The 69,413-nt window shown below is 41.7% G+C and overlaps 11 protein-coding genes and 1 non-coding gene across 12 annotated transcripts; 6 read left to right on the plus strand and 6 right to left on the minus strand.

Moving 5' to 3' along the window:
- Positions 1-32,984: 32,984 nt before the first annotated feature.
- Positions 32,985-35,125, minus strand: K441DRAFT_632784 (prim-pol domain-containing protein). Its single transcript, XM_067646356.1, has 3 exons — positions 34,710-35,125; positions 34,462-34,659; positions 32,985-34,413 (listed from the first exon to the last, which is right to left on the minus strand). Exons 1-3 carry the CDS (start codon positions 34,973-34,975, stop codon positions 33,309-33,311), a joined length of 1,569 nt encoding a protein of 522 aa, XP_067505951.1. The 5' UTR covers positions 34,976-35,125; the 3' UTR covers positions 32,985-33,308.
- Positions 35,126-35,168: 43 nt separating this feature from the next.
- Positions 35,169-36,518, plus strand: K441DRAFT_632787 (DUF1917-domain-containing protein). The gene is made up of 3 exons (XM_067646357.1): positions 35,169-35,336; positions 35,393-35,880; positions 35,933-36,518. The coding sequence occupies exons 1-3, from the start codon at positions 35,273-35,275 to the stop codon at positions 36,338-36,340; spliced, it is 960 nt and encodes a 319-aa protein (XP_067505952.1). The 5' UTR covers positions 35,169-35,272; the 3' UTR covers positions 36,341-36,518.
- A 1,263-nt stretch (positions 36,519-37,781) lies between these two features.
- On the plus strand, positions 37,782-40,111 carry K441DRAFT_47325 (allantoinase). Its single transcript, XM_067641868.1, has 3 exons — positions 37,782-38,571; positions 38,695-39,534; positions 39,634-40,111. The coding sequence occupies exons 1-3, from the start codon at positions 38,032-38,034 to the stop codon at positions 39,814-39,816; spliced, it is 1,563 nt and encodes a 520-aa protein (XP_067505953.1). The 5' UTR covers positions 37,782-38,031; the 3' UTR covers positions 39,817-40,111.
- A 102-nt stretch (positions 40,112-40,213) lies between these two features.
- Positions 40,214-41,046, minus strand: K441DRAFT_657112 (ubiquitin-domain-containing protein). Its single transcript, XM_067648122.1, has 3 exons — positions 40,745-41,046; positions 40,398-40,678; positions 40,214-40,335 (listed from the first exon to the last, which is right to left on the minus strand). Exons 1-3 carry the CDS (start codon positions 40,836-40,838, stop codon positions 40,246-40,248), a joined length of 465 nt encoding a protein of 154 aa, XP_067505954.1. The 5' UTR covers positions 40,839-41,046; the 3' UTR covers positions 40,214-40,245.
- A 167-nt stretch (positions 41,047-41,213) lies between these two features.
- Positions 41,214-44,118, plus strand: K441DRAFT_607552 (uncharacterized protein). The gene is made up of 3 exons (XM_067645444.1): positions 41,214-41,466; positions 41,519-43,142; positions 43,206-44,118. Exons 2-3 carry the CDS (start codon positions 41,587-41,589, stop codon positions 43,636-43,638), a joined length of 1,989 nt encoding a protein of 662 aa, XP_067505955.1. The 5' UTR covers positions 41,214-41,466; positions 41,519-41,586; the 3' UTR covers positions 43,639-44,118.
- Positions 44,119-44,145: 27 nt separating this feature from the next.
- Positions 44,146-44,699, minus strand: K441DRAFT_47354 (uncharacterized protein). The gene has a single exon (XM_067641870.1). The coding sequence runs from the start codon at positions 44,569-44,571 to the stop codon at positions 44,293-44,295; it is 279 nt and encodes a 92-aa protein (XP_067505956.1). The 5' UTR covers positions 44,572-44,699; the 3' UTR covers positions 44,146-44,292.
- Positions 44,700-46,712: 2,013 nt separating this feature from the next.
- K441DRAFT_551565 (glycoside hydrolase family 81 protein) lies at positions 46,713-49,380 on the plus strand (the record flags this gene model as incomplete). Its single annotated transcript, XM_067643107.1, has 5 exons — positions 46,713-46,850; positions 46,937-48,241; positions 48,292-48,942; positions 48,999-49,060; positions 49,113-49,380. 5 exons carry the CDS (start codon positions 46,713-46,715, stop codon positions 49,378-49,380), a joined length of 2,424 nt encoding a protein of 807 aa, XP_067505957.1.
- Positions 49,381-49,590: 210 nt separating this feature from the next.
- K441DRAFT_552545 (diphthine synthase-like protein) lies at positions 49,591-50,601 on the minus strand (the record flags this gene model as incomplete). Its single annotated transcript, XM_067643154.1, has 3 exons — positions 49,591-50,188; positions 50,263-50,387; positions 50,467-50,601. The coding sequence occupies 3 exons, from the start codon at positions 50,599-50,601 to the stop codon at positions 49,591-49,593; spliced, it is 858 nt and encodes a 285-aa protein (XP_067505958.1).
- Positions 50,602-51,201: 600 nt separating this feature from the next.
- On the plus strand, positions 51,202-52,359 carry K441DRAFT_657118 (TFIID-18kDa-domain-containing protein). Its single transcript, XM_067648123.1, has one exon. It carries the CDS (start codon positions 51,237-51,239, stop codon positions 52,251-52,253), a length of 1,017 nt encoding a protein of 338 aa, XP_067505959.1. The 5' UTR covers positions 51,202-51,236; the 3' UTR covers positions 52,254-52,359.
- Positions 52,360-52,769: 410 nt separating this feature from the next.
- On the minus strand, positions 52,770-53,853 carry K441DRAFT_657121 (60S ribosomal protein eL19). Its single transcript, XM_067648124.1, has 4 exons — positions 53,836-53,853; positions 53,390-53,659; positions 53,115-53,265; positions 52,770-53,050 (listed from the first exon to the last, which is right to left on the minus strand). Coding segments are annotated over exons 1-4 (582 nt in total). The 5' UTR covers positions 53,838-53,853; the 3' UTR covers positions 52,770-52,891.
- Positions 53,854-54,739: 886 nt separating this feature from the next.
- K441DRAFT_657123 (uncharacterized protein) lies at positions 54,740-58,228 on the minus strand. Its single transcript, XM_067648125.1, has 6 exons — positions 58,147-58,228; positions 56,768-58,096; positions 56,323-56,719; positions 55,208-56,272; positions 54,979-55,140; positions 54,740-54,922 (listed from the first exon to the last, which is right to left on the minus strand). Exons 1-6 carry the CDS (start codon positions 58,195-58,197, stop codon positions 54,822-54,824), a joined length of 3,105 nt encoding a protein of 1,034 aa, XP_067505961.1. The 5' UTR covers positions 58,198-58,228; the 3' UTR covers positions 54,740-54,821.
- Positions 58,229-59,620: 1,392 nt separating this feature from the next.
- K441DRAFT_t14 lies at positions 59,621-59,767 on the plus strand. Its single transcript has one exon. It is a non-coding gene; the product is annotated as a tRNA-OTHER (tRNA).
- The last annotated feature ends 9,646 nt before the right edge of the window (positions 59,768-69,413 follow it).

Below are 69,413 nucleotides of genomic sequence, written 5' to 3' on the forward strand. Positions count from 1 at the left end.
CTGCGTAGTAGTAGATTAAATATAAAACCTTAAAACAAATTAATTAGGGAACTAGACGACTATTAAGGGTAATAGGTTACATATATTTAGTATTAGAAACGGAGTAAACGTTATAGGACGAATAAATATTTACTTTAGTATACTTTAAGTAAAAGAACGGTTGCTATAAAGATAGGTTTACTAACGTAATATAAACTAACCCCTTTTTTAAATAACGAGAATATAGAGATAGTATAATCTTACTAAGAGATAGTATTATAGTAATAGTGCGAATACAACAAGCAGTTAAGGAAGAAGAAATTACTTTAGGTATAATAAGTAATAATATTAACTAAATTAATTAGATAGATATTACACCTCTAGTAAATAACTTAGAGATATTTTAAATCTTTAAGGACAAAGATAAAGAGAAGGGAGATAGTGTTATAGACGCTTTAAGTATAATATTATAACTACTTAGAGAAGAGTTAGAAGAAGCTAGTTAGTTAATATAAGTATAGTCCAGAATAGAGCCGGTAGAACTATATAACGAGGAATAGTAACTAAGGTTACGTAATGTAATTTATATAATTTATAGGATCTGCGTAATCTATAATAGAGTAAATAAAGTACACGTATATTACGTATAAGAAGGATCTTATAGGAGTATAGTTATGTATTTAAGGACCCTTAGTTCCTACCTAGATAGTTCCTTCCTTATAGTAATTCTCAGAATATAATTAGAGTTAATTTATTAGGCAACCACTCTACTAGTTATTATTACGTTATTAACTTTAACTTATATTACCTATATACCTAGCCTATTAATAAGCTTACCGTAGTACCTGCTATAAGGTTCCGTTACAATAGCGTCTAACTATTTAGGTTTAATAGTATACCTAATAATTACTAGCTAAGGCCGTATAATTAGTTATAGGATCCTANNNGNNANTNTAAGNANATNTACTANAGAGTATAAGGATACCTTTAGGAATGGGAGGAGTAATAAAAGTATATAAAGCAGAGCCTATAAGATACCTAAGAGTAGTAGAGACTTTAGTATAACCGTAAGTACTAAGACAAGCATTCTAGAGTAGGCGATAAGGTTCTATTACGTTTAATAAATATTAAGACTTATTAACTATTAAAGAAGCTTAATATAAGATACCTAGGTCCCTTCTAAATTAAGAAATAAATTAGTAAGCTAGCCTACCGTCTCTAGCTACCCCTATCTATAGCCTATATATATCTAGTGTTTTATATAAACCTACTAGAGCTATAGCATAAACTACTACTAGAAAAAAACTTCCGTCTAGGCCTAATTAAACACCTTAAGGTAGTAGGCGAGCGGTACGAGGTTAAAGCTATACTATACTATAAATCTATTAAGAACAAGCTTTAATTTAAAGTTAAATAGCTAGGCTAGCCCACTAAGGACTCTATATAGGAACCAGAGGATTACCTTAATGTCAGAACATTAATCACGTGACGTAGTCATGGGACTACGAAGCGAGACTAACTGTCTGACCTTGGAGCAACCCCTTTCTTCTAGACAACAATTAACTACCAACTTCAACACTGCATACGTACCACTACAAGTAATATTCGTGCACGTTAATAAAGAGAGTTATACCAATACTAATCAGTAGACGTACAGATTAGGAAATACGCAATAGCTAGCGCTTAAGAAGTAGTACTGGAAACAGTTTATAATCGCCTAGTTCTTGTCTATTTTATTAAAGGAGAAAGCTATATTACCCTTAAAGCTTAAGACCACGTATTAACTTAACTGCTAACGCGTTAGATTGCCTAGAGAATTATATCTTTACTCGGAGAAGATTACAACCTCCCTTAAGCTTAAGAGAATTTATACTAGCTTTACAGCTAATACAATAGATTACTAAGAGAATAGTAATCTTGCTAAGAACACTTTACAGGCCTAACGGCTGTAGAGAATATATACACTACCCTCGACCTTAACCTTAACCTTAACCTTAACCTTAACCCTTAACCTTAACCTTAACCTTAAACCTTAAATCTCGAACCTTAAACCTTTATAACCTCTACCTAAACGTATACTACTTTACACTATAATAGAGTGGCAAGAAAAGATATCGAAGCATAGTGATAGAATTACTGCTACTATAGCTTCTAAAGATAAGCTAGGAGACTATATAGTAATAAAGGTCTATATATATATATAGGAGAACTTCATAGACTACACACTATAGATAGTATTTAAGGAGAAATTTAAAGGCTTTACTATTAAGGATTTTAAACGCATGCGAACTAATATAAGAGCAAAGTTACGCATCTATCTACTTAAGAGAGGAGTGTATGTCGGAAAGCATAATAACAGATATTTAATCTTAGAAGTACTATTTAACCTCCTCTAAAAAGAAGAGTTTCACAAATGGACGGACAAAGAGATTGGTCTAGCACTTAATAATATTAAGCTAATAATTACTATAGCTCTACAAGACTAACTTAATTTAACCTTAGATAAGCTTACTATAGCTCTACCGGCGTTAATACCTTTTTATAGTCCCTTACTAGCTATATAAGCATTACCAGCTCTTCCACCAGCTATTCCAACTACTATACCGCTAACTACTCTAATTGCTGTACCACTAGCTACTCCGATTGCTATACCGCCAGCTACTCTAATTACTACCCCTACTACCCCTACTACCCCTCCCGGTCCTTAATCCTCCAATTATAACTAAATCCACACTCTTATTAACTAATTGCTATAGTCGCAGCAACTACAGCAGCCGTAATAGCTACCCATATATACACCACCTAAACTAGTTGTGCCTAGTGTGGAGTAAGGACCTAGGCAAGGGCCTAGATATAGTAAGAGGGTGGCTATAATTATAAAGATCTACACAGACGACCAAAAGTACGATGGAGTTAGTGACAGCTTTGACTTTAAGTTAACCATCTTCTACAACATCTACAAGAGATCTGGCTTGCCACTAGAAGGCTATACAGTAGCATTCCCTAGCATGCTAAAAGGGCTTGCTTAGGACCACTACTATAACAGTAACCTTAAGTCGAGACCTTTTACGGAAGCCTATAACTACATATAACAGTTTTTTAAAGGGCCAGAATACTACTGCAAGAACCTTACGGAGTGGAACAGCATAACCCTTTAAGGAGTTATGGACGAGAACCCTAATAAGTTAATCTATTAGAACTTCTAACTGCTTATAAATAAGCTACTAAAACAACGTTATAGACTATACCTAGACTTTTATATAAACCGCATTCTTATAAATAAGCTGGTTACTACTTACTAGGGAGTACCAGCATGCCGTATTACTGTCTCTAACCCTTTAGAAGACCTCTCTTAGTTAATTAGTAAACTATAATCCTCTATTATTACGTAGGAAAAAGAACACCCCCCATAGGCCTTAATAAGATCGTCTTACTAAGCTTTTTTTATAGATTAACGCTACTACCGAAATGACCAGAATTAAGACCGAAACACTAACCGCTACGGCAGCAATCGCCCCTATAGAATTAACGGCAGACTAAAGGCCAAGTGCTACGTCTGTAAGAAGGAGGACTGCCATTCATGGAAATATATAGAGGAGGAGCGTAATCGGTCCAGAGACGATTATAAGAGACGCTTTACTAATATTAAGGGCCGTAATAAGGGTAACTTTAACAACTACTTTAAGCAATACGTTGCTGCTTACGAAAAAGATAAAGACAATAATTTAGACTTTAAAGCCTATATATAAGACGCTAAAGACGCTAATAACTCTAGGAACGATGCCGGAGAACCTAATAATAGTTCTGCCTATATTACCACCTTTAGAACACTTACTACAGAGGAAGTAACCTCTATAAGCGTAGAGCTAGCCAATAAGGCTTATATATACTTGCTTACGGCTTTAGAACTTACTACGGAGTCTACTACGGAACCTTACATAGAGACCGACCCATTTGCCTATAGTATGGCTACAACCACAGCGTCACGATACACCTTAATGGTCTTTATAGGAATCATAATTAATACAGGTGCTTCGCGTAAGTTTACGGCTGGCTACGGCCAATTCCAAGCTCTACAGGCCGTAGATAAGTCCGTAAGTCTTAATACGTTAACTAAGGGTTAAGTAACTATCTAATTTGGAATCGGAGCATCTACGTCTATCGGAACTATAGACGTTAACAGCCCTATAGGCAAGGTATAATTCCATATCGTTAAAGCAGATACCCCTTTTCTACTTTGCTTAGTAGATATAAATAGACTTTATATTAAATACGATAACCTAAAGGACGTTATTATTACTCGCACTAAAAGGGTGCCAGTAGTTAGACAATTTAGCCACCTATTTCTCTTATAGAGCTTCTCCTTATAGTCCTATTTAGTTAAATCTTTTAATATAAACTCTTACTACTTAACTAACGTAGAACTACAACGTCTATACCGTCGGTTTAGTTACCCGTTAGTTAATAGACTGCAAAAGCTTCTTAATAAGGCTGGCCACGGCTATAACACTAATAGATCTGCTATTAAAGAGCTAACTAGACTCTACCACTATTGCTAAAAGTATAGCAGATCTCTAGGTAGATTTCGCTTTACCCTATAAGATGACGTTAATTTCAATTACAATATCATCGTCGACATTATGTATATTAGCGGCTCCCCCCTACTACACGTAGTTGACGAAGTAACTCGATTTTAAGCTGGCAGATAGCTATGAGATATCAGCGCTAAGTATACTTAGGACATTCTACGGATGTGCTAGATTAATAGCTACTTAGGACTACTAGACCTAATCACTACAGACGCTAGGAAGAACTTTATTAGTAAGGAGTTTAAGCACTACGCTACCACTATAGGAGTAACTACAAAGTTAGTTCTAGTCGAATTACACAATTCCATTAGAATGGTAGAGCGCTATTATAGTCCGCTACAACGAGCCTACTAAATTATTACGACTAAAATCCCTAAAATTAGTAAGGAGATGGCCCTATAAATAGCCTTCAAAGCTATTAATAACACGGCTGGCCTAGAAGGCCTAATCCTTACACTCCTAGTCTTTAGAGCCTACCCCCAAATGGTTAAATCGGACGTGCCATTACCTTTAGTTATATAGCGAGCTGCGGCCATTAAGAAAGCAATGGTGGAAATCCAAAAGCTATAAGCTAAACGATAGATTGCTGACGCTCTTAATATGCGAAACGGACCATAAACTAACGCCATTTACGGCCTCCCACCTAGTTCGCCTGTTTTAGTTTAGAGAGAAGGTAATACTAGCTAGAGTGGTTATTGGGATAAGCCATATACGCTACTTGCCGTTAACGGTAAGACCTATACCGTAAAGCTACTAAATAGGCCTATAACCTTCCGCTTTATGGTCGTAAAACCTCACCTACTGGACCTATAAGACCCAGTTAAACCACGAGAGCCTGTTAAATTAGCTAAACTAGTACCTTTACTAGCTAAACCTTAATCGTTACCTAAAGCTAAACTACAGCTACCGCCAAAGTAAGGCAGAGGTCGCCCCCGTAAATACCTATTACTTACGGCTATTGTAGACACGGCTACTATAGACGCTATAATAGATACAGGTGCTTTTACGGGTAATATTATAGATATCGCTGATATCGCTATCTACTTATAGAACGATAATAATACCTAATTTAGCGCTTTACGATAAAAGGAGGTTATAGGCCTACTTAAGAAAGGTATCTTTAAGATTATTAAGCTACGCAATATGCCAAAGGGGGTTAGACTCTTTAACTTATAGTTTATTAACAAGATTAAAAATAAGGGAACCAATAGAGCCTTTAAGAAATCACGACTTATTATATAGGCCTATAATGATTTGGAGAAAGAGCTAGTTCTTACTTAGTTACTAATAATTTAACGGGTTAGCCAGCGGCTAATTCTCTATATCGCTGCTATGCTACCATAGATACAACTCTACCTCTAAGACATTTTATAAGCCTATATCCAGTCCACTACGAACCTAAACCGCGAGTTCTACGTACAACTACTATATAAGCTAAATAAACAATTAGGAATTAATATAGACTCCGTTCTAAAGGTTATAAAGCCACTTTATAGAGTACCTAAAGCTAGAAACCACTGGTTTAAGACTTACTATTTATACCACGTTAATTAGCTGCAAATGGACCAGTCCATATATAACCCTTGCTTGCTCTATAGCAATAAGCCTTTTAGAATCATCGGCCTATAGACTAACAATATACTGTTTTTTACAGATAATACCTTTATAAAGGCTGAATAAAGCGAACTATATAAGGCTAAATTTATGGCTAAGGAGCGAGAGTAATTAACCGCTAATATACTAATTAAGTTTAACGGAGGACTTATTTAATTAACATAAGACGGGAGTATTACGCTAACGCAAAAGCGCTAGTATAAGAACCTTAGTATAGTTAACACTACGCTAGTAGATAGCACTAGCTCCAGAGGAGTTACGCGTGGCCTACTTACGCCAAAGGACTAGTATATCGCTTAACGCGCCAGAGGAGCCTATATCGCCTTAGTCTGTCAGCCAGAGGCCTTATTTAACCTATCCTTTACTACCTAGGTAATTAACCCAGTTAAAGATAATACAAAGAGTCTTAATAAGTAATTAAGCTGGTAGATTAAGAACGCAAATAGAGGCCTAAAATTCATTAAGCTAGACGTTAACACCTTATAACTCCTGGTATTTACGGACGCTTCCTTTACCAATAATAAGGACTTATCTTTGCAAATTAGCTACGTACTTATACTAGCAGACGCCTTAAATAAGGCAAATATCGTCCACTAGTCCTTAATTAAGTGTAAAAGAGTTACTAGGAGTATATTAGCCTTAAAGTTATACGGCATAGCGCATGGTTTCGATATAGGCGCTATAATTAAATCTACGCTAGATAAGGTCTTACAGGTTAACTTGCCACTTATTCTTTATACTAATTTAAAGTCTTTATATAACTGTCTTATCCGACTAGAAACTACGTAAAAGAAACGCTTAATAATTAATGTAATATACCTTCGCTAAGCTTATAAACGAAGACAGATTACTAAAGTTAAGTAGATTAATAGAGATACTAACCCTGCGGACGCTATAACAAAGGGTAAGCCCTATACGGCACTATTACAGCTTATTAACACGAATTGAGTTAAATTACGGGCCGTAGGGTGGGTTAAGCGAATAGATTCAACTTTAGTTTAGCGTTAGCGCTAGTACTAAGCGAGCTAATAGCAATTTTCCATCCTAGGGATGAAGTTAGGTTCGGTAGAATTTAGTAGAATTTGGTAACATGGCAGAATTTGGTAGAATTTGGTAATATGGCAGAATTTGGCAGAATTTGGTAATATGGCAGAATTTAGCAGAAAGTCGCTATTGCGTATACGTTACGAGTAGTTTAGAAGACTTAACTTTGGAGTATAGATTAGCCTTCTTTTTAGAGTTGCTCCAGTGTCGGAACATTAATTACATAACGTAGTCACGGGACTATAAAGCGAGACTAACTGTCTGACCTTGGAGCAACCCCTTTCTTCTAGACAATAATTAACTACTAACTTCAACACCGCATACGTACTACTACAAGTGATATTCGTGCACGTTGATAAAGAGAGTTATACCGACACTTAATTATTATAAAGATATTCTAAAAGAATATTAGGACTAAGGTCTATAATCTACAAATCGCAGAAAGCGCTCTAATATTATAGTGTTATCGCAACCTATAAAGAAAGCTTATAGTAGACCGCAAAAGGCCCTAAAGAGTAAATAGGTTAAATTGGATATAGTATAGACAAGCTCTAAAAACTATAGGAATAGGGCTACGGCCTAAGGCAGAATAGGTCCTTAGCCTTTTTACGTATATAGCATAGAGTTAATAGGGCATTTTGCTAGAATTGCATCCCTATTTATTAATCTATATTAGGAATATAATTTCTAGGGCTTCTAAGCCCTTTCTAAAAGCCTTATAAGACCTTTCTAAGCACCTAATTAAGGTCCTTAATTGCTACTATATATAAGAACAAATCCTAAAAGTCTAAACCACAAATGCCTAATCTGAAAAGCCACTATGCCTTATTATTAGGAGTAGGATCAGTATCTATTAGGCTACTAAGTAATGGCTAATAAAAATAGGATCTAGATCCCTTAGTAAGCGTATAAGTAGGTATAAAAACAGGGGTAGGATAATAAGGTGTAGCTAAAGCAGAGACTCTTAAACGCTTAANACTAATATTANGTCNAAACCAATACTAANAAAGCTNTTANNGCGTAAGCTTATAGTTAATAAAGATACGCTTAAGCCTAGAATAAATAGAGATATTAGCTGGCTAGTATAGTCTAAAACCACTAAGACCTTACTATAGCAACTATTAGTTACCTATCCGCTAGGTACCTAAAGGGTAACCTACCTAATACCATATTATATTATACTCTTTTAAAACTTAACGCGTATGCGCGAACTCTTTCCTATAGTAGACAGCGACCTTCTTCTTATTACCCTTATCCCTTACCCTATCCTTAGTATACTAACCTTACTCTTATATTAGGCGTTACTAGCTAGCTTGCTAGGAATTATAGGCAGTATAGATAGCCGTAGCATAGTCTTAAATTTGGCTAAGTTGTTTAGCATTTATACTAGAATAAGAGAAAGCCCGGGCGATATAGTAGTTAAGGACATTAAAGGAACGTCGCTACTTAGGCCCAGGCTATTAAAGCTTAAAGTCAGCTATAGAAATCTATTAAGGATAGAAAAACTCACCTTAATATAACTGCCGCTCTTAGTACGTATGCATTAATTATAAGGACTAAAGGTATTAAATCTAATATAGTATATCTTATTATAAGCCTCCAGAATCCTATTATTAGATTTCTAGTCTTTTAAAGACGTATAGGTAAAATTATTTAGGTAGGACTAGCACTAGTTACGGGTTAGCGGGGGTTAGGGTTTTATATATAAAGGTAGGGCTAGGATATACTATAAAATGTACTTAAAAGAGTAATTAGTAGGAAAATAAAGAGGCATATTAAATTAATAATAAAAAAGAAGAAAATCTTAATAATATATTAAAGATACGTCTAAATTAAACGAAGGTTAATAATGGGAAGTAAGGTGTTAAGGAAAAGGATTAAGCTTAATAAGTAAAGTGTCTTATACTTTACCGTCCAATACCCTTCTAATAAATAGCCGCAACCTTGCCAATATAACTCCGTTATAATAGCGCTATTTAGAAGAAAGGAAACACGCGTATAAGTTATTTAACTATTACTTCCTTATAAAAACTGACTATACGGCCGGGGGAAGGCAATTAAGACNTTAAATTAAAGACGTATATAGGTTAAATTAGACCTAAAACAATACTATAGTATTAAAGAATAACGTTATAGACGTTCTTAATAATCGCATAATAGCTACAATTGCTATTACGAAATGTCCCTATTTACTAGGTAGTAGAGCTACACTAAATATACGGCACAGGACCACTAGATTTAAAACTATATATACCAAATCTTAGGAGATAAGTCTTTTTAACTAACTAATTAATACCCTAACCGCATCTAATAGCCTAAGGGCAAATATAGGAGTAATATATTAGTGACGTAGGGAATTATAAGAAAAGGATTATAAGAAAGTATTATAAACTATATCTTAGTAGTTAAAGATAACGGTAAGCCAAGGCTCTATATATTAAACCCTATACTAAAAGGTTTTATAGAACTATACTAGAATACTAAATTACCTATAATACTTATAATTAATTATAGACCGGCATAAAGGCTTAGAAGTAGAGTTATATAAAAATCCATATATTAGCCTAGGTAGTTACTAGTATACTTCTAGTAGGCTTCTAATAGGTCTCCTAATAATCCTCGCGTCTTTTCTCTAGTTATGTTTTTTCCTTATTAAGGTTTTTTAGGAGTTTAAAGCAGGGGTTAGATAGATAGATGATATACAGCGGCATACCAACACCTCTCCGATATCTCTCCGAACCTCTTCTAGGACGAGCCCTTATAATCTCCCTACTATAAGGTAATAGCGATCGGGGGCCGACTGCAAGAAGGGGGGGGGCAATGTAAGGGATATTATTGCGGACACCTTGGGTTGCCTTATCTTATAAATCAGACCCCCGGGAAGAAATTGCGCCACGGCGTGGCGCTAAGGGCTAGTGCTGCGCTTGTAGAGTCCTGCAAACTCCTAAGCTAATAAGATCACCTTACCCTAGTCCTATAAACTCCTGCGAACTCCTAAACTAATTAGATTACACTAAAAAGAATTTCTCCCTAAGGGTCTGAGAGCTTATGGGCGCCCTTTATATAAGAACTTAATGTTTCTTATTAGGCGATAACTCTTCTATTACAACGCTATATCTTATACCCTAAATTAACTCTAAAACATTTACAATCGGAATCAATTAAAAGCTATTTATTTACTCTATCCAATTAAGAAATAATGGACGTCGCCGGCCTAATACATGTGCCCCTATCTAATAATTCGCAAAGTCCTTTATCCAGCGCCCCTCTTAGCCCTCTTCTACCTCCTAACGGATACCCTAACGGACACCCAGATAAATATTCTAACAGTGATATAGACTACCTTAATAATGAGCTTAATAGCGACGCTATTAAGGCTCTTCAGCCTTCCTCTAACGAACCTTCTCCTATTTACGGTCGATATAATATAAGCTTTAAGAAACGGCAGTCTACGCAATTTAAGCTACAATAGGTAGCTAATACACTCCGCCGCGTTTAATGGAGTTTTTAAACCTTTATACTTACTTAGGCTAGGGCAGAAAAGGGTAAAGCGGTTATAATTTAGCACCTCTAATATGCCCAACCATAATAGCAACAGTGTATACTAATGCGTGCTATAGACAATCCACACATAAGGGTTATCTGCTAGCGTCCTTCTCTAGCAGATTCTTTTACTATAGAGCTTAATAATCTTATCCGTCAGCCCTACTTTAGTTAATTTAATTATACTACAGACCTAGAGACACTAGACTTTAAGCTAGCCTTCAGAATTATCTAAGAGGTTACTCTAATATAGTATACTATTCTTTTAAAACTTATAAGTAATTAGCGCGCCTACCAAGCTAGTTATAACGCTACATCTCAGTCTAATGCGTTATCTAGGCGATTATTTGCTATTACTAGTATAGTATATCATTCTCGGGCCAAAAAGCGATCTACCTTCCTCTCTTCAATACTAGATGTCTATTTAATAGGCTCTAGTATAAAGCGGCGAGTAATTAAGACTCTATCAGGGCTTGGAATATATTATGGTTATTATTAGGCTAATCAGTTAATAGTTAAAGTTACTAAGGAGGTAGAGGTACAGTACCTAACTCCTATAAACTCCTATAAACTCCTAGGCCAATTAGCTAACTTTCTTAAAGACAGCTCCAGCGTCAAGCGTTTAGTAAGCAGGTAGTAATTATCTACAATAACATTAATTTTAAGGACAAGAAACGTAATAAGGTTATAGGCCATACGGCTACAATGCGGGCAATAATAACAGCGGCTATTATTCTTTGCCCTAAGCTACTACCTTTAGGTTTACGTTAAGGCATACACAATCTAATAATACCACTTAGGCTTAAAGATATACTAAATACACCTGGTATATCTAGTAAAGACAACAGAATTGGGGTGAATATTATACGAAGCCTTATATTAGATGCACTTAAGAGAATTTATATAGATGGCGTTAATACTATATTTAGAGATAGTGATCGCTATCCTAAAATACCGAGTGTGCATTACCTTCCTATAAATAAGACTACGTTCTAGCAATTTGGCGCTATATTTAAGGACAAGGGTACTATTAAAGGTATATATAGCGTCTATAAAAGTATATTTCTAGACTAGCTTAGTCTATATACATCGGAAGATCCTACCAAAGCTAGAGCTGTCCGTAACGACTTCCGTAATTAACTCTAGCTTATCTATAGAGACTAACTTACGGCAATCCGTATTAGGGCTATTAAAAACGAGTAAACTTAGACTTACCAACCATATAACCGACGGGATTGGCTTCTTAGTATACCTACATAGTTCCATATCCAGATAAACTTACTAAATACTATTATCCGTATATATTAGGCACCTATTGTTTCTAAAGAGGAGGCTCATTATTACTTACGAGCTAATACTACTATATAGGGTCGCAGTTAGTGTAGTTAGGAGAACGCTAAATATTACCTAATGGAACCAATTATTGCGTAGGGCTTTACGGCACATATAGTTGCATTATTCTATATAGTAATACAACGTAAGGGCTACCTTATTGCCTCTAGTAGAGACTTCTTTAAGCAAATAAACCACGTTACCGACGCTATTAGTTCTCTTACACTAGATTAATTTTTGGAACTTATTAAAGACGTCTATCTAGCCGCCTTTATATTAGATGCGTGGAATAGCAATAGCTCTAATAAGCAACCGTATAACGATATTAAATTCCGGATAATATGTCGTATACTTTAGGAGGTTAAGCTATTTCTAACTATTCGGCATACTATTAAACATGCTAATATAGGCATACTAAGGCACTTTGTTAACCCTCTTATTGTCTACTTTTTTAGCGCGTCCCAGCTTAACTATAGCCGTAAGATGTTATTCTATTAATGGAATCTCTCCTTAGTAAACACTCCTAAATTATAGTATGCAATACTATCCTCTAGGCTTATTAACTGGCCTAGTAGGGTTACTATATATAAAGCAATTAACCTCGGGCTTAAATATCTTAACGGTAGCTATAAGATTAAGATGAAGTGTTATAAGAACTTAACCTATAATATAGATATTATATTTAACCGAGTATATCTATCTAATACTTAGGTTAGAGCGTTACGTAAAAGAGTAGAGGCTATATTTAGCGAGCACATGCCCAGGACTTATACTACTGCTACTGCACTACCGGATATGTTTTTACTCGCTTATACCCTCTTTACTTTAGATCTGGCTAAACCACAGAGTGCTAAATAATTGGCTAGTAGGAAGTTTTTTAATTCTTATAACATCTTATAAGAAGGCATTAAGGTGCTAGCGGATAAAGTTAATTAGTTTAACCAGCAGCACGTCCGATAATTAGGTATGCTTAGGGGGTTATACCCTTCTAATACCCCAGATAATCTTAATAGATTTGCTAATATAGAAGATTATACTAACCAGGTTAGGGAGGGGTTAGATAGGGTTATTAATCCAATAATTAACCTTATAATAATTAATATAATTAACCTTATAACAATTAACATAATCAATCTTATAGGAATTGGAGTAGCTAACTAATCCCTAGACTCCTATAAACTCCTACAAACTCCTACAAACTCCTAGACCAATTAAATGCCTATATTTGTTAATGCTCTAAACTAGCATACCTATAATAACTCCCTTAGGTTAAATTTACCTAGTTCTTAAACTTTTACGAACTCCTACAAACTCCTAGGCTAATTAGATGCCTATGTTTCTGTTTAACTAGGCTAACTAATCTATACGAACTTATGCACGAACCTATACACGACCTTTTACACAACCTTTTATATAACCTTTTATACAACCTTTTACATAAATTTTTATACAAACTTTTATATATAAGATAACGACAGAACCTGGTAACTATATTTAACCACTATCTACCTATACTACCCACTGGATAACTCTAGGGCTTCCATAACGCCTTATAGTTAGGCCTATACTAAACAGTACCATTATCTAGGATTACCCCTTAGATTAACATAGCTGGATTAAAGCTTGCCTGCGAAGGATGCCTTATAGTTCGGCCCGCACCGGACAGTATTATCGTCTAGGTTTTACCCCTTAGATTAACGCAGCTGGATTAAAGCTTACCTACAAAGAATATACTATAAAAGCCACTACTTTAGCTCACCGGAGTGCCAGAAAGCAATACTAACCCCCCCCTCCCCCTTATACCGCAATACCACTGCCGCTAGGACCTAGTAGTGGACTACTAAATGGCTTATACGCTGCCAAAGACCTTAGCCTAGGAGGTAGGGGTAAGGGATCCTTAGGGTCCTTACGCTTTCGCTTTAAAAGGCTATACCCGCCAAAACGGGCCGCCACTTAGCAGCGAGCGCAGGTGTTCCTAGGCCTGCTCACCTACTATACACCCTTTTTAGAGTATACCCAATACTCCTCACCTAAGGCTTAGTAGGTAGTGTATCGCTTACTACCCACTAACTCTACCCCTAACTCCGTCTCCATTATCCGGCCGATATAGCCCCAGTCTCTCCGCTTATTCAGCCCTATAGCTACCAACCCCGCCGCCAACTACAACTACTATTTACCTTAGGTGGTAGGGGCGTATATAGCAGTCGTCTTACCGTGGGGGGCCTAAGCCCATAGCAGGCGGACGGGGTTAGCGCGCTAGGCGAGGGCAAACCTAGTAGCAGTAAGGGCCGGCGGCGGGAGGGCTAGTAATAGGGGGAGGGCTGGGGCGGGAGTAAGGGCTAGGGTGGGAGTAAGGGCTAGGGCGGGAGTAGGAGTAGAAGCCGGAGCTAGGGCCGGTAATAGTAATAGTAGTGGTGGTCTATAAATATATTTAAGCTAAGTATATACTATACAGTTATTAATACTTACAGCTCCTCTCCTAACTCCCTACCGCTAAACTATTTATCCTTATCGTCATTATCATTATCGTTATTATTAGCGGCGGCGGCGGCAGACGGCGGCGGCGGTGCTGCTATTACTCTTGCTGTTACTACTGCTACTGCTATTGCTACTACTATTAGGAGGGGAGGGTAGCGGTAAGGGCAAGGGCGCCTATTAAAACCAGTTAGTTATATCTTGTAGTTAATAGTTAGAGTTCTAATACTAACTATATCTTAACCCGGATTCTACTAAACCAAAGCTAGCAATAATAAAGAAGGGCCGCAGCCTATAGTATTCTCTCCTTATTAAGGAGGACATTAGGGGGGTACGCACGCACCTAAAGAGCAGGAGGAGACATTTTAAAAGCTTTTTATTAAAAGCTTTAATAGGAGACGGTTAATAGGTGTAAGTACAAAGAACAATTTTAAAGTAGTTAAAAATATTATTAAACAAAATTAGAATTTATATTTATATTTACTTTAAACTACTATAAACTCCTAGGCTAATTAAATAACGTACTATCTCCTACAAACTCCTATAAACTCCTAGGCTAATTAAATAACGTACTATCTCCTATAAACTCCTATAAACTCCTAGGCTAATAAAAATAATATACTATCTCCTATAAACTCCTATAAACTCCTAGACCAATTAAATATATTTTATATATTAATATAAAAGTTCTCTAAACCCTTTAGAGTTGCTTATATTACAGACGCTTTAAGTACAATATTACGACTACTTAGAAAGGAGTCGGAAGAAGCTAGTTGGTTAATTTAGGCACGGTCTAGGATAGAGCCGGTAGAGCTATATAACGAGGAATAGTAACTAAGGTTACGTAGGGTAATCCGTATAATCTATAGGATCTATATAATCCGTAACAGAGCGTATAGAGCACATATATATTACGTATAAGAAGGATTTTATAGGAGTACGGTTGTGTATTTAAGGACCCTTAGTCTTTACTTAGATAGTTCCTTCCTTGTAGTAATTCTTAGAATATAATTAGAGTTAATCTGTTAGGCAACCACTCCACTAGTTGTTATTATCTTATTAACTTTTATACCTGTATTTCCTATATACCTAGCCTAATAACAAGCCCACCGTAGTTCTTATTATAAGGTTCCGTTATATAATCACTACCTAGTTACAGTATCAGTATAGAGAGTTAAATAAAATGCTACCAAAAGCAGCTACCACAACGCCATTAACGGCAGCAACTACTTCGAGATTAGGAAATGACACCAGTATAGCAAATACTAACTTACAGCAACCTATAACAGTTGGACAGTTATAAGAGATAGTTAACTAGTTAACAGAAAACTATATAACGTTAGAAAATAGGATTAACGGGATAGGCGCAGCAAAGGTTAAGTTACTATTGATTAAAAGATACTTAGGAGAGAAATCGAAGCTTAAAGGATTCCTTATATAAATGCACTTTAAGGTAGCATAGGAAGGAGCAAAGCTAGCAATATCTATAGATCAAATAGCGTATGCAGGACTGTTCTTAATAGGAAGAGCACTTAAATAGTTTAAGTCTTACCTTATAGAGATATAAGCGAATAGCATAACGACCACTAACTAAGAGGTACGGTTTATGTTCTTAAGCTAGAACGGATTTGTAGAGCGACTTATATAGATATTTGGAGACTTAGAGGCGACAACTATAGTAAAGAGAAAGCTCTAAAACCTGATGTAATGGACCTTAGCAATCGAGTATATAACGCAATTCTAGACGTTAGTAATATAAGTAAAGTGGAATAATAGGGCGCTTATAGCACAGTATAAATAGGGACTTAAGGCTAAAGTTTAGGACGTAATTATCCTAATAGAAGATACGGACACCCTAAGGGAACTAATAGATTAGGCAATTAAGATTAACAATTAGATCTACTAAAGGGAATAGGCTAAGAAAGGTTAGGATAGAGTTCTATAGTTATATAAGGCGTAGAGTACGCAACAACAAAAGCTAAATTAGAAACTATGGTATAGCGCAGAGCTAATAGACCTAAGTAGTACTAAAGAAGCCTATAAAAGACGGAGCAAGAAACTATAGAAACTTAGGGGATAAAAATTAAGTAATTAAGAGTCTAAGGAGCAGAGGCCGAATTAGGGATCTTAGTAGTAGAAGATATTTAGGCGGACTCTACAGCAAGAAAGATGGTTTAAAGAAGGAGCTTATATAAATTACGGAAAATAGGGTTATTACGTTAGAGACTGTAGAAGTAGGCAGAGTTACTATATAGTAAAAGTTATAAGATTAGTAGACGATATATACGTACAGAGGGACAATAATATACTACGAGGAATAAAAGAATATTTAATTAAAAGTTTTGCGTTCTATTATAACAACGCATACCAAATTTATAAGGACGCTAAGTATGGCGCAAGCTATTAGCTATAAGAGCTACAACCTATAGGATATAGAGGAACTAACGAACCAGTTCACAGATTGGATATTAATGTCACGGGACTCACACGCTCTCACGTCCCTGCGCGTTTTGACGTTCTTGACCCGTGCTCACGTTCGTCCCGAGACACCTACGCACGTTCCCCTACAACCCCTATTTATACCCGACCTGGCACACGAAGAATCTTCTTCTTTATCCAAATGTCTTTGTATCAACCACGCATAGTTACGCGTACGTAGCCTTCTTTAATTACTACCCTGTTTAGTACATTGTATTCCAGCTCATGCCCACTTCTATAACAATTAAGGACAATAAATTCAATATAGGCGAAACATTCCGTAACGATAAGGTAATAAGGGCGGCTTACTAGAAGCACGTAGCCATTAGAGATATTATACTAGAGGTAGAAGATAATTCCGCTATAAAATAAGGAATATTAGTAGGGATCAAGACCCCGCTAGATACGATGTCTATTACTTTATAAGACGCAAGAGAAATAGGATAGTAAACCACTTTGGCACTTAATAAAGGCAAAAGGCCAAAGGCTTAAGATTCTTAAGATAAGATGCAAGAAGACTAAGATTCTTAAGATAAGATAAGGCAAGCTTAAAGACCTATAACAGACGATAACCGATAGAGTAGAGCAGCGGCTTAGTTTAGTAATATATAAATAAGCTCAGGATGGAAGTTTCTATAGATATAAGATTCTTAAGACGAAATAAGTAAGATTTAAAACTCTTAAGACAAGATAAGAATACTAAGCAAGCCTAGTTAGACTAAGGCTAAAGCTAAGCTTAAGTTAGAAGCAAGCTCAGAATTAAAGAATCTAAAGGGTTAAGAATTCGGAGCATAAATTAGGACACTTATAGATACGTTAGGAAAACGGGAGAGTGGTAGGGGCTAGCTAGGGGCTAGCCCGGGGCTGGCCCGGGGGCATTTTAGCTGGATCCGCTGATCTGCTTATGTACACTTCTTTACGCTAGCCCCGGGCCCCATTAGCAACATTAGCAACATTAGCAACATTAGCAATATTAGCAATATTAGTAATATTAATAATATTAACCCCAAAAATTATAATATATCTTTTTACTATAATAGTTATAATATTTTCTATAACTGCAATATTTATATAAAAATAATAATAAANTTTAAANTTTAAAANTTGGGTATTAAGCAATTAATTAAAATAAGTGGGAAGCCTCTTGCAGAGGCTCTAAATCGTCAATTGGCGATATTCCTAACGATCTACCGGCCGTGTACTGATTTCCTAACTAGGCCTAGCACCCGCCTACCCGCCTGCCTGCCTACCTACCTACCTACCTACTTACTTACCTGCCTGCCTACCTACCTGCTTACTTACCTACCTGCCTATTTACCTACCTACCTGCCTACTTACCTGCCTGCCTACCTGCCTGCCTATACCTACCTATCTATACCTACCTATCTGTGCCTACCTGTGTATGCCTACCTGTCTATGCCTACCGTCTATATCTGTCTATAGTATCTAATTTAATTTAATTCGCTAGCGGGCTGATATCGAGGCTCTAGTTCGATTCGATCGATTAATTAAGTCATTTGTGGTGTTGCTGACTGGTTGTTCGAACGATCGTCGTCTAGTTCTGGCGACGGTCGTCTGGTCCTGATGACGGTTGTCCTGATAACAGTCGTCTAGTTCTGGCGACGGTCGTCTGGTCCTGATGATGGTCGTCCTAATAACAGTTGTCTGGTTCTAACGACGATCGTCTAGTTCTGGCGACGGTTGTCTGGTTCTGGCGACGGTCGTCTAGTTCTAGCGATAGTTGTCTAGTTCTGGCAATAGCCGTCTAGTTCTAGCGACGGTCATCTAGTTCTGGCGATGGCTGTCTAGTTCTAGCGACGGCCGTCTAGTTCTAGCAACGGTTGTTTAGTCCTAATAACAGTCGTCTAGTCCTAATAACGGTCGTCCTAATAACAGTTACCTAGTTCTGGCGACGGTTGTCTAGTTCTGGCGACGGTCGTCTAGTTCTAGCAATAATTATCTAGTTCTAGCAATGGTTGTCTAGTTCTGGCCACAGTCCTCTGCTAGCTACCGTTATAGTACCTCCCTAAGTAGAGAGGATAGAAGGAAGGGTGAAAAATAAGTGGTATTTAGGTGTATAAGGGGTATATAAAGACACAAAGAGGCTGCTAGGAATATAGTGGGGACCTAATAGTACTATGGGCCGCTGTTAGGACGATTAAAATAACTAAGAAAATTAAAGTCCTACTAGGAGCCTACTAGGAAGCCTACTAGGAGCCTACTAGGAAGCCTACTAGGAGCCTACTAGGAGGCCTTTAGGATTTTAATACCCTAATAGCAATAAACGCAATAATAGTAATAATATTTATTTTATAGCNATAAGCTAGCATAATGCTAGCGTACAGCTCTAGGGCCTAGCTAATATAGTAGAAAGCTGGCGTAGAGCTCTAGGGGGTTAGCTAATATAGCGGAAAGCTAGCGTAGAGCTCTAGGGGGTTAGCTAATATAGTGGAAAGCTAGCGTATAGCCCTAGGGGGTTAGCTAATATGGCGGAGAGCTAGCCCTAGGCCCTAAAAACACTTTTAGCGAAACTAAATTTCGTGCGCCACCCCCCGTTTTCCTGACGTAAAAGGTAAGAAGCTTCTTTATAGATTAGAGAATCTGCGGCATAAATAGTAACTAGACTAAGAGACAGATATATAAACCTAGAGGACTTACTAGTAGAATACAGTGTTCGGACTAAAGATTGAAAAGTTAATACTAAGATTAAGAAGTAAGACGACTTTAAGAATCTAAGCGTAAGGCGCAAACCAAAAGAAACCATAGAAGAATTTAGGTAAAGAATTATCGTATAGCAAGAATAGAAACTAGATAAGAGATCTAGTATATTAGGACGTATAAAGGACAAAGCGCTAGTATAAAAAATCACTAATAGGCCTAGGGCAGGCACACTAAGAGCTAAGTAGCTTACTAAACTGGAAGATAAAGAGGATCTAGGAATCTTAACTAGGTTTAAAGAACAATATATAAAGGGCTATTACAATATAGTAATAAAAAGATACTTCCTTACGGACAAGCCGTATACACTCCAGCAGCTATACTAAAAGTAGTATAGGCAAAGGCACAATAATAAGTGGGAAGATTTTTATATATAGCTAAATAAAAGAGTTATCTAAGACCACCTAATTACAGAAAAGGCTATAATGTATATTAAAGGAGCCTTAATTATAACGTTAAAGGATCTAAAGGAATAATTAGAGGACTAGAGAAGTAAGAGGCGCATCTTAGTACCTATAAACAAAGTTATAACGTTCAAATCAGCACAATAAAGGTTTAAACTTAAAGACAAAAACAAGTTAAGAGTTAACCTAAAGCACCTAGCACACTACATATTATTATAGATTGCGTATATAGATGATATATACAAGATATATAAGAATCCAAAAGAAAAGAATTGGAAATACCCTATAAGGATATACTAGATAATAGATAAATAATAGTATAGGAATGCCAAATATATATATAGATGGCATCTAGTAGAGGTTTAAGAGAAAGGGAGTTTAGTACTTTAACCAGGAAGGTTCCTTATAGAAAAATGCTTAGACGGATAACAGTGGTAAGAATGCCTAAAAAACACGTGTCTATAGTATATTAAAGATAAAAAACGAACTAGGTATTAGCTAAAGAGTAAGCTAAGTGCGTAAGGATTAAGTAGCTAATAGTTAGGAAAAGTAAAGGCCCACGGGACTAGAGGGAGCCAGTAGTAGACCCTTAGACCCTTAAAGGAATTCAAGAACAACACCTAAATTTACAAGTTAAATAGTAAGATTAATAGTTTAAAGCGCTAATAGATAGTGGAGCAACGCGGAACTATATCTTACTAGCAGTAGTTAAGAGAATGGGGCTACCTTACAGATAGAAGGAGTAACCTTACCTATTAGTTACAATTTTAGGAGATCCGATAGCCTATAGAGAAGGGATTATCAATCTTAAAACAGGACCTATTTAGATAACTATTAAAGGAAAACAAATTAAGATATCTTTTAATATCCTACTATTAGGACGGGACAAGGCAGTATTAGGCATGCCTTAGTTATAGGAATATAACCTAAGGATTAATTAGATCACAAGTTAAGTCGATATTAGGAATACTTAACGCTATAAGCAGTAATAACAAGCCAAGATAGTATAGTACTAAGTAGGAGCGACCTATAAAGAAACGGGAAAAGGGTTAAGTTATATACTAAAGAGATACTATAAGTATAGCAAGAAACTATAGTTACTAGAAAGTAAAAAGCTGTTAAAGTATATAGTATAGGACTATAAGATAGAGTTAGAACTAGGAACAAGTCTAAAGTTCTTTCCAATCTATAAGCTTACCGAAGAAGAAGGTAGAGTATTAAAAGAGTTTATTCAGGAAAACTTATAAAAGGGATATATTAGACCATTATAGTTATTAGCGGGTTATCTAGTACTATTCGTACTAAAGAAGAATGGTAAATTAAGGCTATATATCAACTATAAATAGTTAAATAGCATTACCAGGAAGGATAGGTATCCTTTACCCTTAATTAGCGAAATCTAAGATAGGATAGGCAACGCGCAAATCTTTACGAAGATAGATCTAAGATAGGCGTACTATTAAATTAGGATTAAGGAAGGCGATAAATAGAAGATAGCCTTTAGGATAAAGAAAGGACTATATAAACTATTAGTTATATAATTTAGGCTTATAAACGCACTAGTAACGTTCTAAAAGCGTATTAATAATATATTAGAAGAATACTTGGATAAATTCATTATGGTATATCTTAACGATATTATTATCTACTTAATAACTAAGGAAGAATACGGGGATTACGTTAAATAGGTCTTAAAGAGACTATAGGAAGAATAGATGCCAATAGCAATTAAGAAATGCGAGTTTTTTACTAGGAAAACCGATTTTATTAGATTTATTATTAAACTAGGCTAACTTAGTATAGATCTAAAGAAGATTAAGGCTATAGTAAATTGGTAAGAACTAGAGAATATTACGCAGTTAAGATTGTTTCTAGGATTTTGCAATTACTATAGAAGGTTTATAGCATAATAGTTAAAGGATATTAAGCCGTTTATATGGTTAATAAAGAAAGAAGAACTATAGGCATAGGAAGAAGAATAAAGAGAACTCTTTAAGAAAGTTAAAGAGTTATTTACCTAGGAGCTAGTTCTTAAAATCTATTAACTAGGACTAGAAATAGTTATAGAAACGGATGCATTAGACTATATACTAGGGGCGTGCTTTATATAAAGGTATTAAGATAGATGGCACCTAGTGGCATACTATAGTCGGAAGATAATACTACTAGAGTTAAACTATAACATTTATAATAAGGAGTTATTAGGTATAGTTATAGTATTAAAGGAATAAAGAGCATTTTTGCAAGGTATAGAGAAACTATTTATGGTTAAGACGGATTATAAGAACCTAATAGGATTCCTAATAACAAAGGAACTTAACTAAAGATAGGTTAGATGGGCAGAGATGCTTATAGAATACTATTTTAAGATTTAGTATACTAAGGGTACAGATAATATACGAGTAGATGCGTTAAGTTAAAAAGCTAAACTATAAAACGATGACAAGCTATTAGGGGCTTTACTGCGAAAAGATATAGATAGATTAATTAGGTACAATCATCTAAAGATTACAGCAACTTAAGAAAATGAGTTAGAAAAGGTCTATAAGATACTAGAAAGCTTTTAGGTATAAAGGATTCTAGAAGTACAGCTAGAAGATCTATAGATGGATATATACAAAAATTAAAAAGCAAAGTACATCCTAAGAAGCATAGTAGAGCAGTTCTAAAGGACTTCTATAAGGAACTAACTTAGGGATATAACGGAGCCATAAGCTTAGTATCGAGACTTTAGGAGGAGTACATTATTAATAGAATCTAGAGGATAGCTAGAAGGGTTACTAAAGAGTATCTAAATTACTAAAGGAATAAACTAATAAGCTATAAGCTATATAGAGGGCTATAACCTATTAAAATACTAGAAAGGCTATAGGAGGTCATATTATAGGACTTTATTATTAAGTTGCTAAAGTTAAAAGATCCTATTACCAGATAAGATTATAACGCGATTTTAGTAATAGTGGATAAGCTTATAAAGTAGGGATACTTTATAGCATATACAGAAGAAATCTCAGTAAAAGATGTCGCTAGAATCTATATTAAAGAAGTATTTATAAGATATAGAGCACTAAGTAAGATTATATTGGATAGGGATCTAAGATTTATAGTAGTATTCTAAGAAATATTCTTAGCGGAGTAAGGAGTTTAAGCAGTAACTTCCACCGTATATTATCTATAGACAGATAGTTAAACAGAGAGATTAAATTAGACGCTAGAGTAGTATCTAAGGCATTATATTAATTATATATAGAATAATTAGGCATCGCTATTACTAGTTATATAGTTTATATACAATGTAATACCTTAAAAAGGAATAGGCATATTATTATTTAAGGCGAATTATAGGTATAAGCTAAGAATATTATTGTTACTACGGCAAGTAAAGAAAATAAGTAGTATAGCTAAAGAAAGGATAAAGACGTTAATAAATCTTTATATAGACCTTATAAAATTAGTAAAGGAAGTATAAGAGAGAATAAAAAGGTACTATAATGCTAAGAGATCTAAGGGACCAGATCTTAAGGAGGGAGATAAAGTATAGCTACTATACAAAAATTTTAAGAGTCGATAACTAAGCAAGAAGTTAGACCATATTAGACTAGGACCTTTTAAAATTACGTAAAGGATTTTACCGGTTACGTTTAAGTTAAACCTACTAGCTAGAATAAAGATCTACCCTATATAGTATATTGTAATATTAGAGCTAGTATACGGGAATATTAAGCTACTAGTTTACCAAGTAGACATATATAAAGGACAGGAAGAAAACAAATAGCAAGTTTTAAAGATTATTAGTTATAAGGATATTAACAATAAAACATAGTATAAGGTTAAGTAGATAGGCTATACTAAGACTACCTAGAAGCTACTAGAGAATTTAAAAAACGCTATAGGAAAGGTATAGGAGTATTAAAAGAGATTAGGTTAGGCAGTATTAATAAAAAAGGATTACTAAAGAATAAGTCACCTAAGGGGGACCTAAGAAGAGCAGCTACTAAGGTATTTAAGTCTATTTCCTTCTCTATTAGAGAAGAATCCGTTCTTTTATCGCTAAGTTCCTATAAACCTTATTTTATAAGTTTCTACTCCTTAGAACAAACCTTCTTACGCACCTTCTTAAGACGGATTAGTTAAGCGGACGCCGCAAGACGAGATTTAAGAGCCCATTGTTAAGCATCAGTAGCTTCTTATTTAGTATTATAAAAACGGCGCAGTTCTATAAAAGTAATAGACAGTTTATTATCTAGCCGCGCAGCAGCAAATTAAATATAAAACCCTAAGACAAATTAATTAGAGAACTAGACAACTATTAAGAGTAATAAGTCGCGTATATTTAGTATTAGAGATAAAGCGAACATCACAGGATAAACAAATATTCGCTTTAGTGCACTTTAAGCAAGAGGACGGTTATTGCAAAGATAGGTTCGCCAACGCAATATAAACTAACCCCTCTTTTAAATAGCGAAAACATAGAGACGGTATAATCTTACTAAAAGATAATATTGTAGTAATAGTGCGAGCACAATAGACGGTCGAAGAAGAAGAAATTGCTTTAGGTATAATAAGTAATAATATTAACTAAATTAATTAGACGGATGTTACACCTCTAGTAAACGACTTAGAGATATTTTAAATCTTTAAGGACGAAGATAAAGAGAAGGGAGATAGTATTATGGACGCTTTAAGTATAATATTATAACTACTTAGAGAGGAGTTAAAAGAAGCTAGTTAGTTAATTTAGGCACAGTTTAGGATAGAGCCGGTAGAGCTATATAATAAGGAATAGTAACTAAGGTTATATAGGGTGATCTATATAATCTATATAATTTATATAATCCGTAATAGAGTATATAGAGCATACGTATATTATGTATAAGAAGGATTTTATAGGAGTATAGTTATATATTTAAGAACCCTTAGTCCCTACCTAGATAGTTCCTTCCTTATAGTAATTCTTAGAATACAATTAGAGTTAATCTATTAGGCAACCACTCCACTAATTGTTATTATCTTGTTGACTTCTATACCTGCATTTCCTACACACCTAGCCCAATAACGAGCCTACCGTAGTTCTTATTATAAGGTTCCGTTACAGCTTGCCTTATACGCCCTCTCTTTAAAATAGGTATAAAGGTTAATATTTTATTAGTATTTAAATCTCTCTCTACTAATAGCAACCAACGTATTAATAGGGTCGTTGGCTCTATATTTTTACGCCTTTACCTTTATCTTTTTTAACTAGGAGTAGCGCTTTTCTATATATCTAATACATTAATAACTGGCTACTAGATATTTAACTAGCTGCTATTAGGGCTATGCCTAGCAACGTTTACTTCTAAAGTATAAGCTTATTTAAGCTGTTTTATAGCACGCTAAATACTTTTTAGTACACCATTAGGTAGGACAAGTATAGTTAGTAATAGCAATACTAGCGTACTAATAACTCTATTAACCCATTCTTCTAGTTATAAAGTTAACGGCGATGTACTAACTCTCGCTATATCTAATAACGTACGCTTATTTACTCTAGCCGTCTTAATTATATGCAACTATGTAGCCCTTAATACCTCTCGTCTTGCAACCTATGTGGCAAGAGTGTCGTCCCTTTTACAAATAGTTATGGCGTAATTAGATGCACTAGTACAAGATTCCTAACTATACTGGCCCTATAGCTCCTATAGCTGCTATTATTACTTTCTTATATATCTTATATCCTTTATCTTAATATATAAATTATTAACCTCCCTAATAAAGTACTAAAGTTGCTCTACTAACAGTTGCCTAGATTCCTCTCTATAAGGCCATATCTAAAGTAGAGAAGCTTTAGCATAGAGATAATTAAAGGTTAGCGTGTCCTAAAAGTCTAGTCCTAGTTTATACATATACGCAAGCTGCTAGCGGCATATTATATCTATATACACAGATAGCAGTATAGGGATGCGCCTATATATACTGCTATATAATGCTTCTACCCGCGTAGTTACCTATTTATTAATAAGAGTTAGGGCAAAGTAAGCTCGCGTACTATTTTTTGGCTAAGTAATTAGTTATAGGATATCCGGAGCCTAAGTAAGAGTTAAAAGCAGTGCCGGATTATAACGACTGTAATATTAATCTAGTAGTATATAGGTAACCTAAACTTATAGTGGTAACTAATCCTCACTAAGGTAAGTTAGAAAGGCCTTTTAATAGCATATACCGTTAATTATTTCCATCTATATAGCTAATAGCCTAGCGCGATAAGATATCTCTGCCTTACTCTAAAATCTAGTTATTATAGCATTATTAACAGAAGCAGGAGCTTGGCTTAAAGCTAATATCTAAAAGGAAACACTTTCCGTGTTACTTGCGTCGCTAGGCATATAGCCGTTAGCTAGTTAACTATATGCTATTACTTAATTAGCTAGTAGTCAATTCCAATATAGCCTACAAGTGGTCTTCTAAGGTACGTCTAGTTATAACTATAGCTGTTCAATTTCTAGTCTATTAACACCTTCCGTGTTAAAGGCCTAATATAGTAAATATATATAACCTTTGCTAGTCCGACCGTAGCCCTATCTACTATAACTAAGACGCTACTAATAATTTATAAAACTCTTTATAATTAGAAACTTCTAAAGCGCTACCTATTTAATATCTAGGACATTAATACCCATGCTAAAAGAGGTTATTGCCACTATAATCCTTATAGACGATAAGGATTTCTTAAACTCTTTATATCGAGTAGTACAATCATACTCTTAAATATATATAGTATATACCTAGACCACATTAGTAACGCAATAAGCTTTACCATCGGCATTAGTATTATACTGTTTATTAAGTATAAAGGTTAAAGTCTTTACAAGGAGTGCTCTTTAGAAGTATGCCGCTGCTTCCTAGACGGACCAACGACCGTCTATAAAGACAATCGTCTTTAGTATTTACTCTAGGACTGCGGTATCTAAATCTATACACGCGTCTAATAGGAAGTATAGTGCGTCCTATAAATCCACCTTACCTTTACCAAGCGGCAGTACGTAGATTAAGATATTGGGGCGATCTACAGAAGTCCTAATAACCTTAGTTTGGTATATACGGTTACCTATAGAGCGAAAACCAGCGTTACTAAGAACTAGTTGTTCTGCCTCCTTATTAAATATAGTAAAATAACTAAACCAAACCATATCCTAACGAAGTATTATCCGTAGCTCGCCTAATATTATAAACGTCAGTTGGAACGATTCCTATTGCTTTACTAGATAACACTTATTAATTGCAATAAGTCTAATCCTAGCCTATAGTTCTAGGCTCTTTAACGCATCCCGGAAAGACTTTAATAAGGCCTACTTAGGACTAAGAAGTACGTATATATATACACCATCCTTTACTTTTCCAATTAGGGCCTTATCTAGGCTCCTACTCTTAGCAGTAATAAGACACGGATTAAAACCATTAAGCTTCCGGATATTATCCAACTATTTATTACTAAGCTTACTTAATAGGACTATCTAGATAGTAATTTTACCCATTAAAATTAAAAAAGTATAAAAAAATAAGACTCTTTTTAAAACCTATGCGTGTAATAAGAAGTGTATTGCTAAAACCAAATATTAGACGTCTTAAGGTGCGTATCTATTTAAAATAAGGGGTTTAAGGGCGGCCTCCTAGGTTTATATGCCGGAGTATTTACTTAAGATATACTTTTAGAACGGCTATTTATAATAGAACATTTTCCTTACGCCGAGCTTCCTTAATAATAGATAGCAATTCTTCTAGGTCTATTAAGCTAATTGCTGTAATACAACCTAGTTATAGTATTAGACGCAAACGAATCTCTACCCCGCCCGCCTTTATCTTCCGCTAACCCTTATACCATTTCTTCCTATAATCGCGATTTTATTTAGGCATCTAATTAGCCTAAAAGTTTATAGGAGTTCGCAAGAGTTCATAGAAGTTTATAGGAGTTAAAAAAAATATAAATTGGCTGTGCTCTAATTAGTAACAGGTGGTATATATAGAGGAGTAACGCCAGACACGCCCTAGGGTCCTATATACAAGCGATCTAATTGGCCTAAAAGTTCGCAGAAGTTCATAAGAGTTTAAAGGAGGTTATAGGACTTAGCTAATAATAAAAGTAGACGTAATATGGTTATAGTATAGATAGTAGTAGGAGGAACGGTTTATAAGTATTATAAATATTCAAATCCAAAATATAGTTAATGTTTTGCACGATATATCTCATACCTTTAACTGCATTATAATTAGCTTTTATATATATAGAATTAAAGACTATTACCTTAAGATTAAAATGCATCAAACAAAGCATTAATAACTATTAGTGGGGCCTTTTATAAAGCCAGTTAAAGTTAAAATACGCAATCCAAAACATTTAAATCTCACTAAAGCGACGCCTATAAGCTCTCAGACGCTCCGCAGAGGATTTTATTAGGTGACAGGGGTGCGCAGGGGGCTAAAATTAGTGCGCTGTTCTAATTGGTCCAGGAGTTAGCAGGAGTTGGCAGGAGTTAGGGCACTATTCTAATTGGCTCAGGAGTTTGCAGGCGTTTTAGAGGGTCTATGCGTTATCCCGTGTCACGGAACAAATCTTCTGCGGAGCGTCTGATTTATGAGATAAGGGTTGCCCTCAGGACAACCCCCGGACGCCCCTCGGATGGTCGCCGGTCACGTGCCGGAGGCACGTGCCCGTAGTATATAGTCTCCACGATCCCAGAGGCCTTACCTCCTCAAGGATTCGTCTCTCTCACCAATCTATCCTGTTCCAATCGTGTCCTTATAGTCCCCTGTCTACAAGATCCCCTCACAAATACTAACGCGTCTACCACCGATTACTCCTAATCGCGTACGACTACAATCTAATATAACTGGAGCTTTAATGGCGGTAGGATCGTGGGGCAAAGAAGGCGTAATTAAGATAGTAGATGGGCAGTTAAGGCGGCCGTGAAAGGAAAGAACAGAAAATACACAGCAGGATAGTAACTTAACGTCATGCCAAGACTCGCGATAGGCCTATATTAACGGCAGGAGCGACAGAAACGACGTTAAAAAGCGATCTAGGCGTCGCTAGGTAGGTCTTACATTAACATTATGCCAAGACTTATAATAATTACTGACTATATAGTTGCAATTAGTTGCAATTATTTCAATATTGAATTAATCAATTTAATTAACTAAGCCTTCTGCTTACAAAGCTTTCAACTCAATCAGCTCGAGGCCTTAATTGAATTGAATTGATTGATTAACAAGCCTGTCTGGAGGCTTGTACTCAGTTTGCGAGTTCTGGGCCGCGGTTACGCGATTTTGTCTTTTATATAGTATTATAATCCAACCTACCAGACCGGCAATAACGACAGCAGCAATGGGTCCAATGACTACACCTGCGATCCAGGCTTTGTCGGATTTTGGAGCTGGGGCCGGAGTTGGGGTTAGAGTGGAACTGCTGGATACTGTAGGTGAAGTTGCTATGGATTTGGTTAACGTACGCCGATGGCCTAATACATGTACAATATACTAACTCACATAAAGTGGATGAGCTGCTAGTTGTAAGGGAAGGATAACTTCGATATAGTGTAAATGCGCTAAAGGTGTTCTCTACGCAAATCGCCTTTGTAATACCGATATCCACTGGAAAGTTGCTAAATATGGTCTGTATATGGCATTGGCCATCTCCCGTACTATAGTACTATTAGCGATGGACAAATCCCCGTACACTTGTTTCCCGACAGAATTACCATGGTAGGACACTCGCAGGCGAAACAAGCACCCCCGTCGCGCCGGCACATCCTGTGGCGAAAGCACACCCACCGCCTCCAAACGATGCTGCTGTTATTGCACAACAGTCGCCATAGGTACCGGAGGTTGTAAAGAGAGAGTCGGAATTGCAGGAATGTGGGGATGCTAGTTCCACCGACAAAGGTCAGCAAGCCAGCCTAGTTGCAATACAATACAGCCAATGTGTCGACAGCCTGATCGTCTACACGCTTCCGCAATAGATAAACGAAAAGTTTAGACATACGAGAAGTCCCACCCGCGGGATAGTAACCGATAAACTGTTGATTTGGGGGTGTTAGTAAAGCCATAGTTGCAACGAAAGTAGGTACATGGAGGTTTTGTATCGGTTGTCGATGGGGATTAAATTATACGATCGGAGGGCCTTAACAGTACTCTAAATCTAGACTGCACTGCCTTCCTTCTGCTGGCTATTTGTTATTGGTAGTGGGTGGCAAGCTAACAACATCCTTCTGTGGATTCAAGCTAATTAAAAAGCCTAAAAAAAGCCTACCTGCAGCCCGGATCGCAGCCAGGTCCGCATTAGGAGAAAAAAGGCGACTCATTCAATTATATTCACGTACTAAGATTTCAATCAGGCCTTCTTAAGATCTTTAGGTTTAAGCTGCTCCTATTCCTCCTCTACGTACCTCCTAACTTCCTCTTTTATTATAGGAAACCTACGATATATTCTCCCCTTTAACAATCTCTAGACATTCTTAATTAGGTTTAAATGAGGAGAATTTACTAGCTATTTTATTACAACTATACCATTCTGCTCCTAGGCTAGGTGAGTTGCTTTTACTAAGTAAATTAAAGTATGATACTCTATAAGGATAGGCCGGTGTTGTAGTATTTACTATAATTCCTATGCAAAAGCCTTAATATTAGGGTATATATACGTACGATATACGTCCCTATTTATTATCTTCTTCTTATAACTAAGCTTAGTTAACTAGTCCTTCTTAAAAACCACTAAAGGGCCTTTATTCCTATGGGAGATACTACTATAAATTATCTAGCTTAAATACCCCCTAAATTTAGAGATATAGAAATTAATATTATATTTCTCCTTAGTATATCTAGTAATAAAGATCTAGCCTCTACCGGTTTAAATAGATGCCTTATTAGTCTAGATTACTACTACCTATATCTTAGGAGTCTATTCTAGGTAATAATAGGCCCATTTTAGCCTAGGTTCTTATAATAAGTAGCTTCTCTATAGCAATACGGCGAAAGGAGCCCTCCTTTTTAAATGCCCCATATAGGGATTGCTTATAGGTAGAGACGCCCTCTAGGAATACAATCTCTTTAAATAGCTTCTTTTGGTAGAAGTGATTAAACTTAGCCCAGGCAACAAGGCGCTATCGCGTTAGTGCATTAATATTCGGCCCCTCCCATCTCTGCTTGTAAGGGGTCTAGGTATTACTCCAAAGAGAGAAGGAGACTATATCGCGAGAAACACTAAGAGACCAGCTAATCCCCTTATAGGTCCAGCCAGCGTGGCGATTAAAAGAATATAAAATATCACGCTCACGGAAGGAGAGCCGGGTTCCTGGATCTCAAAGAACTAGATAGCGAAGAAGTAGAGGTGGATAGTAGCCACGATTCTAGCGTATAAGATTTAGCATTTTATTATAGGGTGTATACAAAGCTCTCTTCCCTCTCATTTTAATTAATATATATTGCCTACGTATTCTGGCAGCTTCTTTACCTTTGTAATTTAAGGGTTACTACTCATGAGCCATACGTGATATGGCTAAAACCACGTCAACGCTAGCAGGGAGCGCTGGTGGCCCACTCAGGTAGCCCCCTTGTAATGCGTTTGATTTACTCTTGTCCTTGATGTAAGACGGCTGTAACCGACTACCGACACTGTGTCGAGATCGTCACCTGGAGGGCTCCAAGACAGCCACCCTATATATTGACTTGCAGATCAATATTGCTTGCAGATCACCGTTCCCGTTTCAGCTATCTATTACCCCATCATTTCTACCCTCTTCGTGTATATATATAGAGCCTCTAGAGCTACATTTACAATCAAGTCGTTCATGCATTTCCACACTCTGCAAAGCTTACAACGGCGCTATGCTCCCTAGCAACTCAGGGTGCAAGCGGTCGACTAGCTTGACCCCATTAAGGTTTAAGTACCACATGGATTCGTGAGGGAGGAACTGAGTAGGCTAGGTTCGAGAATCGATAGCAACGCCTCCCATATTAAAATAGAATCCTTGGGCAGTAGACCACTAATCAACTGATGAGTAACGAGTTACACAAATGCATACTACGACTTTTACCTCGGGTTTTTTTCTAAACGCCCTAGCAGTGATGGACTAGATTAGCGTGGATTAGCAGCAGCCTTTAAATCCACGCCAGCTGATGTAACCCTTGGCGGCGCTCCAGGGGCTGCTGGATATCCAGCTGTTAGTATAGAGATCTTGGCACGATTTTAGTGTTGGTTAAGGAAGGTGGTAGGTGGCGAATATTATGAGATTGACTGTATTACTCCTCTAGCTCGTCCTTGTCATCCTCTTGTCGCTATCCTCGAGCGGTATTACCTCGCTTAATGCGTCGCTATTGTCGATGACCTTGTGTCGACCGTGACGGGTACTGTCAGACATAAGCTTCAGATTTGTCTCGACCTGGTTTCAATCTAGTTTCACCGTTCTCTAGGGACCCCTGTGGGGGGTACTACCTCATGTGTATATAGTCTCTTTTTCTCATAATTTGAATAGACAGAGTCCTCATTCTTTATTTACTCATCGGTGCACGGACTACCGATCGACACCTTGATAGCGGCGAGAGTCTCTTCTAGCTTATCTCATGAATCAGACCCCCGGTGGACCGTTGGTACGTGCACTACGTGTACGTGCGGGCATACTGCTCCTTATCACCCAGCGAATTTTCCACCGATGGTCTAAAACCTTGTGGTCGCAGCTTTAGTAGTAACGGAGCGTTAAAATATACCAAAAATTACCCTTTTACTACTATATCTTCACTTAGGTACCATTATAAGGATTAATAGTATTCTACCTTGAATACCTGTCAGGACTCGGAGCTCCCTACCGCGGACTAGCGCAGGCCTATGTACAAGATGCGATGTGAAGAAGGAAAACGTAGACGGCCTCGGGTAGGAGAACCACTTCGATACTCGCCGAGGACCTTAAAGGAAACCAGGCACGGCTGGGTATAGGGTCAGCTTTCGAAAGCAGCTAGTGGCTCCATATAATGGTGGAAAATATCAATTAAATCAAACACATCACGAGTCCAAAACCAATCTTCTAAAAAGCGTAACTCGCAATGCCATACCCATACCCACCGAAGCAACTCCAAAACGCCCTATCCAACCCATCCCTATTGGACCCTAAAACTGTATCCCCTCGGCCCCCTCCTCCCGCTCCCGCTTAATGCCACCCCTCTCCTCCTTCAACAGCCCATTCACGAACCCCCTGAAAAACTCCACATACGGCCTCAAACTCGTCTTCTCCCAATCTGGCACCTTCTTCTGCTGACTCGCGGCCCCCTCCTCCTCGCCCCCGCCCTCGCCCTTATTCTCGCGATCCCACTCATCGATCTCGCCCAGCAGCTGCGTCACCGTCGGGACCCCGAGCGGATCGAACTCGTCCACCCTCCGCGTATCAATCGGCACGCAGACGCGGCCCGTCCCCGGATGCACGCAGAACGGCGACTTGAGCAGATGGTTCAGCTTCTTCGAGACCTCGGCGTCGAGGCGCGGATACGTGTACTCGAGCACGATATCCTGCTTCGCCTCCTTCAGCGCGCGGGGGTCGAGCGTCGACAGCGCGCCCGACGCCGCCACGGCATCTATGTCCGCCCACTTGGCCGCGCTGGGCCGTGCGGGCGCCGCGTCCCACTTCTTCGCCAGCCCGGCGCGCAGCCCGGCGTCCGGGAGCAGGTCGAGCAGGGTGGTTGCGGCGGCGGCGGGCGAGGCGCCGCCCCACGGGTCCTGCTCCAGCAGCACGGAGGTCTGGAACGGAGTGCGGAGCAGCGCGAGGCTGCGCTCCAGGTGCGGGTGCAGCGGGCGCTTGACGTTGACTTTTTTGCCGCCGCGGTCGCCGCCGCGGAGGAGCTCGAGGTAGCCCGCCACTGCGCGCCGCTTACTGTCGTCTAGGTTGCGTGCGCGCGCGTCGCAGACCCAGGCGTGCGCGCCGCGTCGGCCGGAGTACACCCATAGGATGTGGCGGAAGCCGAAGTCGTCGCGCAGGGCAGCGTCGACGACACGGATCGCCATGGTGATGAAGGCCCAGCAGCGGTGGCAGATGGCGGCGCCGGAGCAGCATGTGCGGATGTCGTCGTAGTCTGTCATGTCGATGTCGAAGACGAGTTCTTTGGAGAGTGGTCGGAAGGCGGACGCTTTGCGGACGGTTTTGCGGTCGCGCGGGTTCGTGCTGTAGACGGGGCCGATTTCGAAACGGGAGGGTACCTGCTGGATGCATTGTCTGCGGAGGCTAGGGGCCAGTTAGTGGGTGGAGTTTGAGAGGGGAGCAAGGACATACAGGTCTGAGGATGGGAAAGATTGGTAGCGGAGGTATGCGTCGTTTTGTAACGTGAAGGCGAACTCGCGGTGTTTGAAATCGTTTGTGGGTGAGGGCGAGTGATTGAGCCATTGGAAAAGGTAGCGAAATGGGAAGAGACGTTGATAGAAAGCTCGCATTACTGCTGGGTCAGAGGCTTTGGCACCTGCTGATATTGTGCTGTATATGCATCAGCGTATGCCCATCAATTGGTACTGGTATACACTTACACTGGCTCCTGTGATGATATATCCTCAGACTTGATCTGGGGTGCGCTTGAAGGGAATTCTTCGTCGGAATCCTCATCGTCAAAGAGCCCCTCCAGATCCACCTGCTTTACCTCGGCTTCTGAAGGACTGACACCGTCTGACATTATAGTATCCGGCGATTCAATAAAAAGTTCCTCCTTTGGCCCATCGTTGAGGGGTTGGGCGGGAACATGAGGTAGTACGCTGTCGTCGACCGGCGAAGGCTCTGGTGATGTGGAGTGTGGCATTGTCTCCTCAATGACTTCGTCGTTCTCTGGGGGTTCAGTATCGCAGGATGGAGGGTCTGAAATGTTTCGTTACATGAAGTGTGCTCGAATGGTGGTGATATCAATTTGGCGGGAGACGCGACGCGACTTCGCGACAGTGGCAGAATTCAGGCGGTGAGACACTGAATCATGGCACCGTTTTGTGGTCGTCATAGCAAGCCACAGCACTCGTGGAGGTTAGCCAAAGGAAGCAAAAGAGTCGTCAGTCAGCATGTTCCCAAATCTGCCTGATGCAGCTTGCCACCCCAAACATATACCATGTCGGAGGAGGGGGATATGGTTTCTGGGGATGACTGGGTATCTGACGACTCGAGCTTCTATGGTATTCAACCCCGTTACTTTCCTTCTTGTACGCCTCCGCTAAACCCCGGTAAATAGGAGGCGAGCTAGAACAGGAACGGCTCGAAGAGCTCAGCGAAGAGTTTAACTCTAGAGAGTACTGGGCGATGCACGGCAAGCTCGTCAACACCATCGCTGCTAAGGCTAGACCACCGACCCCGCCCATACCTCCAGTGAAGCTACACAATCCCTACGAAGGCAGAGCAGACTCATGGCAGCTGGGAGAGTCTATAACTGATTTCACAAAACGCCTCCCACCTGTAACATCTCGTATAGGCGATGTAGGGCCTTGGATTCAGGTTGCTAACCCGTACCCCGAACGTCAAGACAAGAGCGGGAGGATTGGAGAATTCAAAGAGGCTGGAGAGGAGTTATTACGAAAATTTCGGGAGACTAAGAGCAGAGTGGAAGCTGACAATCCAGGAAAGGCGAGAGGGACAATCGCACGAAAACTCGCTTCGGATAGAGAGTCGTTGAAAGAGCAAATCAAAGAACTTGCTCGGTCAACAGGGGTGTTGAGTGGAAAAGTAAGGATGCTATATCTTCACGCAGCTACCCCATCTAACAGTTTTGTTCTAGTGGATGTTCTTCCCGAGCCTGGAAAAGCTTCCCCGACTTTGGCGTCTTATCGCTGAAGGCGTTACGGAAAACAGGTTGGGGACCGCTGCAAAGGTTGCAACCGACGACGGCGGTCCAGATGCTGCCGCTCGCCTCATATGCGTTCACACCAAGGACTTCACCGACACCGATGACGTTCTACGTATTTTGGAAGAGCTGGTTAAGATGGGCCTTGTGGAAGAGCACTCACGAGGTATTTACTATAAATGTGATGCGTACACATGGCTGGACATCTACAGAGACAATGAATACGGCCTTCCAGCTAGTATATACTGGAGCAAAGAAATGCTGGATCCGTCGAAGAAGGCCCAGTTGAAACCGCAGCCTCAGAAGAAACAAGCTACGCTAGACGCTTTTCGACAAAATTAAGGCGGGATACGTGGTTTTGTGATGTGATTTGAGGGGATATTCTGCTACATGAGCCTGCTAGAGATCTTAGATGCTTTGAATTGTTTCTCAAACTCTTGTTGACCTCCATCTTTCATATGACTTGATACTCGCTGACATAGATACAAATTCGTGAAGAATTCTATGTCTGATGACACCTCACAAGGAGATTTGCAATTTTCCGATCTAGTGACCCGGCAAAACGAAACCCGTCCAGATGGTCCGAGCAATTATTTGAAGGGCTCAGCTGCGGTAGCGTAGCTCGTGAATATTGTCTCCACTTCCTCATTTCATAGCAACTAACTGAAGTAACGCACGCTTGAGCAGCAGAAACCGGTATACCAAGCCCTGCTGTTCCTTACGCTATTGGAGGAAGGCCTCGACATTGGATGACCACTGCAGCTATTACTCGATATTTATTCAGGGCCAGGGGCTGATGATGCACCTAGTGCAATGCAATGACCGAACAAATCTCGGCGACCTCAATGTGAAGCTAGAGATGGCAGATAACAAGAGATAGTATATTGAGAATATCGAACGCACAGAGGAACAGCAGTCATCATAAGACGTCACTACAACAAAAAAATCACAAGCATACCGCAGGGCCTGGCTCAGTCGGCCGAGCCGACTTTCCTCGGAAAAAGCAGGACTCCCCGATCTGCTCCGAAATGCGTTCTATGGACCGTGTCTAGATTTTATATGGTGAGGCTTGGTGGAGGACCACTCACGAATTCCGATCGAGTAATCAAAAGTTAGAGCTAGAATCACGGTGCCTCGAGCTAGCTTGGACCGGAAGCCCCGCATGTTTATTTTCCTAAGTCAAACTTGATTCAACACCATGAAGATTGGAAGAAGCGCAACAACGATACGCATGGAAATACGATTTGGCCGTGATAGCCGCAACGTGGGGACTTGGGGGCGTGAAGAAAGTAGAAGGTTGGCCTGCACAGCTACTTTTGCAGGGCCGATGGGTTGAGGTTGAGGGCCCTGGCGAGCGTTGGTACGGACTAAGCTCGTTTAAGCGAGTAAGTATGGACCCTTATCTACAGCCTCAACCTTTCGTCAGCGCACGCCCCAAATCCTGGCACCCACAACCATTTCGTACTGATGACCTAAAGCCACTCACCGACGGCGCAGACGGAGCCTTCGATAAACTCACATAATCGCCCCATACCAACCGCACCGTCACATTATGTCCACCTATCGAGTAATAACTAACACCCCCCAGCGGTGTGCGTCCCTTACACCATGCACGCTGGCCGTGCAGTCATGGCACGAAGACGGATCCTCCTCCAGGAGTTGTAGATCCACCATGGGCATATCTGCTGTCTTGATAAGACGCGGCTGTACCCCAGATTTGCGCATTTGGCATCCTGTTCCTGACCCGAAACCCTATCAGCTTCTTTGCCTGCCATCCTCTTCTCTCAGACATTTCCATCTAATACAATCTCTCTTACTTTCTTTCCACGTAAGCTTAGCCTTACTCTGCAACGTGCTCCTCTTATCTCCTTACCCGGCTAGAGCTTATCTATCACCTTTCGCGGAGCCCACCGATATTATCCGAACCCTATATTCGCGCCTGCAACACTAATTTCACTCTGACCCTCCATTCCCCACTTCAATATTCCTTCCAAACCCATTTCCACTCCTCCAGTCTATAGCATTATCTCATAATGGCACCCCACGCAACCACTCCACCCCCCTCCAGCTCCCCCTACCATACCCAACAGCACCACCCCATCACTGTCCTCGCGTCCTCTAGAGCCATCATCTCTGGCCGCCTTACCGAAGCTACACTCATAATCTCCACCACTACGGGCAAAATTACATCCATCTTTCATTCGATCCTCCAGCAATCCGACTTCCCACCTGAGACACCTTACATTGACTACTCTCCTCGCATCCTGCTCCCAGGCCTTGTTGATGCACACGTCCACCTCAACGAGCCCGGGCGGACCGAATGGGAGGGTTTCTGGACAGGAACCAGGGCGGCCGCATTCGGCGGCGTGACGACCGTGATTGATATGCCGCTGAACGCGATCCCACCTACAACAACAGTTGCAAGGCTCCACGAGAAGGTCGAGGCGGCGAAGGGGCAATGCTGGGTCGATGTGGGCTTTTATGGCGGTATTGTGCCGGGGAACGCGGGGGAGTTGAAGGCGTTGGTGAAGGAGGGAGTTAGGGGATTTAAGGGGTTCTTGATCGATAGCGGGGTAAGTCACACCAATTTCATTTTCCCCACCATTGCACCAAATACCTCAGACATTTTAGACTTCAACACGGTCCTGAATATCCCTAACTGTGAAAATGAACACAATGCTAAGCGAAGCATGCAGGTCGAAGAATTTCCCGCCGTCTCCGTCGACGACATCACGCCAGCCATGAAAGAGCTAGCCAACGAAGCTACGACGCTAATGTTCCACGCGGAGATGATCCCGCCCATCACAGCCTCCACCAGCGACGACATGCAGCACTCGCACCCACCCCCCGCGCTCAGCGGACCCTTAAACGTGTACCAAACCTTCCTGGACTCGCGCCCGCCATCCTTCGAAACCTACGCCATCGCCGAGATCCTGTCGCTGGCCCCGCTAGCCCCGCAGCTGCCGCTGCACATCGTGCACCTGAGCGCGGTGGAGGCGATCCCGCTGCTGCGCGAGGCGCGCCGCAACGGCGTCAGGGTCACCGCCGAGACCTGCTTCCACTACCTCTCGCTGGCGGCGGAGGGAGTGCGCGCCGGCGACACCCGCCACAAGTGCTGCCCGCCCATCCGCGCGCAAGCGAACCAGGACGGCCTGTGGGCGGAGCTGCGGCAGGATCGCGCCGGCGGCGTCATCCAGACCGTCGTCTCGGACCACTCGCCCTGCACGCCAGCGCTGAAGCTGCTGCCGCCGGAGCTGGAGACGGCGCGCGGCAAGGCGCAGGGGCAGGAAGAGGGTGCAGAGGCGGAGCGCGGCGACTTCTTTGCGGCCTGGGGCGGCATCAGCAGCGTGGGGCTCGGCTTGCCCATCCTGTGGACCGAGGGCACGCGGCGCGACGCGAACTTCAGCATCGAGGACGTGGTCCGATGGTGCTGCAGGAACACGGCGAAGCAGGTCGGACTGGAGCGGACCAAGGGCGATCTGGGCGTCGGGTTCGATGCCGATATCGTGGTTTTCGATGACGAGGAGAGCTTCGTGGTGAGTTAGAGCCGACGCCCCGATCACACACCCGCAGCCTCCCCCTCCCCCTCTCCACTCAGGCGGTTTTTGGGGGAATTTTTGCTGATGAAGATGCAGGTCGAACGTAGCACAATGCTCTTCCGCAACAAGTGCTCGCCGTATGAGAATAAGATGCTCAAGGGCGTCGTCAAGGAGACGTGGTTGCGGGGACAGAGGATCTTCTCGCGCGAGGACGGCTTCGCGGAGAAGGGCGGACCGTCTGGGAAGCTTTTGCTTGAGCCGAGGAAAACGAGAGCGTGAAGAGCTGCGGAGGAGGAGGAGAATTGGTAGCGGTGAAGGTATGAGAAACGGCCAGCGCATGGTTTTATGGATACGGATTTGGTATTGGGCATAGAAGGCGCTGTTGGAATACTTGATTAGCACAGTTGGCGAGTGTTGGGATGTGCTGAAAAATCGCACGTGGAAATAATGCATGAATTATGGTTTTTCTCCAAGCATAGATATGAGAAAGCCGGGTGGAACAAATGCGCGCTTAGGCTTAGCATAGAATTCGAGATGAAAGCTTCGGTTAGTATCACTTAGAGGGTCACATTATTGAATTAAAGACAGGCCATGTTGGTAATAAGAATATTTTGGTAATTGTCTAGCTACAATACATTGGCAACTAGGCTCAATCATCATTTGTCCATGTCCCTGTCCCAGACCGTTTCATGCATTTAGTTGAGCGCTCTATTTCGAGTCATCAAAGACGTAGGTAAGATGGCAGCGGCCGCAGTATTGACGGTTGTGCATGGCAGCCATGAAGACACCAGCGCCACACTATTCAATATGTCAGCGAAAAATTCAACAATCAAAGGTTCTGGAACTCAAAGAACACTCACCTCGGGCTGTGGGCACTCCCTCCTCAGACGTTCGATCTTTCCATCGGCATCGACCTTGTAGTACTTGAGGACGGCCAACTTGGTCTTCTTCCTCTTGTGCTTGATCTTCTTGGGGGTACTGTAAACCTTCTTCTTCCTCTTCTTGGCACCACCACGTAGACGGAGGACAAGGTGGAGAGTCGACTCTTTCTGAATGTTGTAGTCGGAGAGCGTGCGGCCGTCTTCGAGTTGCTTGCCGGCGAAGATCAGGCGCTGTTGGTCCGGGGGAATGCCTTCCTTGTCTGACGTGGCGCGTGTTAGGGATTTCGTCTATCAAAAAGCAGGACGGAAAGATGCGACGAGCTCACCTTGAATTTTTGACTTTACATTGTCAATAGTATCAGAAGACTCAACCTCAAGGGTGATAGTCTTGCCCGTGAGGGTCTTGACGAAGATCTGCATGGCGACCTAGTTAGAAAGAAATGTTAGTGGCGGTCTCCCAAGTCGACGGTATAGCTCTGGAAGAGAGAATGGTGATGCAGTCTCTCTACGAAGGAAAAGGGAATGATTATGGTTATAGTTGCAATAGAAGCTAGGAAAACAGACATTCGCACGTACCTAGACAGATCAATGATTGTCTTCCTCAGTCGTCGGTGTGCAGAGACAGAAGAGTTGCGGCGAATTTGAGACGGCGATAAGATTTCAAATGTGCGCTTAGCCGATGACGAGCTAACTAAGCGCGGCGTTTCAAAACCGTTACCGGGACAGCGCAGCTTGGCATTGTTGACTTGCTTGGGGTGATTATCACTGACGAACTTCAGAACTTCACATCTTCATATCCGACACCCTTCAATCCAACTTTGCAAACCCGCAACCCCAATTGACACTTGCAAACCAAACACTTTACAATAAAACCACACACGATCGTCTTTTCGGGAGTTACAAGCTTTCAAATAACTCCTGCACAAAGATTTCCCGGCCTTTGAGCCACAAATACGCATATTGAAGCAGTTGCTGGAAAACTGCACCTGCTCTGAGGAGGACTTGAAGTATACCACCCGCCCGGCGGACGCCGCTTGCACTGCGTGAGGTAGGCAATACACTCCACCCAATCAATTGGCGATTTCTGATCGCTTTTGCAGTTTCGGAACCAGAAGGATATCCCATATCTTCGATAAATCGACCCTCCGGACTCGACCTGCATTTCATTATGCTGTCCAATAATGCGACCTCGGGTATTCAAAAGCGGCGGACCCAACACCGACGACAGAATTCAACACCCGCTGTATTCGAGGCGCCTAAAGTACGACCACTCCCTGCCAACATCCAACGACACAGCCGTCACCGAACAGGCATGAGCCTTGATCTTCGAGACCTTAATCTTGAGAACATACTCACGCCTGAACGGGGACAAATCCCGGACCGGATGCCGACCACACCAACAAAAACAGAATCAATCCCGCAGGATGACAGTACGGTAAGTATTACTAACACAGGACAACCGCAACAGCATAGCATGCAAGTAGCGCAGACGCACAGAATGGCCCAGCCGGGCCCCCAGTATGAGTATACAAATCAGTCAACAGAGCTTCATTCCCCTACGTCTCCTCAGGCGCCCCAACAGTCTTTCCAGCAACAGCAGGCCACTCTTCCCAAACCTCCCACTGAGCAGCAGCTCAAAGAACTTCACGACCATATTCATTCCGTTTACGGCTCCTTTGGACAAGTATTCGTCAATATCCTTCCCACCCCAGTTGCGACACCACAGAAACAAGCCCAATTACCCAGTCATGAGCCTCTTGACACGGCTCCCATGCCATCCAATTTCAGTGATATAGCGGAGATCAACCTTGACCCTCTTGGCAGCGACCTGAATTTCAACTTCGAGAACCCTGAAAGCGATATGGGATACGAATCGTCTTCCTACTATACCTCTGATGCAATTTCTCCTTCGCCATCCTCTTCAACCCAGCAGAAATCATCTAGGACATTTCTGGAAGACGTTGAAGAGTATCCATCACATATGTCTTTTTCTCAGGCGCCGCCTCTTCTCCCTTCATCAAGCAGCACCGGAAACTTCGATGACCTCCTCCCTCCTGTCACTGACACAATTCCTCGATCAATGTCCATCCCTGACCTTGATGTCGATGCTAGTATCGAGTACACGGGTATTGCACCCGAGGATGTTCAACGATTTATCAGTGAGCAAGACGTTATAACGCATCGCTGGAGCTGTCTCTACCCCGGATGCGAGAAGACGTTTGGGAGAAGAGAGAACATTCGTTCACATGTTCAGACACATCTAGGCGACCGACAATTCCGCTGCAATGGTTGTGGCAAGTGCTTCGTTCGCCAACACGATCTAAAACGACACGCAAAAATCCACACTGGCGACAAACCTTACAAGTGTCCCTGCAGTGCAGGCTTCGCAAGACAAGATGCTCTTACCCGACACCGACAGCGTGGTATGTGTGTTGGTGGATTTCCAGATGCTGTCCGACGACAGGCCAAACGTGGTCGACCGAAGAAGAATCGCCCGGAGATGGAGGACAGAGTAAAGAAAGCCAACAAAACACGTCGTGCTCTTGCCTCGGTAGCATCTTCGTCGTCAAGTGGCTCTCCTTCATCGGAACTCCAATCGCCTGCCGGGCAGTCGCCTCTTCCACACACTGGACTTGAGTTTATCGAAACCAGTGAACTCTCAAGGTCCATGACAGGCGTTGATAACTTTGGAGATCCATTAAGCTCATCTACTGATCCGTTCAGGTAAGTATTTCCCAATGACAATATCAACCTAGTCACTGATTAGCTAATCTTTTTTTTATTCAGTTTCGACAGTGCTTCAAGCCCATTCACCAACACATCCCAGACTAACAATGACAGCTTCGAGTCATCCAGCTCATTTGACGGCGATGAGGGATCTATCAATCTTTTCCACCACCTCTCTGCGGAAGGCTTTACTCAAACGCCTCCAATGTCTCCTACAGACAAAACAACTACTTCCGACGAAGGTTACAAAAACATCTGCATCGATCCTATAATCCAAAAGCCGTCCGCGACACCGTCCCACACTTCACTTCAGTCAAACCCATTCACTACGCCACCAACTTCTCCCGCAGGACCCGCCGGTGATGACCTGGATGATCTTTTCAACTCTTTCCAGGATGGAACGACTTGCTCTCCCTATGACTTGGATATGAAGGCGATGAACGATTTCACCTCCGTGGACTGTTCGCAATACACCCTATTGGATTTTATTTAGGTAGGAGTGAACGACTTTTGTAACTGATGCTTAGAGTTGGTTATTCAATACTGATTGGCGAAACGAAGCGCGGCGTTTAATGGGATTTTGGATATTGGGATCTGGATAGGATTACAGGCGGACTGGATGGGACTGAACGGATAACGACCAGAATGACTACCTTCTTAATTGTCTTTATATCATTACCACACTCCTTTTTATCTAAAAATCTGTAAGCAGATTTTCAGGCAGATATGCAGGCGTTGCTTTTGGATCGAAGATGAAGGGAATGAAATAAGCGCGGAGATAGAGAACTTGGTGGCGCGCTTCATCGAATGAATGATAATGCTGTGGTACTGTTTCAAGCGATTCAGAAGTGAAGAGATTCGTGATCCTCCACTAGCTCCAGGGCTGACAGTAGACATCCGCCTTGCTTTCAGGCAAGAAACTTGTAAAATAGCCATTTCAATCCACCAATATCTGCTATACGAGCTTCCGGTGAGGTGGTTACCTATCGATGAATGTACAAAGACTCTTTATCTTCCCCCCAACAATTGTCAAAACATCTAACCCTGTAATCGTCGAAGTTTCTCCCGGCTTCCCATATCTCCACGGCAAGCGCGCAATCCGGATATCATGGTCAGGAGCCTCGTTAATGCTTTCAACGGGACCTATTCATGCTCTAATAATTAGCTCTAGCTCATTAAACGAAGATGAGGCTTGATTGTCTAGCTCCGTGAACACAGCTCCTGGGTACCGCTTCTGCAATGCGCTGCTCATATCGCTGACAGCCCCATGACTATGATATACGCCTTCTGGATCAATAAACATACAGTCTAAGGATGGGACCCAGAGACGGTAGAGTTCTGCGAGACGTTTGGCAGGATCTGGCTCGTCAAAGACGAGGTGAAAATTGTCCAAGTAGATTTTTCTCATGGTTGATGAAGACGTCATATTGAAACAATACTAATGAAAAGGTTCTTTCCCAATGGATGTAAGAGAGAATGAGAACGATGGCAATTTCAGATTGCACGTAAACCCGAATGAAGAATGAAGGATAGGAAATATTTAATGGAAGCTGCTGCAGCTCCGAAGGTATTCATAACCTCTTTTCTGCCTTATACCGGTACAGGACTCGTTCCGGACCAAATTATTTATCGCTTTTTAGAAGTTGATTCCGTATTAATTGCTTTATTCCGGAAAAGATTTTATATAAAAGGCTTTAAATTGGCATGCTAATGGGGGCGTCCAATTGGCCTTTAGGGTGTCTTTTTGGGATCGTTTTTGGGGTCGTTTTTGAGTTTTGATCCAAGCAATCGTGTTGGGCCTTAGCTCTACAATTGCCTTAGTTAGGCCTAGCTCAGGGGTAGCACTTGATTGCCCACCTGATTGCCCACCCGATTGCCCACCCGATTACTCAAATCAAGACATAAAACGACCCCAAAAAGACACCCTAAAGGACACCAACTCATGGCCAATCGAACACCCCCGCCAAGGTGCTACCACCGGCTAAATTTAAAGGCCTTTTGAAGATCTTACATAAAAAATCTTTTCCGGAATGAGTCGTTGGTCCGGAATACAGCCTCTTAAAGCGATACACGACTTGTACCTAAATAGGGACGTCTTTGTTCCGGTTTGAAGTAGAAATATTCCGGAACGAAGAACAGTAATGTCAGGACAGTGACTAGGCTGGCATGGAATATATAAATGAGAGGCTCTACGAGGAAGAATCTAAGGGGCTCTATGGCCCGAGAAGATATCTACAATGTGGCCGCGATCTGTCACGTGATCTGTCACGTGCATGTCACCCTACCAACAAGTAACTCCTAGGGTTGCTGAAGGCGCTCGCAACGTAACGGCACCACAATAACCATCTAGGTTGTGCCTCAGTATCAAGTGCTAAATGTGACCAATCAAAGGAGAAAGGGAACGGCAGACCGGGCGGAAATGGCGGAAAGCCAGAGACCAAAGCTTCTCGCTCCGGCCGACCGAACCCGCAACACCATCAAACATCAAACATACAATAACGCCAACATTCACACTCTCCTTGCCCAGAAACTAAGCCACCGAGGGACACTGGCCTCCTTCATATCAAAGGAAAACTTATAAATTTTTCACGGCGCACCTGTCACACTTCTACCATGGGTTAATTTACCTAAATCCCTAGGACTAGAGCAATTTCTCGGGTTGGCCATCCATATATCTCTCCTTCCCTTTCTAGCCTATAGTGAAGTTGATGGGCAAGGGAACGCCTCGCCGCGGCGGCCTTAGGAGCGACTTCATGGAGTTAGGGTTGCCCCAGCTTTAGCAACTCTTTGGGTCCTATCCTGGTGACGGACCTTGGACGCGATGTGACCCAGTCTACGAGCTCCGAGTGTTGCAGTTTGATCCTACGCTAGAGCGCAAGTCCGATCCCTTGATGCCAGTGTTTTCAAAGCGTGAGAATAAAGGGTTAGCCACTTATCCAACCTTAAGTGTCTGGCCTTTGCCATGTTCTATGGCTGAGGCTTGATTTTTGTTGCAACCAATACTCTTGTCCCTCAACCGCCTTCGAGACCTTCCGGGAAAGAAAGATGGGCCCCCTTAAACCCGGGTGCCACTGTGAAGGACCAGCAGAAGTTCGATCCTAGAGAATCATCGACCAAGCCGTCTCAGGGCCTAGATAGTGTCCGTGCGTTGTCGGAATTATTCTCCCTAAACTAGCCTTTCCTCTTTCAGCAGTGTATCCCGTCCTGGCCACTATCAACACCGGGTCACATCTGCTTGTGATTCGATACTGAATTGAACTGTGAATATGTTTAATATGAAACACTTTGAGAGGCTCCATACTTAATCTTGGAGAATATAATAAAGGATGAAGATGCATCATAGCACCCATCGGTGTGCTTGTTCATTCTTTGACGGTACCCTTACACTCCTTCTCTGTTTCTTAGCAGCAGTCACTCATTTTCTACTATACACTCTTTTGGAATTTTTGCTTGACGCAGCATTTATATCTTGTCACCCTTTATTCCCTAGTTGCGAATATGGCAAAACTTACCTTACTGCTTGGTCTATTTCAGGTCAACTTTATATATGGCTTGCCAACCCGCGATATGAAGCCGCAGTCGGCAATCCTAGACGCCAGAAGCGTGCCCATTTCTATTAGTCTGGCGGTCACTACAAGCTATAGTTCAGCTATAGTCTCTTCTGTGCAGTCCGCTTCTCTTACTATCGAGCCAAGCGTCACAGGCGTAAGTATATATGTTATTTATTATCCCTAATACTGCTCGTCATATTTCTTGTTTGGTTTTATGTATTCTGATGCTCTTTCATATAGTCTGTTAATACCGCTCTTCCTTCCGGACACGATACTGGCCTTCCTTTTAACACGACCGATATTTCAACCCCCGTAGGAAGTTTAGCACCGGCCACCACTACTCTCAACCCAGGCCCTATACGTGCAACAGCGGCGACATCAGCAAATGTTTTTGTTACAATCGCCACAGATGCTCCTCCAGCACAAATTCAAAGTCGATCTGACCACCCTGTGGCCCAACTGGGTATAACAAACCAAACTGGTCCAGTTGAGACCAACAAATTCTACGCAAACTTCTTTCTAGGCGGACAATCCAACGCTGCTTGGACACATCCATACTCTGTGAGCTGGTCGAAGGGAACTGGCAACGCCCTGAGTTGGGGTTTAGCGGTTTCCCACATTGAAAGAAGCCAACTGGCATGGGCTTCAGGCGACCCCCCGGAATATTTTGTCAATCCCACCGGGCTGCAATCCATAATACTCTCTGCAGCAGAGCTTGGTAGTTCAACAACCCTCACCACCGATACTCTAGAGGCTTTCTCAGTCAATGTGAATTTGGCACCTTCTCGAGGGGCTGATCCCTTGATTTCGTTCTCCTTAGTCCAAGGAATGGGCTTTGTCACTGGCCTCTATAATGGAGCCACGCCATACGTGGAAAGCGGCATTTTCTTCCGTACCTTGACATACGTTGGGCAGGTTAACTACGTAACTTACAAGTATCGAATTGTGCTTGAAGATTCTACGAATTGGCTACTCTATGCTACTCCAACTGGCAGTCTCGGCGCCCCACCGTTTACTCTCCAGAACAGTACTCTTATTGAAGGACCTGCGGACTTCCATGGGACCATACAGGTGGCCAAGAATCCTGCGAATACTAGTGGCGAGGCTTCCTATGATGCTTCTGCCGGGTCATACGCCGTGACCGCTACAATTAGTGGCTCAATTGACAATGGTTCCGGAAGCTACACCCTGGCTTGGACGAAGGCCGGCATTCAAAACCAGACTTTGATCATGTTTGGTTTGTCTCACCATGTTGAATCCTTTGACAGCACCACATCTGGCGGTTTAACTGATATTGAGCTGGAGACTACAACAAAGGGCATGGCAAAGGCCGTTGGGCGCGACCAATTTACAATGGTAGAAAGCAACCTCCCATCAGATATTGGTTTTGCACCTTGGATGCCAGGAATCAACGGTGCATCCGGATCTCAGGGCAATACTCTCCCGAGCGCTGCTATTAGTGCTATCAATAGCGCCGGAGCAGTCGAGTTGAATGAAGATATGAATGCTCAGACAAACTTGAACAGCATGTACTACAGTGGGAAGGTAAGCAAGCCTAAGCTATCGATATCAAAACAAACGACTAACGTTCCAAGGCTCTGGCTAAGTTCGCGGGTATAATTTACACCGTCAACGATCTTGGGTCAAATTCAGCACTTGCAGCAGCAGGACTCACAAAATTAAAGGATTCTTTCAACGTGTTCGTTAACAACACACAGCCTTATCCCCTCGTCTATGACGCTGTCTGGAAAGGCGCAGTCTCGTCCGGCACCTACATTGCTGGTGATAGTGGTATTGATTTCGGCAACACTTACTATAACGATCACCACTTCCACTATAGCTACTTCGTCTGGGCTGCTGCTGTCATTGGATATCTTGATCCAACATGGCTGACAGAGGGTACTAACAGAGCATGGGTGAATATGCTTGTTCGAGACTACGCCAACCCAAGTACCGAGGATCCCTACTTCCCGCTCTCGCGCTCCTTTGACTGGTATCACGGCCACTCCTGGGCTAAAGGCCTCTTCGAGTCTAGCGACGGCAAGGATGAGGAATCGTCTTCTGAAGACGCCTTCTCTTCCTATGCTATCAAAATGTGGGGGAAAGTGACGGGCGACCCGAATATGGAAGCACGTGGTAACTTGCAGCTGGCGGTGCATGCACGAAGCTTGAAAAATTACTTCTTGCTGGAGAGCACGAATGCAGTGCAGCCTGCGAAGTTTAGTCCGAATAAGGTTACTGGAATTGTAAGCACCACTTTTCGGTCCCGCTCTTAAAGGAGCATCACTGACTATTTCGCTAGCTCTTCGAGAATAAAGTAGATCATACGACTTACTTTGGTACAAACATGGAGTACATTCAAGGGTATGTCTATCTACCCTTTCGTCCCCTTGTATCGCTACTAAGATAACTCTAGAATTCACATGATTCCGTTGAACCCCAGTTCAGCGTACACACGTACCCCGAATTTTGTCAAAGAGGAATGGAACATGCACTTCGCCAATGGTGTGGCTGACTCAGTCCAAGGTGGCTGGAAGGGCATCTTGTATGCTAACTTGGCCATCATTGATCCGGTAACTTCTTACAACTTCTTTGCAGATGAGGATTTTAGTAGCTCGTTCTTGGATGGAGGAGCAAGCAGGACGTGGTATCTGGCTTATGCCGCGGGCTTGGGTGGAGTTTGAAAGAAATAGCGTCTATATATATCTGTAGGCTTGACCGGCATTGATAACTATAGAAAGACTATGTGATCTTGTGAGAGGTAAACTTATATATAGGCGGCTGCTGTGGGTATTGTAAATAGCCCGTAGCTACAAGGCATTGTATGTCTATTAAGGTAAATTTATGATTCATGCTTATTTGTTGGACTCGGGTGCAGTACACGATCCATTCATTTACTCCTTGCCCGCATAATCTCTTCTCCATACCTTCTCGAATACTTCCTTATCCACCGCAAACTCTTGCAAGAATTCCCTTTCCAGATCGTGCGTCCGCTTGCCCAAAAGCACCAAGCTATGCAAAGGCTTCCCTAAGTCAGCTTCACAAAGCTGTTCTAGTGTCCCCGCCACAATATTCTGATCCTCCGCCCCGACCCTCGCGACACCTACTGCCAAGCTCTCTCGTGAATATACCCCTTCCTTCTTCACTTCCTCAATCTCTAGCATCTGTGCCGCACACTGCGCAGATGTCATGAAGCGTGGCGGCTCGTATATCTTCCGGCCCCTAGCCAGGTTCTCAAGAGAGGGCTCTTTGACCTTGATATCGAGCAGTACGAGCGTGTGCAGGCCGATGGAGACGTTTTCCCGGATGCGGTCGTAGAAGGAGGCCGGGCGCCAGGAAGGCAAGAAGAACACCATGCTTACCGTTTGCCCGAAATTGTAAAGTTGCAGGCCTGTGGTGCCGATGGAGGTCAAGATGCTAGCGTTGGGGATAGAACGAGTGGGGATGGAAAGTTCACGCGCACGGAGGACGAGGTCGGTGTGCGTTGTTGCGCTGGAGGGAGGACAGGGTTAGAAGGGCTTTCGACACATTCGGAAAAGAAGAGTATGAACTGGAAGAAAAATTACCCAAAAGGATCTCCCACAACGAGAAATGCGACGTCGGTTTTGTCTGCGCCGGCTAGAATGTCGTCGCTGGACGACTCGACCATTTCGCGGTCTGCGAGAATAACGGGGCGGCCATAGAAAGCTTCCTACTGTCATATAGTAAATGAATTAGTATTTTAAATGTATGATTTAACTTATAAAGTGTTGAGATTTGAAAGAGTATACCAATTGTTCCTTCTCGACTAGAAGAATAGCCGTATAGGCTTCTAGGTATACACGTTCGGCCTTTTTAATAATTTCAAGGCCTTTAACCGTGATATCCTTTTCGTCGGCGAGGCCGAGCCCGACTAGGTACAACATAGTGGAAGGATTTGATATGGGAGAGAATATAAATAATTTTGAGCGGGGAACTTTTTTTTGTGATGCCTGGAGGGGTGGGCCGTAGGGCTGAGCTTTAGCGTGCAACCTTTCCAAATTGAGACCTCTGGTTAGCCGCGATTCAGCCTCCTCGTTCACCTGGGCAACATTCACAGCCATTGTTCTTCAGCATTCACCCCCATGTAGCCTCCGACACACCTTTAAAACTGTAATATTAATACAACCAAAATGGCGGACAAGATGGCGAAGTACAGGACGGAGATCCAGCAGGTAAATAGAAGGGAAAGTTCATTACAGTATTCATTCTCTTTCTCCTCTCTCTACAGGGAAAGAACCCAACGGGGTAGCACCTATCATGGAGGACCTCAAGAGGCTTTCACTAGCTGTGAAAATCTCCAACTCTCTAGCGAGGGGATGGGCCTTCTTCTCTGTATTTATGTTTTCTTGGCATGGATTTGCATCGTCCACCTTCATCCACAACGTCTGGTGTTATCTTAATCATACCCTTCAACTCTCAAAGGATTCAATTTCTGATATCCGTATCCATAATCTACCCATCATCGACTTTTCGCTGTCCAACCCCACCGCCACAACACACCACAATTCCTACTCTTACCATGGCGCCCCCAGACCGTCTCCCCGATTTCTCCCACCCCAATTTCGAAAGCCAGAAAATTCAGGACGAACTGACGCTTGGTATTATGCAGATGATGTTCGTCTCTGGAGAGACTGGTGAACCGTCCGCCGAAACCACCACCTTGATCGAATCAATTGTGCAACAGCAAGTCCAAGAAATGCTCCGCGAATGCACGGCTCTAGCTACCCGGCGCGGCTCCCGCTCCATCTCCACCGATGATCTCATGATGCTGATCAGGCACGACAAGGCCAAGATATCTCGCCTGCGGCACTTTCTGCAATGGAAAGACGTCCGGCGCTCCGTCAAAGACAACAGCGACGACAAAGGCGGCGATGCAGCAGCAGATATCGGCGCCGGCGACGCAGATCTCGCAACCGGGATTGTCGCTGGCGGCGGGCCAACTGTGGAAACGGGGAAGAAGGCCAAGCGTGCCAAAGTCGATCTGGTGTGGGATGTGCAGTCCTTTTTCAACGAGAATGTTCCTGCACGCGACGATGTTGAGGACGAGGAGGAAGAGGAAATGAACTACGCCACTCTGCAGCGTCTTAAGAATGCCGACGAGCGCACGAAGAACATGACACGTGAAGAATATGTCCACTGGTCCGACTGTCGGCAGGCTTCGTTCACGTTCCGCAAAGGCAAAAGATTTAAAGAATGGGCCGGATTTGGTATCATCACGGATAGCAAGCCGAACGACGACATCATTGATATTCTCGGATTCTTGACATTCGAAATAGTACAGACGCTAACCGAAGAAGCGCTGAGGGTCAAGGATGCTGAGGATCTATACAAGAAAGAGACAGGAGGAGAGCCACAGAATCGCATGAAGCGGAAGAGGGAAAGTGGTCTGTTTGATCCGCCAGAGGAAGCTAGAGAGCCGGTACAGCCAAGCCATGTGCAAGAGGCATATAGGCGATTGCAGAGGAGCAACAATAAGAGCAGAGCTATGTTGAATTTTTCTCGGAATATTCATCGGAGTGCTTTGAAATTGGTATAACTTACAATCGTTTTCTATCATCAATGTGAATCTGTTCTAACAATCGCTAGATTTGAATGGCAACAAGCAAGACTGGAGTTATGGACCGGCTCGCATCTTGGGTTCGCGATACCTCAATGGGTTTATTATCTATCAATGGCGTATGGAGTTTGCAGTTATAAACTATGGATAGGAAGTTTACTATGGCAGAAACTTGTTTTATGCCCTTTATTAGCGTCCCCAGTTAGACATCACGATATTCAATGTACCTCATTTGTTATAGACTATAGCCATTGGCGATAGTAGTTCGTATGACTATTTGGTTCCTAGAGCTTTACTTACCATTCGATTGCTGAATAGAATCTGACTAATTGTAACAAAATTTCATGGTTCGCACATTAGCATGTCCACAGCTTAGATTTATAGCTGTACCGCTTATACGCTTTCTTATTGTAAGAGCCAAACCGTGCATTCCCACATAGCCAGATTATAGACAGCCATGACATCCCATGCGCAGAGTCTGACGGTAAAGCCCGGAGAACATGATAAAACTCTTTTGCAATGACCCAGACGTACATGAAAACATGACCGTAGATGCCCAAATGGAAAGGAGTCTACGCCTCTCAAGAGAAAACACGCCAGTTTGTCATGTCCGCTACTTATTTCTCCGGCTCCTCGCTCTCGCCTGTCATCGCGAGCCTCTTCGCCGTCACACGCTCCTGCCTCCTCTCCCGCGCTGCCTTGGTCCTCGCACGCCTGGAGTCCATCTCCTCCTTCAGGGCCCTCTCGCGTTGCTTCTCGGCCTTGGCCTTATGGATCTGTTGGATTGTTAATATTAGTAAAATGAAAGGAGGTGTCGTGATGTCATGAAGATAGACATACGTGTTCAACGAGGGCACGCTTGTGCTTGAAGGTGTTACCCTTACTGAGATGGTAAAGCTCATGGTAAAGGTGCTTGTCGATCTTGCCAGCGGCACGGTACTTGACAAGAAGACGTCTGAGAACTCGGAGACGGCGCATCCACATGACTTGGCTGTATCCAACGGCATCAGCATATTAGCCCATTAAATGGATTTGGTAAGTTCCGAGAAATAGCAACCGCTACCTTAGGTTTTGTGATGATATCCGTTTGCGTAGAGAATAAGAGTCCGGCCTACCTGGGCATACGAGCATCCTTTGTACCCTTCCTTTTACCAAAACCACGATGTCTGCCAATTCGCCTCGCCTCGGTCAGGGAACGGGCACGAGCACGGGAGTGCATCGTGACAGGTTTGCGGATGATGAGGCCATCGGCAACGAGTTTGCGGATAGTCTGGCGGGAGTTGGCGTTTGAGATTTCGCCGACTTCGTTCGGGTCCAGCCAGATTTTGCGCTTTCCGCAGCCGACAACAGACGCCGCGAGGCGTTTCTGTGTACGGAGATTGACCCTATGTGAGATAGGGTGTCAGCATTTGCTATGTGGTGATGGATGAGAGCGTGGTCGAGTGAGGAGTCATTGCGCGCTCAGCCGTCGTGAAAGCGCTTCAACGAGCGGAGAGACAGGCCGAGGGTAATGATGGAATATGTAGAGAGGCCGATTGGTACAGCGTGTCGTTTTCCTTACATTTTGAATTTTTAGCCGCGTTGGTGTCTGACGAGAGGAAACTGGGGACGTTGTAATCCAGATGCAATTTGTGCGAGGCCTCGCTAACGCTTCTGTGGGAGAGCACCGGCATTTACCGACGTGTCTTATCTAATCAACAGTCAAGGATATTTAAGCTATATCGTATTCCACTCTTTTGATCATATTCACCTGTCTTTCTGCGTATGGTCTCTCTTAGATATATTAAAAGCGCTACAACAGGCTCCAAGGTATCCGTGAGATAAGCGACTTGGAATTTTTTTACCGCTTTCAAGCTACACAGCCGGCAGAATACGTTGTGAAATATCTGCTCAACATACCCTCGAGCGAACGACTCCCAGGCCGCTCACAGGCCTCGAATTCGACAAGAGATTATTTGTTGTCTATAGCATGCAGATGCGGGGTCTTATTAATATATCAAGGATGGCTGACATACAGATCTATGAACAAAAGGGGACTTGTCATACCGTAGTCGTGTGTAAGGTGTGGATTGCCAGTCATCTGTCCACTTGTCCACAAATGGTGCTGCGGACTTACATATGTGGGATTGTGGGCTGGAGTCGGTACAAAAAGACAGCCATTTCAGGAAAATTCGGAGACGTTCGAAATAAAAGGGCTGTTCATGAGTCGATCGTGGATTGGATGGGCTTCATCGCCAGAGTATTCCGAAAAGCCGGTTGTGGTCAGGCATGGAAGCTTTTCCTTATCTTCAAACTGACATTATAATCTCCATACAGTTTTTCTAAATGCAAGATCTTGAATAAGATCTTGAATATCTGGTTTGAGATTTTAGACTTTTAGCTAATCAGGGACACGGCTAGTGGACTTGTACATCGGTATCAGAAGCGGGGTACAAGAACATGAGGGTTTACGATTGATAGCTACGGTATGGCTTACTGGCTTGTAAGGTAGATAGATTTTATTACATTTTTGCAGCGTAATCTCCTAAGACTCTAGATCACAAGGCTTCACTGTAGCTTAAGGTCTTCTTCATTGAGTACTCCATATAGCTGCTCAATCTCTTGCCCTACAAACGTAATATCCTGCGCTAGCTGACCGGTGACGAGCGCTGAAAATAGTTTGATTAGTACTAAAGTATGGTGGGGAAGGACGCGGAGTACCTACCATATGCATACAAAAGCTCGTAGTCCTCATTGGTAGCAATGTCTCCTCCCGGATCAGTCTTTCGAAAATCGAAAATTTTAGCCAACAGCCGATCACGAGCGTTCTCAATATTGGGTAAGACATCATTCAATGGATATGCCATTTTCATGGAAGATGCAAGAACTGCTCACGGTTAACATGGTTCTTTTTATGTGTGAAACGTGGAAAAAAATCATTAAAAGCCACCCACCTGAAAGCAAATGACTAATCCGCCAACTTAGCTGCATCCACTCATGCCTTGTGTACTTCAAAATCTCCTTCTCACCTTCACTCGCTTTCAGATCTTTTAATATGACCACATTCATAGCGTGAAAGCTGTCGAGCATCCGTCCAGTCGCTTCCAAAATCCGCTTGAAAGATTTGTCTGGAAATGGACCCCGCAACTCGAATTCGGACGTTGCAGCACTTCTGAGAGTCTCCAGATGCATTAGGAAGCGTTGCAACTCGAGTTCCACACGCTGATCCATGTACGAAACGGGCGGATCTGTGTCTTCGAGTAGTGTAGCTAGCGGCCCCCGTTTCCATATCAAGCCCATCCGTAACCATAAGATGCAGATACCGTCTCTCATCTTGCGCCTTGCCGATATCGGCCAAATGATGCGGGTGACAACAATGCCCCAGATACACCCTGCCATGACAGCTACGACGCGGTGGAGCACGATCTCCCAGATTTCAGGTGAGATGCCTCCCTCGTCATCATCATCGTCACTATCTTTGACAGAGAGCGAGTAAGCATAAAGTGCCGAGAGGTTGTATGTTAGGAGAATAAACCGGCCCATTGGTCCTTTGCCTTTGCCAACAATGATGTAGAAACAGCCGAGGGAGACTACCCAGCCAAAGAAGCAGAGGACAAAAGGGTTGTCGTTAGATATGATCCAGGCAATGACGGCGCACAGAGCCCCAATGCAAGTGCCTAAAAACCGCTGGTAGCCGGTGGTGTTGGATGCACCGATAGTCATCGAACAGACCAACATGTAAGATAATAAGCCCCATTCACCTCGCCAGTGGCTGTAGAGCGGCCTAGTAGCTGGAATGAATGACCAAACTGCATATGCTACAGCGCCTGCGCCAACCTTAAAGGCATATTTGGTATCATCTCTGCGGAAAAATCTTAAGGCGCGCCATAACCTGTATGTGTAAGGTTGACTATTTAGTGGCTTCCCAGGATCACCAATTGAGTTGACTCGGCGCATTAGTCTAGGAATCTCATGAGATAGGCCTCGCTCGGCGCTCTCTTCGATCAAGCTGGATTGTTCTGAATGGGGTAAGCTAAAGAAAATTCAGGAGGATTGATTACCCGCCTACCAGAACCGTCTCTCTTGTTCCATTTCCCCCATCTACGCCAGAACAATAGCCACTTCCAAGTCCGTTTCCTTGGACTCCTATTAACGTCTCCCTTGAGTTCTTCTAGTATGTCTAGATAAGTAATCATGTCTTCCGCAAAGTCCTGGAGAGAAGAACTAAAATAACCACAGCTAGCAGCCACTTCCTCGAAGTCCGCGGCTACTTCTAGAGAACCTGTTTTGGCTGGAAGCTTGTTTTTGTACACGAACCCGAGAGCTTCCTTCCTCGCAGTGGCAAACATGTCATTCGCTTCGAGAAGGCTACTCCTAAAATGGCTATTGACTATGATAAGATAATCAGGCCCAGGTCCAAATGGTAGCTCGTCCAGTACTTCTCTAAGGGTATACGCGAGAGATTTCTATATGAATTAGCTTGAACTTAGTATATACATGCTCAACTCGCTTACCATAGGAGGTCCTAGGTGTGCAATAAAAATTGAGAACATATCAGCAGCCGTCAGAGAAGATTGTATTCCGCTTGGTATGTTCCAGGACGCCCCAGCTTTCGTGCCCCGTTCGTCTCCAGATCCACTTGAATCTTTAGGCAGCTCATCAATGGAGGCCAGGATACTGGTTCTCCGTTCTGTATGGCTAAGGCTGGGTGATACCATAGGAGATGCGAAGAAATCCGAGAAGCTGGAAGAGTTTGTCAACGGCGCATTCTCCTCACCTCCAGACTTGGACATGAGAGTGAACTGTGTTTCAGCTGAGCTGCGTAATCCGCCTATGTTTTGTGTCAACCGTTCCATACATTTAACAAGCCTTGACTCGATCCTGTATTCTTCTTCGGTACCCAAAAAGTAATGTTCGTATTTTGCCTCTCCCAAATTCTTAATCAGTGATCTAAAGACGGATTTATACTGGAGCGATGCGGCAACAAACGCTGGATGCTTTAGTTCTTTCTCGGAGCCAGATAAGAAGCTTCTTGTAATAATTGTGAGCATCTCCCCTAAAGAATCCGTAGCTTTCCGCAGATCATCTCGGAGTTCCTTTCTTGCGGATATCGGTTTAACCAATAAACTCACTGCGGTTGATGCTACGATGCCCATAATAACCATCCTCAACACCTGAGAAACCTTGTCGTATGAGAATGTGGCGGCCTGTACGGCTCCTTCTCTGGTCAGGACTGTGATTAGGGCCAGAGAAGCTAACGAGCAGGCCACATTGACGAGAGGGTTTCCGAGCCTTTGTTTCAACCATCCCACAAGCGCCAACCCACCACCACAGAATATTACGAGGACCAACGCATGGCCTAGCACAAGTAGATCGTGATTACCAAAAAAGACTGAGACTGCCATGCTGGTAAACGAAAAGAAAGCAGCATAGATGAAGGCCATGAGTGCCAACACAGTTGCTTCTGCCATGCTTCCAGCAGATCGCGCCGGGTGAAAGTACACCGTTATTGTAGCCACCGTGTGTTTTCCGTCATTCTTCCCCAGCAGCGCAGCGATCGGGTCCACGAAGGTTGCCAGGCTGCCTAGAACGTATGCTAGTGAGCATTTCAGTATGCCCTGTCCTGTCTTGGAGGTCATGAACGAGTATAACTGTACACCGGCATTTTCGATCCGCTGGAAGAGGTTTTCGATGCGTTCGTCGTAGGGAGGAGAGGATCGCCAGTGAAGAAGAGGCGACTGCTCGTTTGGAGCTCCATCCGAGTCTCTTGTAGGCCTTCTCAATGTGAAGCTCTTTTTGACGCGCTCTCCAGTTCTTGGTAATATGAGAGTCGCTTCTCTTAGCTACAGATGTGAGCAGTAGAATGGGAGGATTGAAGCTAGTTTGGGCTTACCCTGGGTCGTAAGAATCGGCGAGCCGTCGGGCTCTGAGAAGATTCACTCATCTTCTAGCTCTTGCAGCAAGGAGAAGGGAGTGTCTACCCTTGTTCAGCATCGTGTCTACTTGAAATAAGCTTCAAGAGGTGCGGCGTTCCAACCACACGATTGGATGCTAAAGATGATCAGCCCTACATGATCTACCGCATTGACCACCGTTCTGTGTTTCCAATCTGCGGCCGCCATCTCCGCCATCTTGCATTGTGCGTTGGACTTCAGTGTTGCTATTATGGTATTTTCGAATGGTTGGGTCTTCTCTCAGAATTCACGATGAGAATTGCCAATAAAAACCGGGTAGCGGTAGAGGGACACCCCCAATTGATATGCGGACACTCACCCTTGATTGAGTTTAGTTTCTCCCTAACCAAGTTAAAATATCACGTGAATTTGAGTTGTTTGCATTTGTATTGCAAAGCGACGTCGCGCGCCTATACCCAAAAAATTACCTCGCATTTGATCCTCTACTTCTTCGGGATCCTGCAGTTGTTGAACGCCGTCGCGGCCGCCCGGTAGGCTCTACAAATAGCAATTCGCGTTGACAGCTCTATTCGCCGAGAGCCATTAGTATTTGAGCAAAATACTGCGCGCGGTCGTGGGCGTGGGCATGGGAGCGGCTGTGCCCGCGGAGGCAGTTCTTAGGTGTCAAGCAGAGGTGGCAGCACCTAAATTAGTTTGCGCGGCGCCTCATAAGTTATCTCTTAATCCAATTAATCGACTTGGGAGTAGGTAGGTGGTGCTATCCCTTGACACGTTGGCGTCCTCGTCTGGGCGCCAAGCCTAGGAACAACGTGCCTGTAAATAGCTAGTTATTTTCAACAATTCGATACCGCACAATGCCACATACACTTTCAAATGATATTGAATCGCTTTAGCTGGGTGTAGTCTCTGGCAAGGGCAGCCAATTCGGAGCCTCTGATTGGCTAAGCCCTTATCGATAGCTGAGGACGTAAATTAACGTGTCAAGGGATAGGTAGGGGAATGGTGGTGGGAGTTAAGATACTACTGCGGGTGCCCTGCTAGATGTCGGCGGTATATTTAATAGGCTTTTAAAGGCCTGGGAGCTTTGTCCTTTCACGAGGACTTCGCTGAGGATTCCTTTGGCGTATTCCAACTTTGATTTGAACTTTACTAGTTGTACTGTACAACTCAAATCCACGTGATATTCGAACTTGATCAGGAAGGAACTAAACTCAATCAGGAGGGAGTGTGTTGATTATTTACATACAAATTTGGGTAAGCGCACGGGCGTTCGGCATTTTCAATTTCCGGCCACGACTTAACGCACCAGCCCTTGGCCTATTAAAGATAAAGTAGCGCACAGACGTTTAGTAGAACTTTAACGGGCCTAAATTTTTATCCTGTCTAATCTTTAGTTGCGAGCTAATTTTTAAACATTTTATAAGTTTTATTTTTTTCCAACTATTCAAAATAGCCTCTTTGGTGTAGTTGGTTATCACGTGGGTGAGTGGCCAGCAATCCTTAGTGGCCCCGATATTAATAATGTTAGGTCTCATATGTAATATGATTTGGTCATCCAAAGTAATCCCAAGCTCGCCAGTGCAAATCTGGCAAGGGGCAGAAACTTCTTTTTGCGATCTCATTCTTTTTTCCATATCTGATATCAGGTTCGCTGCTGCAGGCCGTGCGTATAACAACCAGGACGGCCATAATTTAACCTCACAGATAGAGAGAATAGCAGACAAATGGACGAAATATCTCGAGAAAAGGAGGAATACTTTGTAGACGGTGTTCTGTGGAGCGACAATACTTCGTCTGACACGAAAACCGTTTTCAACAGAATCACCTGTGGATCCGAACTAGACCTTGCACAAGCTTGCAGCCCAATTTCAATCGAATGCAGGGAACGTTTCCGACAACGATTACGACGCATAATCTATCGCCTAAGCGATCTTGTCAAGGCGAATCCATTTTCGAAGGAAGCCGAGTCCATGAATGCACCGCTTTCAACGAATTTTTGGATTGTACTCAGCATGCTCGAAGTTAATAAAGTTTTTAATATTCTTTTATCATACTTCCCTAAGCAAGTCCAAGCAGCTTTAGGAAAGCCAGAGATTATAATCGATAGCCTACTAGCACTTCCCCGCCAATCAGATAACAACCTAGGCGGCTAGATTATATACATCGACATTATTACAGAGAGTATTATACTTAATAATAGTAAAGAGATAAGAGTAGGCCCTCAAACTTATGGACTGGGTCTATACGTCGGTTCTGCCACAGGCTAGGGAGGTAGAATTTAAAGGTGGTTAGAATATAATTGATATGTCCTCAACAACCTTTCTAAAGACAATTATTCGAGAAAGGGCTATTATTACTGGTTTTGTACAAGACCTGCTCGCATAATAAACCTTTAAGCTGTTGCTATTGGATTCTGCCCTCTTAACTCTACATTCTAGCCAATCCTTACTAAAGGTATTATTATAGTCCTACTTAGTACTCTTAGTAATAAGGGTTAAAGAAAGCAGTTTACCCCGAAGGCAATATTTAATTAGTACGAAGAATATCGCAAAGCTATACCCAATGTGGGAAGATTCCCAGATATTAAACCTTTAAATCACTTATGGCCATTACAACAAGGATTTTATAGACGCATTCCAAGGCCAACAAGCTATCCTTATTATGGCTTAATCCCGTTAAGAAAGGTAATCTAGCTAAGAATAGAGGCAAAATATGTCTGCCTAAGTTGTTGGGAGCAAAGTTCTAAAGGACAAAAGAAACGGTAAATAGCCAGAAATTCGGGACAAGTAAAATATGGAAGGCCAGCTTGCGACTGGAAATTTGGGCCGTATATTAATCTGGTTAAGAAAGAGCGTCTAGGGATAGCTCTAAAAAGCGGTATTAGTAATAGATGGCTCTACCAGCCGTGCTTTGGGATGGCAATAAGGACTGCAGAAGCCCATAGAGTAGTATATGTTTAAGCAAATCGAGGGCCAACAGTAAAGGAGGCGGGTATCTTTTATTGTCAGAATCCAAAGTGTAAAAGACCGTTGGGGCGGAATAAAAAGAAGAACGAAAGACCGGCAGAAAGACCCCGGCCTGGAATTAGTGATTGCTGGCTCTGTATCAACTGTTTCCGCAAGAGACGCCGTGGTACTCTTAGTGTGCCAGCTCTCTCTACATAGAGTTTCTATAGTTGGTTTCAACTATGATGTACTCTTATAATCGTCATTGTTGGTTATTTACCCAGTAATTCCGTGTGCCAGCAACACAGGTGCTGGTTGTAAAGGGGGCCCGACTTGTTTTGGAATCGGCGTTCTAGATCGTGTATAGAGAGGACAGGCGATGATGTATGTGGTAAGCGGCGCCGTGGTAGAGTAGTCGCTGGTGCTGGCGGGGAGGCTCTAGAAGCAGGTAGTGTAGTTGTTGGTACTGGCGGTGTGGAGGCTAGAGATCGACGAGGCCTCGGTGGTGGTGATGGTGATGTTAGGCAAGGGCGAGACGCAACGGTGGGGTATGAGGGACGGACAGGAGAAACCAGGCGAGGAGAGGAGGGCGGTGGCTGGGTAGGTGTACCGGTTGAGGTAGGAGGGGGAGGAGTGGCAGCAGCGTATTCTGATGATGGGCGTTCTTGGAGCGGGCTCATGGAGGGTGGTGGTGACAATACCTCTGGGGTTCGAGAACGAGGGTGGCTAGTCGATGTGTAGATGTCAGAAACATTGTTGATCATATCGAATATCGTATCTGCTAAGAGGCAATCCTCCTCGTGAGCGCTGAGGAGCTCATCGTTGCTCCATTCTCCTAAAGTGGCCATCCGTTGTATGCTCATTGCTTTATGACAGACATGACAAAAGCAAGTGTCTTCCCCAGATTTCGTGGAGTAGGAAAAGTCGCATATCGCTAGCTGCTGTGGAGGTAGATCTGTACATGCCCATGTTGACGGATAGTTTTCTAGACGTCTTGCGAGGTTTCGATACGATGCAGAGGTGTTAGACGGTGGTCGTGACGCGCATCGCGATCGTTGGGACGCGTCAGAACGCGACGGTGAGTTGCTTCGGCTTGCTGCTGGTGATGACCTAGGCGATGATAGCGATGATGGCGATGCGAAACGGTTTAATGCTGCCGTTGCTGCCATCCCTCACCGTTTGCAAGTACGTATGTATGTATGTATGTATGTATATTCTATTATCCCTTCGTGTGGCAAAATGCGATTTTTGATTGGGGCGTATTTAGCCGTCCTGCTTCAGCTAGCACACCTCGGTTAGGCTAGTTAGTGGCGTTTTGGTGGACCCCACCACTAAAAACACAAAAATCGACCTAATGGAAGGATGCTTTAAGAGGCCATTATAAAAAGGTCATCAAATATATATTTTTAAGGAAGCTGGGCGGAAAGTCGTAATATATAACGTTATGGTTATACGTTCCCGGCCCTTCTCTATTAACTACCTACTAATTATATAGGAAAATCCTCCAGAGCCCCCCCCTAAATCCTTACCACCTATACACTTTATACGCGTTCTTAACGTTAATAAGAATAAGCTAATAGAGGACTAGCTTAAGGCTATAAGGGAGGACGTGTTATATACATCAAATAAGGTAAATTAAGTGCTATAGGTAATTAAGCGGTTTAATTAGCGATTATTCGGTATGGAGGCCTAATTAAAGGCAGTAGAGGAAGGCTTAAAAGAGGCTAAGATACATACTGCGGTAAAGGCTTAATTAGCTTTAGAGTCTTAATATTAAAGGCGTAAGGAAGTAAAGGATTAAAAGTAGTTACCTAATTGTCGTCTACTAAATAAAAGTTGGTAAAGCACCGCAAGCATAGAGGAAGCCTATAACCCTTACATTCGTATACTGTCCGTCTTACCTTTAATATAAGCTTCTTTGCCTACTTCCATCTACACATCTAGCACGTTAGCAAGCCCTTATAGCCCTTTATCTTTATATAGCCTTTAATATATTAGTAAGTTCGCGTTTTACACCGTCAAATTATAGGTAGTAGGGTTTTAGCAGTGACGTAGGTGGTGCTTTAATTTATTCCGATATTTCTATAACTAGGCCCAACGCCAGGCTAATATTGCCTATACTTTAGTGAGCTTAAATAAAGAAGACGCTTAGTATCTTGCTTATTTAGGCCTATTTGCTAACTGCCCATAATAATAAGGTTCTAGGCCAGTCGTATATAGAAGCGGCAATGGATTTAAAGGAAGGGTTTACTTAACGTCCGGAAGATTTTCTTACTAATAATATAGGCGTTAATTATGGCTGTATTAAGCGCCTAGAAGAATAAGGGTATCTAGGTACGTATAGTAGTAATCTAGGTGGTGTAGTAGCTCCAAAGCTAATCGTAAATATTAACGCCGCCTATCTAGTTATTATAGTTGATAGAAAGCCTAGGAAGTGTTAACTTCTTAATTAGATTATCGCCCTAAATATTAGCTACTAGCTTCTTAAGGAAGGAATTATATACTCGCGGCCGACGCTAATTAACTTTATTAATATCCTCATTACTGCATAAGTGAGCCGTCGTTAAAAATCGTACTAAGTTCTTGTCCTGCTATATAATTAAAAGCACTAAATTAACTACGCTAATGACTATTCCCGTAATAAAATTGAACGGTAGCCTTGCCTTCCTTTTATTAGCCCTTTTATATACCTCTAAATAGGCCTTTAAGTTTAACCGAGCAGTGCTAGCTGTAGTAATTCTAAGTTGTTAAAGCACCTAGAGTAACGGAATATTTGTAAAGTAGTTATCTAAAAATAGGCAAAATTAATAAGCCTAAAGAGGAAGCTATTAGGTAAGGTAGAGGACGCACTTAGAGGTTTTTAAGAGGGTAATATCTTAATAATCTATTTAAGAAGGAAGTCTAAAAAAGTAGCCAGGTAAGGTAAACATAAAGCTATAGCAATATCTATACTAATAAAGGCTTATTATTTTAAAGCCCTTAGGTATTGGCTTACTAGGCAATTTAATTATAGCTATAGATTGTCTAGTAAACCTTACTATTATTTCATTAAAACTAACTATAGATCTAGGTATAATGTATTTCCTAAACGCCTTACCTAATAGAGTTGTTAACGGCTTAATCTTCTTAAAAACCTAATATTTAACGCCTTTTAGTGGAGGTGGTAAGACGTAAAAGAAGCGCTTAAGTTACTCCTATCTTTTTTAGCCTATAAATAAGCTAATTAAGTGTTTAGGATATTTAGGATCTATAGCCCAAAGGTCTTACACTTAAGGAGTTTTAAAGACGCCTATATATATAATAAGTCCTACCTAAATCATTAACTCGCCAGCAGAGGTCTCCTTCTACGCCTATAATTGTTTACCAGCGTGTCGTCCTAATTAGTAATATCTACTAGCGTTTTAAGAAGCTGTATAGAGGTTTGTGTTAATTGCAAGCCTCTTAAATATACTAATACTAAAGAATAATAGAAATACTCGAATTAGCAGGTCCTATTTAGATCTACACTTACCAGACGCTATACTAACCTAATCTGCCATTATATAGTAAGTAGAGCGCTCAGTATCCTTATTTTAATTAAGAAGATTATTAGATTTAACGCCTGTGCTAAAGCTGTTAATAGGCTTACCAGCGCGCCAAGCGGTAAATAGTAACTTATCTAGAAGGTTAATAACTTTAAGATCTAATTTAGGAATAGCGGCTATAGGCTCCCATATAGTAGGAACGGCAGGAAGGTCTATTCTTATAACTTCTTTAGCTAATAACTTTAGTAGTTTAGTCTCATCTACCTTATCTGCCTTATCCTTAGTAGTCTTGCCGCGGGCCTTAAAAACAGCTCCTAATTCTTCCTCCTTAATATCCTCTGTCTGGCCACTTAACCGGGCCTCCTTACTTAGCACTACCTGCTATATAGCTACTGGAGCCACTAAAGCCTCTAGAGGCTGTGCAACTAAGCTATTATATATATACTGCGTTGCTTAAAAGGATTGTAAATAAGATTCCTAGGCTTTAGGTGCTTTTAAAGGCTTTAGATAACCTTTTTTAGGCGGTATAAAAATTATATTTTATAGAGGATTTAATGGTTAAATAGAGGGCAATAATATTGAAGCTTTTTAATTAACTACACTACTAAATATACAGCCTTCCTAGCCATATCGCTGCTGTTTACCACAATATTTAAGCGTTAATAAGGCGCCAGCACCCCTGCCGCCAAGTAGTCGCATTGACCAGCGGCTTTAATACTAAGTTATATACGGTATAGAGCCTCTAGATTGGCTTAAGAGGCTTATATATACGAAAAGTGTAAGAAATCTTTACCATACAAAGGGATAGCTATGTACTATCTAGGGTATAGGCCGTTATAGAGCGCTAACTAAATACTTCCTGCCATTAATATGCTTGCTCTAGTTTAGAAGCCAACTATAAGAACTATATATCTATTACCTAACACTATACTTAACTAAGGAGAAAATAAAAGAAAGTAATATATTACTATTAAAGAAAGTTAGAGTTTAGAGGCGAGCCTAAGTAAGTAGTTTTTGATGCCTTATATCCGTAGGGCTATTCTAGCGTTATGCGCTTCTTAATTAGCAACGCACTAGTAGAGGCATATATAGAGGAGGCTTATAGTATATTCGGTTAGATAATTAGAGGAGGAATTCTTAAAAGTCTTTACTTATTAATATCGGCTTTTATACTCTTTATATCTTATATACTTAGGTATAAACGTCTAGTCTCCTTTATAAATTTAATTATAGCTTTAACTACGCTAATATCTAGCTTCTAGCGCTTAATTAGGCCGTTAATATTCCTGCCTCCTTTTTATCTATATAAGTAGCCTTCTAATATATATAATAGATCCCCAAATCGATCTCTATATTACTCTCTTAGTTTAATCCTCTACTACACCTACCTCCTATAAGAGAAGAGGAAGTGCTATATTAACTCTATAAGCCTATAGTTGCATAACGCCGTCTCTAATGTATTAATTTTATAGAGATATTCCTTTAAAAATGACTTGCCGGTCCGTAGCTGCGTAAGGATAGTAGCTTTTAAGCTAATTAGCTGCTGGTATAATCCTATAGCCTTTTTAAGGTAAAGTACTACGTTAATCTTCCTTATAAACTTGCCTATATTAGATCTTCCTAATAGAAGCGGTCCTATTATTATCTTAGCTCTTTTTAACGCTTACGTTATAAGGTACTATAGGAGGCCGTCTTTTTATAGTAGCTCCTCGCTCTCTAGTCTTATTGCTACTTTAGTAAGCTTATTAGCCTTCTTATTTTCTATAAATCCTAAGTAGCCTAGAATCTAGTATAGTGTGATATTATTTAGCTAAAGCTTCTTTAAGATCTCTGCGATTATTTCCTGGTAAGCTCTAGCCCTTTAGCTCTATACTAACAGCAACGCTAATTATAAGTTAGAGAATATTCTTATACTAAATATAGGTATTAGAAAACCTACTTAGTTAACAGCTGTGCACGTAGGGTCCTATAGCTAGTTAGCTGCCTTGCTAATTACTAGAAGCTCTATAAGATAGGCGTTGGCCTAATTAGAGCTTACTACCGTTTTTAAAAGCGTTGCTTTAGATAGCGTAGCATATATACTAACTCCTGCCCTACTATTACGCACTAATATATTAACGTATATATTAACCTACCCTAGCTTATAGTCTTTAATAATAGCTTAAGTATAATATTCGTCCTTATATATTACTATATTAGGCTTAGCTACCTATAGCGGGTATATATATAGTTTAACCTCCAGCACCCTATTTACCTAGATATCCTCATATATCTCTACTATCCTTTAAAGTAGCGATTAGTATTATCTATAGAGCCTCTGTCTTTAAATTATCTAATAAGGATATAATTTACCTAGTTTATGGATTAATACCTAAAACGCGATAGCCTAGTTACGTAGCCTTTACTTAAGAGGAAGTAAGCTAGCTTCTACTTCCGCTATTAGTAGGGTAATAGAGCGGAACCCCCTAATAATAGCTTATGCTATAATCCTCTGCGCCTACTAGAGGAGCTATATTAACTCTTATATCGCAAGCGGGTACTATATTAGCGATGTATAGTTTACTATTAGTAAAACTAAGCTCTTAGCTAGCTGCTTAATGCTCTTAGACTATAGTCCCTTTAATCTACGCAACGCTAGCGCTACCTTAGTAGCTTTGCCTACCTTATCCGCTAAGTGCGCCTTAAACTATAGCTCCTTATTAAGGATTACCCTAAGGATTTTAACTTCCTAAGTTAGGGGGATCCCTTTTCCTTTAAATTAGAGCGGCGTAGTAGCATCTCTACCTGCTTCTTTATATCTAGTAAGGTAGATAAATAACATTTTCTTTACTTTAAATTAGGCTCTATTAGTTCTCTCCCATTTCTTAAGCATTAGTATAATCTCGCCCTAGATAATCTACGTGTTTTCCTCCGCTATAAGGCCTATAACCTATACTAAGTAGTTATTAACAAAGGCCATAAAGCTGCTATTTTTAGGTACGCTTTATATAAGATCCGCGTTAAAGAATAGAAAGAGTATTAGGGCTAGTGCTAATCCCTNCGGGAGACCCGCTTATAGGAGCGCCTATACCTCTAATATATATCTATTAACTAGGATATAAGCTTAACGGTTTATATAAAAGTCCTATACCTATTATATAATTATCTAAGGTATATAATATTACTATAATCTCCTAATTTCCAGCTCTATAGCCACATTATTATACGCACCCTTAATATTAAATAATACTAGAGATAGCGTCTTCTTTCCTTTTTATACTCTAAATACGTCCTTATAGAGATATAATAGCGTATATATTATTAACCTTTACTTCCTAACTCTAAAGTGCGTCTTAAGTAATAGGCTATGTTCCTCTACTAGGTATACTATCCTCTCTACTACTAGTAATTTAAGTGCTTTTCCTAGCGTTAGGAGGAGGGAGATCGGCCTATAGTTATTTACTACCGTATAGTCCCCCTACTTTAGCTTCTATAGTAGTATAATCTTTACTACCTTCTATTTCTAGGGTACCTTTCCTATCTTAAGTAATTTAGTAAAGAGAGTAGTAATCTTACCACTTAGTACGGGCTATAGCTCTCGCTATACCTTAGCTAATAGGCCGTCCCTTCTAGGAGCCTTATTTAGGCTAGCCCTAAATATAGTTACCTTAACCTTATATTTAGCGATAGGCTCCTATAGTAATTAGTTATAGCTAGTTATAACTTCCTCCTTTTATTTATACGGCGGTAGGACCGGAAAGAATACTTAGAGTAGTTCTCTTATAATATTATAGTTCTCTGTAATAACTTCTCCCTATCCTTTATCCTTCTTAATTAGCGGTATTTTAGTAAACGCGGATATAGCCTATAGATTAAGGTATTTTAACGCTTTTTATATATTATTACTGTTACTAAGGAATTTATCCTAATAGAGCTTCCTATATCGCCGAATAGTCCTATAAAAGAGCTTCTTCGCTCTTACTGTGATATTACGTAGCTTAGGGTCATCCCTTCCTTATCTCTATATTGCGCTATTCCTATTCCTCTAGTATATATATAACTTCCTTAGCGTTATAAGGTCTTTATTCCACTATCTTTTTATATATAGTAATAGTCTGGCCCGTTAGCAGTATACTTTAAAGGCTTTATTAACCTACCTATTAAGGTAGTTAACTATTTTATCTATATTTTCTATAGGGAATCCTATTTCTTTCTATTGCTTTATATCTTCTTATATCTTATCCTAGTTTATATTTTTAATAAGCAGCCTCTCCTAGCTCTCCTATATGTTTATATTAACTTAAAAGCTAGTATAAATAGCTCTATAGTCTAATCCGTACTTATACTCTTAAATAGCGTACTTTACTAGTTTACTTACTAGGCCTAGGGTTATAAGTATAAGGTTAATTGTTAATATTTGCCCCGCGTTACTTTTAAATATAGGTATTCCTACTAAAAGTAGGCTCTAGAGTAACCGGTCCGCTATAAAGTTAATAATTAGCGTACTTTCTTTCTACGTTAATATAGTACTAATATAACTTCCTCCCTATAGTGGATTATACCGATTAAAGTTACCTATAATTACTACCTCGGTATATAGGTTGCGTAATAGTTTACCCTAGATTAGCCTATTAATTATCTCTAGTCTACTAAAAAGCTCCTCTAGGTTCTCTTCCTTAGTTCTCCTTAAATATCTATCTAGAATATATACCGATATAATTATAAGTCTCCTTTAGCTAATGTGCGCTACTACTACCGTAATATCTGCTAAATCTACCTATAGCTATATAGCTGCTA

Source organism: Cenococcum geophilum (assembly GCF_001692895.1).
Source record: "Cenococcum geophilum 1.58 unplaced genomic scaffold K441scaffold_13, whole genome shotgun sequence".
NCBI lineage: Eukaryota > Fungi > Ascomycota > Dothideomycetes > Gloniales > Gloniaceae > Cenococcum > Cenococcum geophilum.

Coding starts and splice junctions, on each gene's coding strand:
- K441DRAFT_632784 (XM_067646356.1), bottom strand. CDS start 34,975: ATGCCACACTCCACATCACCAGAGCCTTCGCCGGTCGACGACAGCGTA. Junction 34,660..34,709: donor ATATCATCACAGGAGCCAGT/GTAAGTGTATAC, acceptor ATGCATATACAG/CACAATATCAGCAGGTGCCA. Junction 34,414..34,461: donor TCTTTCCCATCCTCAGACCT/GTATGTCCTTGC, acceptor ACTGGCCCCTAG/CCTCCGCAGACAATGCATCC.
- K441DRAFT_632787 (XM_067646357.1), top strand. CDS start 35,273: ATGTCGGAGGAGGGGGATATGGTTTCTGGGGATGACTGGGTATCTGAC. Junction 35,337..35,392: donor TGACGACTCGAGCTTCTATG/GTATTCAACCCC, acceptor CCCGGTAAATAG/GAGGCGAGCTAGAACAGGAA. Junction 35,881..35,932: donor CAGGGGTGTTGAGTGGAAAA/GTAAGGATGCTA, acceptor GTTTTGTTCTAG/TGGATGTTCTTCCCGAGCCT.
- K441DRAFT_47325 (XM_067641868.1), top strand. CDS start 38,032: ATGGCACCCCACGCAACCACTCCACCCCCCTCCAGCTCCCCCTACCAT. Junction 38,572..38,694: donor GGTTCTTGATCGATAGCGGG/GTAAGTCACACC, acceptor CGAAGCATGCAG/GTCGAAGAATTTCCCGCCGT. Junction 39,535..39,633: donor ATGACGAGGAGAGCTTCGTG/GTGAGTTAGAGC, acceptor ATGAAGATGCAG/GTCGAACGTAGCACAATGCT.
- K441DRAFT_657112 (XM_067648122.1), bottom strand. CDS start 40,838: ATGCAGATCTTCGTCAAGACCCTCACGGGCAAGACTATCACCCTTGAG. Junction 40,679..40,744: donor TGTAAAGTCAAAAATTCAAG/GTGAGCTCGTCG, acceptor GCGCCACGTCAG/ACAAGGAAGGCATTCCCCCG. Junction 40,336..40,397: donor GGGAGTGCCCACAGCCCGAG/GTGAGTGTTCTT, acceptor CATATTGAATAG/TGTGGCGCTGGTGTCTTCAT.
- K441DRAFT_607552 (XM_067645444.1), top strand. CDS start 41,587: ATGCTGTCCAATAATGCGACCTCGGGTATTCAAAAGCGGCGGACCCAA. Junction 43,143..43,205: donor TCATCTACTGATCCGTTCAG/GTAAGTATTTCC, acceptor TTTTTTATTCAG/TTTCGACAGTGCTTCAAGCC.
- K441DRAFT_47354 (XM_067641870.1), bottom strand. CDS start 44,571: ATGACGTCTTCATCAACCATGAGAAAAATCTACTTGGACAATTTTCAC.
- K441DRAFT_657118 (XM_067648123.1), top strand. CDS start 51,237: ATGGCGCCCCCAGACCGTCTCCCCGATTTCTCCCACCCCAATTTCGAA.
- K441DRAFT_657121 (XM_067648124.1), bottom strand. Junction 53,266..53,389: donor AAGGATGCTCGTATGCCCAG/GTAGGCCGGACT, acceptor CGTTGGATACAG/CCAAGTCATGTGGATGCGCC. Junction 53,051..53,114: donor AGCGTGCCCTCGTTGAACAC/GTATGTCTATCT, acceptor ACAATCCAACAG/ATCCATAAGGCCAAGGCCGA.
- K441DRAFT_657123 (XM_067648125.1), bottom strand. CDS start 58,197: ATGAGTGAATCTTCTCAGAGCCCGACGGCTCGCCGATTCTTACGACCC. Junction 56,720..56,767: donor CACACCTAGGACCTCCTATG/GTAAGCGAGTTG, acceptor TAATTCATATAG/AAATCTCTCGCGTATACCCT. Junction 56,273..56,322: donor GAACAAGAGAGACGGTTCTG/GTAGGCGGGTAA, acceptor TACCCCATTCAG/AACAATCCAGCTTGATCGAA.